This window comes from Magnolia sinica, chromosome 1 (assembly GCF_029962835.1).
Source record: "Magnolia sinica isolate HGM2019 chromosome 1, MsV1, whole genome shotgun sequence".
Lineage (NCBI taxonomy): Eukaryota > Viridiplantae > Streptophyta > Magnoliopsida > Magnoliales > Magnoliaceae > Magnolia > Magnolia sinica.
Genome location: NC_080573.1, coordinates 18,976,435 through 19,039,097, shown reverse-complemented (window position 1 = coordinate 19,039,097; position 62,663 = coordinate 18,976,435). Strand labels below are relative to the sequence as shown.

Genomic DNA, 62,663 nt, shown 5'->3' with positions numbered 1-62,663 from the left:
TTCTCACATGATGAACGTGTTGGATGTCTTGTAAACAACATATTGTTCTCCAAGACAGTTTCTATGGTGTGCGTTCCCATCCCCTCTATTCACTATATTGTGGTGTACCCGACCTTTGGATTTATCTGATTTATATAAATCAGGTCTATTGTAATGTGTCCGAACTGATGGACGGAGTGGATCTCATAGGTACATCACAATGGGTCAACGTAATTCGGGTGTTGTACGTTCTTTCTAAAACAGGTGGTGTAGAGGATTCCGGTCGATGGTGTCCGTCCCAGACGCGGATTGGATCTAACTTTGCCAGTCCCTAGTGATTAACGCACATGAGCTCTGAGGGTGACCTTGATGTTCGGATTTTATCCACACCGTCTATTCATTTTTTCATATCATTTTATTATAGAATCCCAAAAAATGAGACAGTTCCAAAACTTAAGTAGACCACACATTGAGGATTAAACTACTATTGAAAACTTTTTTGTGGTCACAGAAGTTTTGATAGCTGATATTTGTTTTTTTTTGATGTGTGGATAAATCCCATACATCAATGTGGCCCCTCAGGGCCCTGTCTGCACCTAGGAAGGAACGGGATGGCGTAGTACCAATCCGCGTCTATCTGTCCCCACGCTCATCCATTGAAAATCCAGAGCGGCAGTTTTGCGGAAACGGATTGGCTACTCCCCCTGGAAACGGATTGGCTACTCCCACACCAGCCCCGGAGCTGGTGGTCGGTGCTCTGTGGGCCCCACCATGATGTATGTGTTTCATCCATTCCGTTCATCCATTTTTAAATATCAATTTATGTCTTTCTTCCAAAAATGATAGGGATATAAATCTCAAGTGGATCACACCATAGGAAAAAAATAGTGATTGGATATCCATCATTTAAATCCTCCTAAGGCCTGATGTACTGTTTATTTGACATCCAATCCGTTGATTAGGTCATAAAGACCCAGATAAAGGGAGAAAACAATGATCAACTTGATCCAATACTTTTATGGCCCCCAAAAAGTTTTTAACGGTCAAAGTTCATTCAACATTGTTTCCTGTAATGTGGTCTACTTGAGAATTTAATTTGCTTCATTTTTGGGATATAGTCCTAAAGTTATCTTTTAACATGGATTAACGGAGTGGATAAAATAAATAAATAACAGTGGACCCCACACAGTTTACTCAGTACGCTAAGGGTACTGAGTTACTCAGTACGCAATCCGCTTCCCCTGCCACCAGCCAATGGCTGGTGGTCGGTGCTATTTGCTGGTGGTCGGTGCTATTTGGGCTCCACCATAATGTATGTGTTTCATCCATGCCGTCGGTATATTTTTCCAGATTATTTTATGGTATGAAAAAAAAATGAGATACATCCCAATCTCATGTGGATCACATTACATGAAACAGTGTTTGAATGAGTGTCGACCATTAAAAACCTTTCGGTGGCCATAAAAATTTTGGATCAAGCTGATCTTTGTTTTTTCCATTAATTTGGGCCTGTATGATCTAATCAGGATGTCAAATAAATAGTTCAGTGGGCCTTAGGATGATTTTAATGGTGAATATCCAATCAATATTGTTTTCCTGTGGTGTGGTCCACCTGAGATCTTTATCCCTCTCATTTTTAGCATCAAGCCCTAAAATGATACGTAAAAATGGATGAAACAAATACATCATGTTGGGGCCCACAGAGCACCGTCCACCAGCCACGGGGCTGGTGGCAGGGGAGTAGCCAATCCGTTTCCCAGTTTTGCTGGTGACGCCAACACGAGCCAATTAGGTGGTGTCAAAGCCTTATGAGCCCCACCCATGATATATGTGTTTTATCCGGGCCGTCTATTTATTTATCCAGCTAATTTTAACTTAGTTTTCAAAAAAATGAGGCAGATCCAAAATTTTAAGTGGACCAGAACACAGGAAGCAGTGGGAATTGAAAGCTTGGTGTTTTTTTTTTGGATCAAGCCCATATTGATATTTGTGTTTATCCTTTATCCAATCTTTGTGAACTTATGAACAGGTTAGATGAGAAATAAACATTACCGTGGACGCTGGGAAGGTTTCAACGGTTGAGATTATGTCCCCATTGTTTTCTGTGGTGTGGTCTAACTTTGGATATGTCTCATTTTTGGGTAATGGCCTAAAATGAGCTGGCAAAATGGATGAACGGCGTGGATAAATCACATACATTACTGAGGGGGCCACAGAGCTTTGGCACAAGCTAGCTAGCTGGTGTTGGTGTCAACAGCCAAACCACGTCCGTTCATCAGTGGGCCGCACGCCTTAGCACATCAGGTCACGCTACGTGTCACCCCGTGGTCACGTCGCGCCAACTAACTCTAGACATTTACGTTACTTTCAGTTATGAAATCTCTCTCTGTCTGCCAAACCCTTTTCTCTCCAGCATCATCCTCCCACCTCTCTCTCTCTCTCTCTCTCTCTCTCACGCTCTCTCTCTCCACGATTCTCCCCATCTCCGGCAACGTTAACCGCGTTTGTATCGGTAAAATACTCCATCTATCCATCTATCTATTTCATTTTCTTTATTTTCTTTATTATTATTTTTTTTAATCTGCATATCTGATTTCGACTTTTGACATTCCGTTAAGATAGGGAATCACATATTGCACAGAATTAGGGGCGTTGGTTTGATGATCCAGACCATTGATCAGATGGGCCTCACCTTGGATGTACCATGCCCTGAAAATTGCCCACTGGAAATTGATATGCCTGTTTTTCTGTTTCAATTTCTGTTGAAATGTGTGTCATTGGTATATTCTTCTATTAATGGTCTATGTAGGGTTAGCGATTGGAGGTTGAGGATTGTTCCATTGGGGAGATCTGTGGAGCATGTTACATCCATTGTGCGACCCGTCAAATCAATGGTCTGGATCTTTGAACTGTAGTACTCACCCGCTGCCCCACTACATGGATGGGGCTGTAGCCCAGGAATCACACTGGTGCCTCATCCAATGCTCTTAATCGTTTGAATGGTGTATCTGTATGTATACATGTGTTTGTGTGTTTTTTGTCCCCATCACAGACTGAAAATCAAACTAGTTTGATGATCTTAACTGTTTCAATGAAGAGTTTGTGCGTGTGTGCACTCATGTGCATATTCAGGCAGTTAGGAGCACAAGACCGGAGCAGGAATGAACCACAGCCTCTAGATTGCTCGAGCCCCTTCATTTTTGAACTAATAGACTCATTCTCATGACATCCATTCTTCCATCTCCATCAGTTGCAAGTCGATCAATATAAGAATGATCAGTCTAACACCACCTTTTATCTTCTCTTGTAGAAAAAGTAAAACATACTGACCCAACTGTATACTTGTTGTCCATAGAAATTTCATCAGTTTTATTACGTGAAGCTTGGGTATGTTAGACAGACTCACATACCTTGTATAGCTCATTTCCATAGGTAGAAGATTCTGATTTTATTATTTTCCTTGTATAGATGACTGTAATTTCTATATATTCAACCCCTTTGGGTTGTCTCGAATATAGAAAAGCTTTTAGCTCATCTCTATTTATATGATATCAAAGCTTCACTGATCCAAATCCGGCACCACCTGTTAGATCCGACCATCCCTGTGTCTGGCCCCCATCCTTGCTGCGTCCGGCTACCATCCCTGCTCGTCTGACTGCACCTACGTCGTCCGGCCACACCTTCTGTGTCGTCCGGCCACCCCTGTTGTATCGTCCGACCATCACTGCGTCGTATGGCCACCCCTATTGCTCGCTCCTCTGCTCCTCCAGCACCCCTGTGTCTCCAATTTGTTCTAGATCCAGCAACCCCTATTGCTGTTGCTCCAGATCTAGCTTTTCCCGATCCAGCAACCCCTGCTGCTGTTCCAGATTTAGCTTTTCCCGATCCAGTGCCAGATCTAGATTTTCTAGATTTTCCAGATCTAGAGCCCCTGTTGATGTTGCTATTCCACCAGATCTAGAAACTGCAACCCCTTGGGTATCTCCTGCTGTACGGTACATCTAAAACCTTCTTATGCTGCAACTCTTTGTGTGCTTTACATTACTTTCGATCAATCGACAAGGACTCATCATGTACAGAGGCCCCATGTTGTAGTTTTGATGGTACCAACTATTCTCTATGGACCATCTATTTTCAGAACTTCCTCAAGGGTTGTGGTTTGTGGGGACTACTTGATGGCTCTGTTACTATCCCCACTTCCACAGATGCCTACAAATTAGCTGATTGGGAAATGAACAGTGGATGAATTATTACCTGGATTCTCGATTCGGTCAATCGGTCCATTGCTGTTGGCCTCACACCTCATCGCACTGCTAAGGCAATGTGGGAGCATCTCCAGACAATTTATCACCAGAGTAATGCGGCCCGGTTATACCGTCTGGAATAGGATCTCGTTAACCTTATTTAGGGTGACGACAATATTCAATCATTTTACTCCAAAATTGTCACTATTTGGACAGAGATGGCTATGATGGATCCAACATTTCCTCATGACTTTAAGATATTCCAAACTATGCGCAAGAGTGCGCAAGTTCGACAATTTCTTATGAAGCTGCATCTGGAATTTGAGCATTGTCGGGCTGCTCTCTTGAACCGTAACCCTACTTCATTGAATTCGGTTATTAATGATTTATTGGCTGAGGAATAATGACTGAAAGTTCTATCTCTTCCTTCCTCAACTCTGGGATCATCTGATATGGTGCTTGCTGTGTCCACCACTACACCAACACGTGGTTCTACTTATTTGACTTGTCGCGGCTGTAACAAGGTGGGTCATGTTGTCACTCAATGCAAAGAAGGGTGCGCTTATTGTCGACGGACTGGTCATGGTATTCAGGACTGCCGTACGCGTGCCTATGCATCTTCTTTCGACCGTGGACGTGGTGGATGTGGTCGTGCGCTTTTTGCTACTGTTGCCACTATTTCTTCCGAGCCGTCTGTTAGTGATTTTGCATCTACTGTTTCTGCCGAAGGTCTTTCATCACCTTTGACTCCTGCAATGCTTCAGCAAATCGTTCAGGCCCTTTCTGTGGCCGGTATGTCAGGTATATCCCCATCTTCTACATGGTTCTTCGATTCGGGTGCTTCCAATCATATGACTGGTGCTGTATCTCATCTTCGTGACATTCGTCCGTACACCGGCAATTAGGCTATTTCTATTGCGAATGACACTAGACGTCCATTAGATCATTGACTTCTTTCCTTCTGCTCATTGCCAGTTCACCCTTCGTGATGTATTTCATGTCCCTAACCTCTTCTCCAATTTAATTTCAGTTGGTCAACTCACATCCAATACTGCTTAGTCATATTTCTTCCCAACTGTTGTTTTGTGCAGGATTTGGCAACGGGGAAGGTACTTGGGATGGGTAGGCGGCATGGTCGTCTGTATGTGATGGACTTTGATCCATCTGTCATTCTGGCTCATTGTTTCTTTTCTCCATCTTCATCAGATATTTGTTCGGCACATAAATTGTGGAAACTGTGGCACTTTCGCCTGGGTCATCCACATTTCGATTGGTTAATTCAGTTAGTTTCTTCTGGCATGTTAAGGAACGTTTCTCTTAATAAAAAAGATTTAGATTATTCTTGTTTATCTTGTTGTCTTTCAAAAAGTAAGTGTATTCCTTTTCTTCTAAGTACTACAAAATCATCTTCTATGTTTGAACTAGTACATGACGATGTCTGGGGTCCTTCACCAATTATGTCTCTATCTGGGTAACGATTCAATGTTATATTTATTGATGATTTCACACGTTACACCTGGATTTACTTTCTTCACTCGAAGTCACAGGTTTTTGAAAAATTCGAGATATTTCACTCTATGGTGGAGACTCAATTTCGGGTTCCAGTTCAAACTCTCCGCTCTGACGGGGGGGGGGGGTGAATATCTCTCAACAGATTTTCGTACATTTCTTCAGGGTCATGAGATTATTCATTAGACCCTTGTTCTGATACTCCACAATAGAACGGGGTGACTGAACGGAAAAATTGTCATATTGTTGAAACTGCCAACACCTTGATGACAACTATGAGTGTTCCTCGTTCTTTCTGGGTGGAAGCAATGTTACATTCTATCTACTTGATTAACCGGATGCCAATCAACGTTCTGAATAGTAAATCTCCATACTTTGTTCTCAACGGCTTACCTCCTGCATATTCCACATTTCGTGTTTTTGGTTATGTTTGTTATGTTCACCTGACTTCACGTGAGTGTAACAAATTATCTCCAAAATCGATCAAATGTATGTACTTGGAATTTGGAGAAACTCAGAAGGGTTTTTGATATTATGATCCAGTTTCTCGTCGTGTTCAGGTTTCACGACAATGTTTTTCTTGAACATATTGCCTTTCATTCATCTCTTCCTTATCCGCACGCCCCAAAATTTTTGGTCTAACCACCTTTCCTGATATTCCTTTTGCCTCAAGTACTTTCCCTTGTTCGTTGCAGGTTTACTCGCGTCGACCACGTACAGCTCCACCACCTATTACTCAACCCAAACCTACTGTACCTGTTGCAGATCCTGAACCTACCTCGATACGTCGTTCCGATTGTGCGCGTCGAGCGCCTGATCGCTTGATATGCTCTATATCTGCCATGAATGCTACTCCGGATACTGTTTTTATTCCTACTTCATACTCTCAGGCAACCACTCATGATTGTTGGAAGAAGGCTATGGTAGAAAAACTTGCGGCATTGGATGAAAATCATACGTGGGGCATTGTCACTCGACCCGCTGACCAACAGCTAATTGGTAGCAAATAGATTTATTCTGTCAAGCTCAAGTCTGATGGATCATTGGATCGATATAAGGCTCGACTTGTCGCCCAGGGATACAAACAGGAATACAAAATTGATTATGATGAGACATTCGCTCCCATGGCCAAGATGAAAAACTGTTCGTACTCTTCTGGCAATATCTTCCGTTCGCTTTTGGCCACTTGCTCAGATGGATGTGAAAAATGCTTTTCTTCATGGAGACCTCCAAGAAACCGTATATTTGAAACCTCCTCCTGGCTCTTTAATCCCTGACAATAAGGTATGTCGCCTAAAGAAAGCCCTGTATGACCTCAAATAGGCACCTCGGGCATGGTTCCAATGCTTTTACAATGTTGTTACAGGTGCTGGCTTTATTCAAAGTAGTCATGACCCATCCTTATTTTTGCGCACCACTGCTCGTGGAATTGTCAGTGTTCTCGTCTATGTTGATGACCTACTTCTGACTGGTAGCGATGCTACTGGCATCTCGACTTTAAAGGAAGTTGTGCAATCATCCTTCAATATGAAAGACCTCGGCCATCTCACCTACTTTCTTAGGCTTGAAATTTCACGTTCTAAACGTGGGATCCTGGTCAGCCAGCTTAAATATACCAAGGATCTTCTCGCCTTGGCATCATTGACGGATCAGAAGACAGTTCATACTCCCTTAGAACTTAACATTCAATATGGCTGTGATGATGGTGATCTACTTGCACAGCCCGACTTATACTGCCGTTTAGTTGGGAGTCTGGTTTACTTAACTATGACTCGCCCTGATATTGCCTACGCTACCCAAGTCGTCAGTTAGTTTGTTTCTGCTCCTCAGACTCTTCATATGACTGTGGTGTTGCGCACCCTATGGTACCTACGTGGAACTCTAATCGATCACTGTTCTTCTCCTTTACCGCGATTCTGGACCTTTGTGCTTATTCGGATGCTGATTGGGTCGGTTGTGCTCTCACACGAAGATCTACCACTGGCTACTGTGTTTTTCTCGGCACTTCTCTCATCTCTTGGAAGTGTAAGAAGTAAGCCACTGTCTCCAAATCGAGCATAGAAGCCGAGTATCGGGCAATGTCCGCTGCGTGTAGTGAGCTTGTCTGGTTACGTGAACTTCTTTCAGACTTGGGCATTCCTCTGCAGAATCCTACTCCACTCCATGTCGATAATCCAATTGCCATTCAGATTGCCTCTAACCCGATTTTTCATGAACGGATGAAGCATATTGAAGTTGACTGTTACTTTATCCGCGAGAAATTTCAGTCTGGGCCCATTTCTCTTCCACAGACTCACATACCTTGTATAGCTAGTATACCTTGTATAGTTCGTTTCCATAGGTAGAGGATTCTGATTTTATTATTTTCCTTGTATAGATGACTGTAATCTCTATATATTCAACCCCTTTGGGTTGTCTCAAATACAGAAAAGCTTTCAGCTCCTCTCTGTTTACAGGGTAAAGGAAGGGGGTTAATATCAAATAGGCAGACAATCTTGAACCTTTGCCAAGCAATCATGAGAACATAAGCCAAGCAAATAGCTGGGACAATGGTTTGATGATGATGATCAGGTCTTGCTTAAAGCCATGTGGTGCCTTCTCTACTTGTATGGTTAGTCCTGGTTGTGCTCGAAGTTTGGCAGTTAGGACATGAGGTGGTTTGTCCATCTCAATATGGTCAGAAGTTTTCGGCTTTCATTTCTACCGGGTTGTTGACTTGCTCTTGCTAACATGACAAGCTGTTGGCTATCACCTTTCTTGACTAAGTTGAAGAACATCTCATTCAAGCTGATCATATTGTTGGGTCTCGGTTTGTTTTTGGTTATGTGTGGTGTGTACGGGCATGCCATAACCGATTGTGCGGCTCTATTCAAACCGAACAACTTTGACCCCAAGCGCTAAGATAGGCAGATATGTTGAATGCGATCGTATATGACCGAAACCTGAGAAGATCGGTCGCCTATTCAACCACTTGCGCAAGATTGTCACAAGATGATCAAGCAATTGTCGGAGGGTTGGGTTCTTCATACGGGTTGCACTTTGCCTTCTGTACGAAGGGGCTTTTGGTATACCAAGCAATTAGAAACAATCACATAGAAAGTGGAATACTTACAATCGACCACAGTGCAAAACTGCAAGGAGCCTTTCTGAATGAAGAACTGTTTGTATTGAAATGGAAATAGTCCAACGTAAGAGCGTAGACTTGGTTTACAGCTAAAGATTACTGCTAAAGATTATCACTACTCATAAGATAGAGCTAAAATTATGATGAGGAAAGATAAAGTGATTGGTTTGTTTGGTTGGTATGAGACGATTTCTTCTGTTGATTTCCTTTCTATTTATAAGCTTCCCTACCACGCAAATGCTTTGCATCCGTTTCTGTTCTTTACTTCAACCATTATGGCAGCTGAATCGTTGCCATGTTAGTCTTCCAGATCATTCTGCCTCTTTATATTCTTCTAACCGTTCCTCTTTGCTCGGCCGCTTTCTGTCCCTTGAACTTCTTTGCTGCCCCTTGTCACCAGATGACATGTACTATCCAACTCAGCGCCAGCTGTGCTTCTTTAGAAAGTGCTCCAAATATATTCGAAGATCCTTCCGCATGCTATATCCTTTTTGTGCAACAACACATGTCATTCCCTGATTGACTATTCTAGGAATAGCCAGAAATAGGGTACAACACATATCATGTGGAACCTCTTGAACTTCACTCCATCTAGTGGAAGTACATGCCTCGTGCATGTTTACTTGCTGCATGCTTAAGTTACTTGTGAGCATCAACTGATACATTTTGTACCTAGTACTAGATGCTGTTTAGCTTATTAGAATGTTAGTTACATACATGTGCCGTTACATTCTTGCCTTCATGTTTCCCAAAGCTTCTTTCACTTAAGATATCCTAATCCTATGAATGTCTCTTTAGTCTCCGGCCTCATTCAAGTTTATGATTCCTTTTACCCTTAAGCTCTCAAAGTGGTCATCATCTAACACGTTTTGGAAAAAAAATTTAATGTTTTTTTTTTAAAGCAATTAAAGCATGTGTGTGTGTATTGTGTAATGGTGAGTTGACTCCCCCTGTATCTGACGGTACCGGCAATGACCAATACTTGGACAGATTGCATACTAAAACCATTTCTTTAATCCACAACATGGGCTTAGTAAAGCTCTTAAATATGTTAATTTGTTATTGGCATTGTTTTGAGACCTTGTTCCATTTATTGTATCTCCTGATTCTATTAAGATAAGATGCATATGCTATTTATGAAGCTATGAGATGGAAAGGTATTATTCTTGAGCTTTTATTAGAACCAATGGTACATTTGTCTTCAATAAGGATTTTATTTGAGACCTCATTTTTGCATTTGTCAACCATATTACTCAACTCCGAGTATAGTCATTGCTTTTATCATGTTTTTTGCATTTGTCAACCATATTACTCAACTCCGAGTATAGTCATTGCTTTTATCATGTATTGTGTGGACAAGAGGATGCTCCATAGCCATCATGTGAATTCCCAGTGGAAATACAATGGTCTAATTTGAAAGAGTTGTTACTTGTTACCATTTTTACTTTCTTGCATACTGCTTGGTTTAGTTAATACAGACTGAAAGTGCGTGAATGGTTTATGGCTATGCAGATTCTTATTTTCATATACTCAAGAGTTCCTCTAATTAACACCTGTATATATTCTAGATCCTCTACGGCCTGTCACATGCACAAGGTGACAAACATTGTAAGATCCAACCTCTCTAGCAGGTGGCTTCCACCATGAATGTGCCCTGCACTTGAATCAGGCAGTCAGAGGGCCACAATATATGAAATTGAGAGCTAAAAATGTCCATATTTTTGAGCTGATTTTTTTAATGCCACCTTGCTAAGTGGTCAGATGGGGTCCATGTGATGGGGTGTAGAGGGGCATGCACATGGCACTAGCAGCCTCTTTAAAATGTTGTGTCTCATGCGTACTCATTACTTTCAGGCCTCTTCAAAGCTCATACTGCACTGCACACTGGTTCTGGTCTTGTGATGCTAGATGGTGCAAGGAACATCAACTTCCTCCTAGGATGGCTGTAAGCTTCAAATTTTGGGATGATTGTGTGGATCCTGAAGACATGGAAGAATTGTGGATGGATCCTGAGGTGAGTAAGGAATGGATAGATGTTGGAGAAACCAAAGGACAGAAAGTTCACCTGTTACGAGATCCTGATGGACAGCCTTATCTGACACAAACTGAAATGAAGGTAAGAGAACGAAATTGAGTGTGTTTATTACACTTCGGGCTCCATTCTTAGAAACTCCAAATGGACATAATCATGTGATATTTGCAAGACATATTCCTTACTGATGGACATACTCAGAATTGGCATATAATGGATTCTCTGTTTTCTCAATAGTTTTTCCGCTCAAAAGAAGTTACCATGGAAACTAAACAAAAAGACAGAACATAGGCCCCAATCAACTAGTTGTTGCAGCCGTTCTTTTTTATTTTGTTACTGATGATTGGTCAGGCTAGCCAGCATTTGTTAGCATGGACACATTAGAGTGAACATTTAGATTTCCATCATTTGTTGTTGAAGATATTAAGTGACCCTGACAAGAATTAATTATGCTGAAACATCTGTAAGGAGCTCAATTTCATACCATTGTGCATTCTCTGACTAACAGCACACAGATATTTCAGCGTTCAAACTCAACATGTGACACACATTGGCAAGATATGGACCATTGATCAGGTGGGCCTTATCATGGAAAGTTAATAGCTACAAAATCACACCGGTCAGCAGCCCAAAAGTGGGCAGACAAGTGGTGGTGGTAGTAGTAGTAGTAGTAGTAATAAAGCTGAGTAATGATACAAATTCAATGGGAAAAAGTCTTCTGTATGCAGGGTAAGGATCATCAGAGTAATATTATTTTGAATTATTTATCATCTCTAAGGTCCAACTGATGAATAGTCCTGATCTTGCATAAGTTATTGACTTCTATGATTTTTTGCATTTTATATGCCGAACTTTATGTCAATTATGGAGACAATCTTTTCCCATTCCTTTTAGCTTCTTAAGGCCGCCTTTTAGTAAATTCAATAGAGACATTAAAGAACTATTTTTTTGGTGTCTTGGATGAGTCTATAGTTGCCTCCTTATTCTGACATTTTTCCTTTCTGTCCTTTCAGGCTGTGGCTGGTATTATTTGTCGGAGGCACTTTAAAGCACAAATTGATGTGGTACCTTCCTTAGTCATTGGCATTTTAGCTTATGCATTTCATTTGCAATTGCTCTTTCTGAAAATGCAAGTTTATCTTCCATCAATATAGTTCCCAAAGTATGTTAATTTTTTCTTGAAATGTTGTTTAAATCATAAAATACATAAGCATCGAGTAAGCATTCTACTTGAATTCTGACTATTTAAGGTGTCGTATTGCAAGATGCATGTCTGCTCAGGTTTGGTAGACTCAAATGTGAAATTAAATGTGAAACCCCAAATGTGAAATTAAATGGGTCCCCCCCCCCCCCCCCCGGAACAAATGTAATAAAAATAAAACAAGAACTTCGGAGGACCAAAACTTTAATTGTGTGATTCAGCCCTTCCATAGCGAATAAAGCTCCCCATAATCCATTCCGATGGTTGGCATCAACGACATGAGAAGCAAATGATTGTAGCATAAGAAGTCAAGTGCATTATTTATTTATTTACAAGATGAAACCAGGGAGAGAAGCATGAAAAGGAACTGAGATTCAGGTGATGAGTGGATTAGTGAGAAGAAAAATCCAATCCTCCCTAATGACACATCACATTTGGAAGATGATTGTTTGACTTATGAAGTTAGTGGCACTATGATGATTGTAGATAATCCCACTAAAAAAAGTCAATGCAACACTAGCCCCAAGCAATCGTTATTGGGTTCTAGTAAGAAAAATTGTAATGATACAGCCTGTAGCAGTAATGATTTTAAATTATTTTATTCTTTTTAGTTATCTTATTTTATTCTTACTTATTTCAGTTGGGTAAACTTCTGGGTCACTGCAGATTATAGATTCGAGAGAAGGGGCATAAGATGCAGGTGATGATGAGTATATGGTCTCTCGGATGCATTTGCCCATGAGATGGCAGATGAAGAAGATCTAGAGTTGTATATTTCTAAGTGTTGGGGAAGTTGATATTATGTTTTGAGAAGAATGATTTGAGATTGAGTACAAATTGACTTGGTTTTTTTTTTTTTTTTTTTTGAGAAAACTAAGGTCATTTAAATTTGAGAAGAGTACAGTACAAGACATGGCACTGCGAGCTATTAATTAAATTTCATGACTTGATCAATGTAACTGGATACCCTTTTTTTTTATGAAATGGATTAATGAGCCTTATATATTCCAAATTTTTTTTCTAACCTTCAGTTTTTATAATCATATTTAACTATTCCAAAATTTTGATGCACTAGAATGTTACTGTTCTACTGATATACTACACAAGCTTAGTTGCTTACACATGTTACTATAATGCATTAGATATCAAAGCATGGTATATGTTTTTGCTTGTATTATACATAATTTTCCCTTAATTTTCTCAACTTTTATTTTATATATTTTTCTTAATTGTCTATTTAATTACTTATTACTGAATTATTAAATAAATATGGACCACTGGTTGTCTAACTTTTGCGAAGCAATCATGAGAATTCTCATCTGGAATCTTTACGTCAAGCAAGATTTGCGAAGTCAATCACAAATAGTTGAGATAACGCTTAGGTGGTGGTGATGATGATGATGATGTTTTTAAAATAAAAAATTGAATTCAGGAAGCATGCCAAGAAGCTTATGCCTCTGCCTTGAGGCTTAAACCTAGCCTCCTAGGAGACCTAGGTGCCTCTCCTCACTCTTCCACCTTTTAAAACCGGCGAAAATATATTGCCATGATTGCGTATTAATTTGATTGCGTTGTTTCTTCTTGGTTGTCAGCATTGGTATTTCTTCAAGAAACTGCTTATTTGTGGCAACAAATTCATCGTTGCTGGAGGGGAAAAGTGAGACTTAGCTTTACCATACTAGGACATATAACACGAGCGTGCTGTGCAAACCTATTCCACTAAAATTTTTTTCGCATGCAGTTTGTGATTCTCAAATCAATGATAATACTGTCCTCTTATTGCGTGGAAGTCATTCTAGAGCACCGGGACCAGTTTCCTTATCTGTTGCAGTAAACTAAAAAATTAGACTGACGGGACAATAGTCCATGATCGAGCCCATTCATTGGATGTGTTCCACCATCAACCTATCTGCATATAGCATGAATCAGATACTCTTACCCATCCGACTGGCTGTCAATTTCTCCATCATCATTGACTGCTGGAATCTTGTCTATCATTCATTTTTAAGTGGCAGATCGCATTTGTAAGGTCATTTGATAAGTGAGTTCTTCTTTTACAGCAGTCATTGATAGTGAACCCACATGATGAAAGGTCAAGATCATGGACCATGGTGCCACAATTACATTTTGAGTGCAGCTCACCAGATAATCAAATTGGCACTCTACGGTCAGGGTAGATTTTCCATATTAAGTATTTATACCATTATTAAGCTTGCTAAATTTGTTGATCTTACCTTGTTATGCAGGACATGATTTGTGCTATTGCTGAAATTGGAAGTGGCAGACACCTCCTTGCTGAGCGCTATCATCGGAAAACCAAGGAGACTACTATTGGTCTCATGCAACTGCTGCCAGAAGCTGCAGAATGGCTGTTTAGGTATTAGTATTACATAGGTTTGCTAATCACGCTCTCCAAACCTACATAAAGGTGCACAATGCAATATGTGCCATGTGGGTAACATCCAAGCTGCTCATCCAGAAGGCTTTACCGTGTCGATGAAACCAGGTCGCTCCACAAATCAGGTGGTCCTCACAAGTACATGTGAATATGGACAGCTGAACATTTGTCTTTTACCTCCCATTGTTTTATACATGTGTGGCTCACCTAACTTGTGGGCTGGACTTGATCTTTTTGGCCAGGTCATTTGCATGGCAGGGCCCGCCAAATGGGCAGCTTGCTGTCTCATGCATGGCAGGTGCAACCAAGTGTTTGATTAGTGAACCTCAACGTACATGATTGTTATTGTGTTGGGGTACAATGTGAGAGCAAAGAGAATTTCTTGAATATATGGCTTCTCTATAATTCTCTTATGTTTCTAAATTACTGCCTGACATTCCTTGCAGGGAGATGGGTTATCGGATCTACGAGATAGAGGGAAACCCAACACTGCTATATAGGCCTTTCATAAGTGTGTATCTTGGTGCTGCTTATATAAAATATTTATCTGGTTTTGAAGGAAAGTATGTGGCCCATTATAATGCATTTCACTGAAGCAGTAGATAGCTTCTTTACTATTTTGTCTCGTGGTTTTCTTGCAGCAGCATGCAGTTTTTTCATATAGGACCTGAGGGGTCGGTGTTGGGCCTCAACAAATCCAGTCTATTGATCTGCTGAGACCCACCATGGATGGTGGATTCCCCAAGAACTTTCCAAGTTGAAAGATTCCAAGTCTTCCATCATTGGCCTAAATATTGATGATTAAGGAAAAAAATGCAGCAATCATCGACATCCCACGGGGATCAGGATAAAGCTGGCAGGTTGGCATCTCCCAATCAGGGAGATCTCTTGGGGATCTCATAACCATGGTGGGGTCCATCATATCTCTCTGGATCAACCAACCTGTGCCTGCATGTAAGAAATTTTGTGCTACTTTTGTTGAGGCCCTTCACCCTGTGATTTCTCTATCATGGATTAGTAGATCTGTCCAATCATGTTTGCTCAAGTGAAATGTTAACACCATTACTAATGTTTGCAGGGAAAGAAGTGAAGAGTTTGTAGTTAGATCTTATAATGGTGGGACAAAAAAGGCAACTCACAAGTCAACATTGGATTGTTGGCAACACTATCTTTCTGCCAAGGAGAGTCTGCCATCCAAGAGGTTGTTATTGCACCCCTGAATTTAGTTAGGAATTTGAAAATTTCCCTGGAGGTTCTGAAAATGTGTACTTAGGACAGTTGCAATTTTATCGATATGTAAATTAGGCAATCAGTAAAATAACTCAAATTCATGGAATGAGAGGCCAGAAAAGAAGATGATATTTTTTAATTGATGAATTGACCAGTTCTATTGCGAAAGAGGTATTGAGTTTAACAAGCAAATAAACAGCCCACTAGTAATCACATGTGGGTCCACAGGCACAATCGATGATTGGGCCTTTGTAATCAACAGGTACCTTTGGCTTTTTGGCCAATAATTGAGTGGTTGGGATTACCATCCATTTTGTTCATGTCGGTCATATGGTTAAGATTTTGCAATCAAAGTCATTCTTTATATGCATGGACAATAAAAAATGGATCCTATTGTTTGAACAACCAAGTTCAATGTCCACTTTTACAATCAACAAGGATTGTTCATTTTACTTAGTATGGTTCAGATGATCATAATCACTTGGTTTAAGTAAATCTTGAGTAACATAGGAAACCCAAGGTGGGAATTGTACCATAGAGGATCCAAGTTAATCATTGGAGCCATTTCTTATTAGCAGTTTAGACCTTCGTCGGTACTGGTCATGAACTCAATGGTTGGATCACCAAGTTCTTGAGAGACAAGGGCAATCTGAGACAGGGTCTATGTGATGACTGTTCTAGATTAATCGTTTTATTTTTTTCATCATAAACGATATGGGCAATGTTTTTTTAGTTGTCATGGATTGGATGGTGAAAATTGTCTGATCAAAGTGATTATTGATTGCACAATCTATGGTGGGGCTCACATCATGGATGGTCAAGTCGAAAGTTGGATAATTTTAGTTATAATTGATATTGACCACCTATTTTATTCTCCACTAGCTAGATATAAGGGTCTAATAATCAAAGAGATTCTTGAAATATATTGAACATCTAATGTGGGTACATGTGATGAGCGGTCTAGATCAATTGTCGGACCATTTTGTTATAATTGATTTGGCATTGATCCTTAGTTCTCCCTAACATTCGTTTAATGTGTGTGGGGAGACAATTGGTCACCTCTTTTTTGCACTGCTCCTTCACCAGCAAAGTTTGGGATCATTTTCTAGTTTTGCTTGTTGTTAAACAGATGTCTTGAACTTGTAAGTTCAGGATGCTCGACCAGTCGAGGGACTGGCTCGACTAGTCGAAGGTCCCTTCGACTGGTCAAAGCCCTCCTTCGACTATTCGAGGGTTACACAGATGGTGCACGGATTTTACCCGGACTGCGTAAATTTGAGGCGGTTTAAGGGGGAGTTTCCCATCTATAAATAGGAGTCCCTAGGGCTATTCTAAAGTATTCTAAGGTTTTCTAAAGGTATTCTAAGGGTTTCTAAAAGGGTTCTAAGGTTATTGAAGGGTGTAGCAAGGGCAAGATTCGAGGTTGTTCGAATCGGGTAAGTCCTCTCTCTTTGTAATTTCTATTTTCATAGTGAAGATTTGTCGCTTTGTGTCGTGGTTTTTTCCCGAAAGGGTTTTCCATGTTAAATCTTTGTGTTATCTTGTGATTGCTTGGTACTCTTGGATTGCTATCCTAGATCCATATCTGTGTGATTCTGCAGCACAAATCCCAACAAGTGGTATCAGAGCAATCGTTGGGGCACAGATCTGAATATGAGGGATAAGCAATAATTGTAAGCACTAGGTATGATATTGAGAAGTACTCGGGGAAAAATAACTTTGAATTATGGAAGATCAAGATGATCAGTTCCTTAATCAAGCAAGGCGAAGATGGTGCTCTTGAGGAGTGAAAGTCTATTATGACTGATGATGATTGGAATACTCTTGATAAGAAGGCCTTATCCTCGATCTGTTTATGTCTCACGTATGAGGTTCTTTACAATGTCATGAGGGAGAAAATTGCAGCTAAGTTGTGGGCGAAGTTAGAGGATGTTTATGCGAAAAAATCCTCTGAAAATCGCCTACACTTAAAAGTGTCAATGGTATAACTTCAAGATGGCAGAGGGTGGAGATCTGGAGGCTCACATCAGCAACTTTAATAAATTGGTTTGCAAATTGCTGGATATGGAGGAAGTGATGAAAGATGAGGAACAAGCATGAATGTTGTTAAATTCTCTTCCGGCATCGTATGAGTCATTCAAGGACACAATGTGCACCACAAATAAAACCTTGAGTATCGACATCGTTATCTCAATCCTTCAAGGAAAGGCCATGAGAACGCTAAACGGCGACATGGGGATATATTCTGATGCATTGTTTACGTGGGACAGGAATTCTGAACAAGTTACAGGATCTTCAAGCTCTAGATCCAAATCCAAGGGCAAGGGCAAAGGAAATGTAAAGTGCTGGAACTGTGGGATGGAAAAACACATGATGAAGAATTGTACAAATTCTAAATTTAAGAGAAGAATTTGAGGCTTCATACAGGAAGGCTAATGCTGCCACGTTAGATGGATCGAGTGGATGTGATGGTAATGTCTTTTATGTGTTTACGATCAGACGCCTGTACGATGATCGTAGGGGCGAGTGGATTCTAGACACAGGGGCATCCTTTCACATGACTCCTCATCGGAGTTAGTTTGCCAACTATAGGGAGTGCGATGGTGGACATGTGTTTATGGGCAATGACATTGCCTGTAATGTTGTGGCTGTTGGTATGGTGCGCATCAAGATGTTGGTGGGTTGGAGCGTACCTTGACTGATGTCAGGCACGTTCCTGATTTGAAGAAGAATCTGATTTCTCTTGGTATACTTGAGGCAATGGGCTGCAAGTTCACAGGTATTGATGGTGCTCTTAAAGTATCTAAGGGGACATGGGTAATCATGAAAGCTCAACGACTCGGTAATCTTTACAGGTTGATCGGGAACACTTCAACAGGTAGAGCTGCAGTGGCTGTAGTGGATTCCACCTCTGCGCGTGTGTGATATGCTGGGCATGGCTACATGAATGGGCAGGGCATGAAGGCTGAGACGCGCGGACAGAGATATGGGGTAGGTGAAGCGGCCACCTGTGAGAAGAATCACACCAAATAATCGCAGGATATTGGCGAGGTACATGGACGATTCCAATATCACATATGCTCTCGTTACAGACGAGGGGGATCCATCTTCTATTTAGATGGCTCTAGGTGAGCCTGGTGCTAAGAAGTGGAAGAAGTTTATGGACGAAGCGATGGACTCGTTGTACCAGATCGACACATGAGAGCTGGTGGAGCTTCCAGTGGGCCGGAAAGCGGTTGGATGTAGGTGGATCTTCAAGAGGATACAACATAGATACATGGCAAGGCTGGTAGCGGAGGGTTATGCTTATAGAGAAGGGATCGACTTCTTAGAGATATTTGCGCTGACAGTATAACAGGTGTCTATTAGATCCGTATTAGCGCTGGTTGCCCAATGCAATTTTGAGTTGAAAGGATGGATGAGGAAACTGCGCTTCTACATGGAAAATTGGAAGAGAGGTTCTTCATGAAGCAACCAAAGCGGTTCGAAGTTAAAGGGGCAAAGAAAAAGTTTGCAGGAAGTCGTTGCACGATCTGTCGCCTAGGTAGTGGTATGAATTTTGATTCCTTCATGATGAGTCAGGTATTATATGTTGATGACATATAGATCGTCAATCACGACTTGTTTGAAATGAATGTACTAAAGACTCAGTTAAGTGGGACATTCAGGATGAAGGATTGGGGGGCTGCAAAGAAGGTTCTCGGCATTGATATTCATAGAGACTGGAAGAGGAGCAAGCTTTGGTAATCACAAGTAGAATACCTTGAGTAGGTATGTGATGGACCAGGTAAAGCCGGTGAGCATTCCTTACGTGGCTCACTTCAAGTTTTCCTTAGGACGTGTCCCAAAACAGATGAGGAAAGGCAGTATATTTCTCACGGGCCTTATTCGAATGCGGTTGGCAGTGCGTGCCATGGTCTGTATTAGACCGGTTATTTTACGGGCTATCGGTGTTGTGAGCAAATACCCTAGCAAGCAATATTAGGAGGCGGTCAGATGGTACAGAAGACTAAGTCTTAACTTTTGAGAAGACAGGAGCAAAGTTGGAAGGGTATATGGATTCAGATTACGCAGGCAGTGTGGATTTCAGGAAGTTGACTTTAGGTTACTCGTTTGTACTAATGGATGGAGCAATTAGTTAGATGTTGAAGCTTCAGTCTGTGGTGGCTCTTTCCATGACCGAAGCTGAGTACATGGCAATGGCGGAAGCATTTAAGGAAGGTGTTTTATTGAGAGGCATGATAAATCAGTTGGAGCTTCAGCAGGAAGCCGTGCCGGTTAATTGTGACAGCGAGGGCGCTATCAATTTGGCTGAAAATTCTATTTATTACTCACATACTAAACACATTATTGTTCGTCACCACTTTATCCGACATGTGCTTGAGGAAGGAGGCGTAACTCTGGAGAAGATTCACACCAGCGTGAATCCGGAAGACATGATCACTAAGGTCATTCTTGTAGAGAAGTTCAAGTTCTGTGTAACTTCTCTGGGCTTGGCGATGGCATAAAAGAAGTACGAAGTGTGCACGAGAAGCGTTGATTGAATCTATGATGCGATGCAGAGATAAGAGAAGAGGTCAAGAAGCTACACGGTTAAAGATTGAAGACATGGTGGAGATTGTTGTTAAAAAGATGCCTTAAATCTTGTAAGTTCGGGATGCTCGACCTGTCGAGGGACTGGCTCGACTAGTCGAAGGTCCCTTCGACTGGTCGAAGCCCTCCTTCGACTAGTTGAGGGTTACATAGATGGTGCGCGGATTCTACGCAGACTGCGTAAATTTGAGGTGGTTTCTAGGGATGTGCATAAGTGGGAGTTTCCCATCTATAAATAGGAGTCCCTAGGGCCATTCTAAGGTATTTTAAGGTTTTCTAAAGGCATTCCAAGGGTTTCTAAAAGGGTTCTAGGTTTATCAAAGGGTGTAGCACGGGTGAGATTCGAGGTTGTTCGAACTGGATAAGTCCTCTCTCTTTGTAATTTCTATTTTCAAAGTGAAGATCTGTCGCTTTGTGTTGTGGTTTTTTCCCGAAAGGGTTTTCCACGTTAAATCTTTGTGTTCTCTTGCGATTGCTTGGTGCTCTTGGATTGCTATCCTAGATCCATATCTATGTGATTCTGTAGCACAAATCCTAACATTGCTCCATGCCGATTGGGTGATGCCGAAGGCCGGTAAAGTTGTGTAGAGGCTAACCATCATGGCTATGTTGTGGGTTATCTGGGGGGCTCGTAATGGCCGATACTTTCAGATGAAAAAGCCTCAATGGATGAGGTTATTAGGAAGGCTAAAAGTCTCGTTTTGGATTGGGTAGTTTATGTAAAGGCAGCTTCAACTGTGAATCTCTCTTGGGCCTTTTGATTTTGTGTCATGTTGTATTCCTTCCCCGCTTGTTGGTGGGCTTCTTATTTTTGTCATCTCTAGGAAAAAACACCCACATTGCTGACAATTGATTAGAGAAACGGTATTCTTGAGACATATGGACATTCAAGGTGAAGCCCACAGGATTGACAAATCATGCTTTACAACTCCATTCTATTGGATATGGATTGCGTGGTTCATTTGGCCATCAATAAGATGGATAAAATCATTTGACTTAAGTGATTCTTGACAGATATAGGCAATCCAATGTTAGAACCACATAATGAATGAGATTGATTGCTTTACTATTTTTGTTATAATTGAGTTCGATCATCCTTTTATAGTGTATCGATCAGATGTTAGGATCAATGTTTTAAATATCATTATCGCGTAATGTATCGCACCCTTGGGATACGGATACATATCGGTTATCGCATGAGATATATTGGCTGTATCGCATAATTTATCGTTGATGTTGGGAAACATGGGAACATTATGAAATTAGTCGATTTTTTCAATGAAACTTCCGGGATAGTTGAAAAAGACATCAATACACACCTAGAAATTGAAACATCACAAAAAAAAAAGTGCACATAATAGGGGTTTCCTTTGTATGGGGTCCTAATATATGCATTTTCCAACTGAACTGATGCAAGTATATTCGTATAATTTATAAACGTAAGAAGATGTGTATGAAAACCCAAGTAATACATTCAAAAGAAAAAGAAGAATCACTAGATTAGGTTACATACATGTTTAATTTTATATCTGGATACAAAGATTGCAACCGATTTCCGAGAAATTGAGAAATTTAGATTTTTCTCAATTTTCCGCAACTTGACCCATCTCCCCCAAATCTCGAAATCCAAGTTCCAATGGTTTTTGATCGAAAACATGAAGAATCATAGATTTGTAACCATTTGACACTGGTTTAACGTGATTTACAGCAAAAACATGGATCAAAAATTGAAAATGCTCACCAAATCAAATAGGTGGGATATATCGACACTACCTGTGTGCTTCGTATCACACATGTGGGATACATGATATATCCTGGGATATATCGGTTGATATTGTTGATATTTTGATTCACGATATCGACAATCAGTGGTGGATGAACATGATGAGATGTCTAGATCAGTCAGTCACTGGACCATTTCGTTATATTGATTTGATCATCCATTTTGCTAACAATTATTCAGATGGTAAGGATTCTATGATCAAAATGATTCATGAGAGATATGGGGGAGCCCACATGAAGGATGAACCTTCTTTGTAATTCCATTCTAGTCGACACGGATTCTCCATTTCACTGGGCACCAGTTAGATGTTTAGGATTGTTTGATTGAAGTGATTCTTGAAGGACATGAGTTACTGATGGCCATCTCTCTATCGAAACATAAATATGATAAAGTAGCCTAACAGAAAAGTAACTGAATCATGAATTCAACAGGAAAACAACCAAACAACAACATTGCTAAATTGAAAACTTCCAATTTCATGAGGTTACTGATTAATGAACTTTACTAATTCATGAAGTGACGAATTTTATACATCCAAACACACCCGTCAATTCTTCACATGTTCTCAAATGCCGACTTGTCATGTTTGTTGGACATCCAATCCATTCATCAGGTGGGCCCCATCATGACGATGATTGAGCTCAAAAGTCATTCCTCTATACACATCATGCAGGTCTCATGTGTACATTGAATGTGGACCATCTGTAATTCTTTTAAGCAATCCATTGTTTACATACTTCATAATGAATGGGCCAGCCTGATATTTGGGCCAGGTTACTTACACTATGTGCCATATGATGTGCAACTCGAGTGTCACAAAGCAGGCACAGTGAAGTTCATTGCTTCAATATATGTTTCAGGTTGTTCCTAGGAGGGAACATGTATAGGATGCATATCTAGTGGTTCAACTTGCCTTTCAACCAACTTTTTATCTGAGTATGATGGAAACAGAAGTGCTGAAATTGATCATTATTTTCTAATTTCTGTGCAGAGAACCACAAATCTCTGATAATCATGCCATGTTAGCTCATGCTCCTGGTCCCCCTGCACATGTTTCATCGAAGGCAGGTATTCACTTCAATGACTTGGGCGAGCTTGTAGGATATTCTGACACTATCTGGATTTTAATAGTGAAAATGCTTTGAGTGGTATTCTAGTCTTAAGAAATTGCTCCTTCATGAACTTGGGAAATCATGCGAGTCTATTTGTCCTTGGATTAAAAGATTGTATTTAAAAAGGCTTGTGTTATTGTCAGTGTTCTCTTCTATGGTCTTTCATTCTTGCCAACAAGTTCCATCTTTTGGGAGGTAAGCTAGTTATAGGGTAGCTTATGCCTATGGTACAGATCATTGCATGCCTTAAGTTTAGCATCACCTACTACTTTCTTAGTGTTCTTTTTGGCATTTAGATATTCTTCTAAAATTTCCTCATTTTTAGTCCCTTGCCAACAATTTTCAGAGTATTTGTATTGTTACATGTATCAATAACTGGGGATATGAAAACATGTATCTGTATTGCCAATACTTGGAAAAATATCGTTGTCTGAGTGAACATTGGTGAAATGTTAGGAAAAAGGTATAATTTTCCAATGATACTTAGAGAGGTAGTAAAAGACACATGTTTACACATGTAGGAATAAAAATATTGCAAAAAACAACTAGACATAATAACTTTTCATTTTATAGGGGCCTAATCTTGTGTTATCGAAAAAACTAGTATAAAGTAAATATATAAATTTGTAGCCAATCAATAAATCAGCCAATCATTAATATATAAAATTCTGACATTAATTAACAGCTAAAAACATGTATATGCAATATAAAAATACAAAATTAGGATTTCACCAATTTCCCTTATTTTTCACTTAAATGTTAATTTTTTCGCCACAAATCTATGTCAATTCATGGGAATCATGCATAAACATGGATTTTCATTGCAATCCATTCTAAAAATTGAAAAAGAAAAAAAAAATGATGTTTGTATGGATTTTTCATCACCCTTGACTTTCGCCGTTCTTCTTTTTGAGTTGAGATTTTTCCCTAAATTCAAACTTCGATTCAATAAAAGCCAGGTCGATCAATCAAAATCACATAAGGAACAAATTAACCCCCCCCCCCCCCCCCCCCCACACACCAAAAAAAAAGGGATACTTCCCTGATATCAGGGATATTATCAATAGTATTGCTGACATCAAAGAACTTTTATATGGGATTCTTCTTAAAATATCACTAATATCGATGATATCGTTGATATTATTGGAAGTATCAGCGATATTTTTGAAAATTTTAAACTGTCGACAATTTTGGTATTGCTGACCTGGCGATATCGATAATATTGCTGATATTATCGATAATATAGCTGATATTTGGATCAATGCATGCCAAGCCTTGTAACATGATTATTTCTCACTAATTGCCTTTTCGACTCATCATTCCACTGCCTTATAAGAGTGGCTTTTCCCTATGGATACTGCTAAAACTTTTTCCTCCACTTAATGCACACTGCCATCTCATTCCATAAAACATTAACTTCTTCCTTAGAATTGGGCTTTCCTTCTTTTATCAATTTATTCCCAAATAACAATGCTTTCTCTCCTTTTAAATTCAACCACCTTGTTCTTGGACATATATTAATTTCACTCCCTCTCTTCCTCCATACAAGAAAGCAATAAATACATCACCTAGAAATTTAATTCATCATTTTTTCTATGTATTAGATGGATTTAACCCCTTATGCTGTTATTGTTATAACTTGAAAATTCTGCCTAGAAGCAATGTGCTAGCCTGTCCCAACCAAGGCACAAGAGAGAGGTTGAAGTCAGGTGCCAGCCACTCATACAACTTTTTCCAAGTAATCATGGGAATTCCTATTTAAAATATGATTGGAAAAATGAGCTTAGTAAAACTGACCCTAAATAGCTGGGACAAAGCTATGGTGGTGGTGGTGATGATAATATTGTTGTAGCTTGTAACACATGCATCACAACCGTAAGGGTGGTAGAATCAGGCCTAGTAAAAGGATTTGGTTGCCAATAGCTACTCGAAGTAGAAATCATATAAAAAGCCATTTTTTTTTTCCAATGAAATGTGTATGTTTCAGGAACATTTTTTCTCGTATTTATCTATGGATCATGCATTATGTTGCCCACATGAAAGCAGGTGATGCATGGACATACTGGGATACAAGAGCTTCACCAGAGGATATGGAAGAGATGTGGAAGCATCCCGATGTCCTCAAAGAGTGGACAGAATCTGGAGAGAGAAGAGGAAAAGTACGCTTTTCGCATGACACAGAGAAAAGACCATACCTTTCCCGAGCGGAAGTGAAGGTATAATAAGCATAAAAGACAAAAGCTACTTATAAATGTTTTTCTTTTTACATTTTCGGTTTTTACAGTAAGGTCCTACATTGGACCTCATTGTCTTTTCTACTCTTAGTGTGTGTTTAATGTAGGGGCATTTTCACACCAGCTTCAAGGACACTGCTAAATGCAATATTTATATAATTTTAATGTATTATTTATAATATTATGTTATTTTAAAAAATAGTTTCACATATGTTAGCCACTCCTTGTCATTTTTGAGGTGGGCAACCCAAGGGACTAAAAAAGGATCTAGGAACCATTACTATAATTTTCCAAGAATAAATCCCCACTAATAATGTTGCTCCCAATTTTGTGTACGTTTAAAGAAAATCATCCAATTGTAGCATTTGTTAATATAAATAACATCCACATTTATGAACAACTTGGAAGAAGACAACAATTCTCACATTATTTGTGATGAAATTAACTTAAGTGTTACCTTTCAAAAAAAAATCTTTCACTTAGGCATTCATTTGTAATAGGAAACTTCTGGATGAAAACTTACCCGTGGTTGAATATACCCATAAATGAACAAGATCAGTACTACTACTAGATCTACAAGATATCTAAAGCCAGCATTTTTGGACATGAGAAAATCTTATTGATCATCATTGTATGTCACAATCAGTAGAAACTATACAAGCGAGTCAATTTTATTTGATTTTTTATGTATTTTTTTCCCTTTTCTCTCATAAATAATGTTATATAGTTACCTTAGACAAATGGAAAAAGAGTTACTTACCTTTGGGTGATTTTCTACAAGTTTGTTTATGCTCAAGATTTCTTCAGATAACACTGAGGCATGCCTTTTCTTCCTTGCTGGAGTGGTTTGAGCTCCCCTATTTCTTATAAGAATGATCCATGGTTAACATGATTTTTTCCCCCCGAAGCTAAACTTTAATGGAGTGGTCAAAAGAGGTGTTGGTTCACTATGTAAGCTTGTGTAGCAGACAAAATCTGTAGCATACAGTCAGTCACCAACCCATGGTCTCTACAATGACAAATTCATGTAAACCCACCTACTACATTTCCAGTCTTACAGCATTTTGGGTTCTTTCGGCTACAACACAACAAATTAAGAACATTGAGAAAAGGGAATGTGTGTGACAATTGAATGGAAATGGGTAACTTTATTAATTTAGTTCAATGGGAAATGTACTGGTTAGGAGTGAGTTGATTCAAGTTGAAGGCTCTAGATGGGCAAGGGGAAGGCCCAAAAAGATGTGGGTGGAGGTAGTAAGAAAAGATATGATGACCAATGGTTTAACCAAGGACATGGTCCTTGATAGAGTGGAATTGGCGGATCAGGATTTTTGTAGATGACGCCAATTAGTTGGGATAAGGCTTAGATGATGATGATGATGATGATTTATTTTGATTGGAAATATGGATAAGTTGATAAATTAAAAGGATGGGATAGAACTCATGTCTGAGTAAATGGGAGTGAAGACATCTAGCCAGAATTTAGTTGCATGAACCTTCTACCAATGCACTACTCCCTCTTCAAGCCACGTTCCTGCTCCCACTTTTTCTAGTCATTTATACTTTCTAGCATTTTGAAATGGCCTTCCTGCTCCCACAGACTATTCTGTTGCTGCTTCCTTTCATGCTTCATGCAACTATAGGCCATTATATCCCATAGGCAACAATAGCCCATGATTGACCCAAGTTTTTCCAGTGCTTTTAATAATTTTAATGTTATCAGCAGTTGTTCACTTTACACGTTTGTGCAAATTCATGGCATTTTCAAATTCACCAATGCATTTGTATAAAACCATCATGGAATTTTTGTTATTTGGTAATTTGAAAGGGGAATCTTATTTATTATTTATTTGAAGGATGATGATTAATTTTTATTGATTTAGCTGAAAGGCAACTGCCAAAACAACAACAAATACAACACTACTAGCAGGGACTACTTTATATATTGGACCCAAAAAGAGAAAACTGATTCACACTGTCAGACCCTGCTGCCCATTCCATTACATCCCTCTTGAATTTTCAAACGACCTCTTCCGAAGGACCTGATTTGTTGTGAAAGCAATGAGCATTTCGTTCTCCCCAAATATTCCATAGAGCTGCTAGAAGAGTTAAGCACCAGGTGGCTCGCTTTCATTGGGAGGGTGGCCCTGTGCCACGACCAGAATACGGACCTAACAGAATGAGGCATAACCCAATTAACTTGAAATTTTTTGAGAGGATGAGACCACACCGGGAAAGCAAAAGGACAGTGTAAAAAAATGTGGTTGATTGATTCTGCATTAGCCATACAAAGAGGACAAATATTGGGAAGTATCATGGCTCACTTCTGGAGGTTGTCCACTGCAAGAATTCGGCGTCTTTCCACCAGCCAAGCAAAAGAAGCCACTTTTGGGGGAGCCCCATATGCTCGAAAATAGAGGGGAAATTGCTACCTCGTGAATTCCCCCCCTCCCCACAAAGTATAGAATACGGAGATTTAGTCAAGAAAATTCCTGATGGTGTAGCTTTCCAAATCAAGCTGTCTGACAAATTAGGGGAAGGGTAGAACAGGTGAAGCCTCTCTAGAAGCCTTGCAAGCTTGAGCGTCTCCTCATCAGTTAAGGCCCTTCGGCATGGGGGCACCATGCACCTCTCCCCCCATCATATGAGAAACAGGAGGCCACTTACACATTGATTCCCGGCATTAGACGAACTAGAGATGGGAATTCCGCCGCCAGGGGATTGTCACCATACCAAGTGTCTTCCCCAAAACGGATCTTATTATCAGTTCCAAGGGAGAATTTCGTTCCTGCTTTCACTATAGGAGCAACTGTGGATATAGACTTTCAAATTCTGGATGACCTTAGAGAGATGACCTCTTGGTTTCCCAACCTCTCACTTTTGTACCGTACTTGGAGGCAATAACTTCCCTCCATAGTTTCCTTTCTTCGGTTCCAAACCTCCAAATCCACTTTCCAAGGAGGGCTATGTTTATAATTTCTAGATCTCTTATGCCTACTCCTCCCTCAACTAGAGGTTTGCACAATTCTTCCCACTTGAGCAAGTGGAACTTGAATTTGTCTTCTGCCCCTTGGGATAAGAAATCCCTTCATTATTTTTCTAATTTTCCAACACCAACTTCAGGCATTTGTATAAGGACATGTAATAGATGGGGAGATTCAATAATGCTACCTTGATAAGATTAATTCGACCCGCCAAGGATAAGTGTTTGCTTTTCCATTTCGATAATTTCCATTGAAATTTCCCTATAACCTTGTTCCACATGCTTCAGGGGTTTGCCTACACATAATGGAAGTTCCAAGTACGTTGATGGAAAAGATCCCATTCCACATCCAAATACGTTTGCAACAGTAGATAGTTCTTCATTAGATAAACCTATTCCAAGCATCTCACTTTTTGAAACATTAATTTTTAGCCCAGACACCACTTCGAAACACCCCACTATTTTCCATAGGCCATCCACCATGGCTTCATCCGCTTCACAAAATAAAAAGTGTATCACCCGCGAATTGGAGATGAGATATAATTGTGCCGCCCAGGTTTCCACGAGAGCCTGAAATGAGCCTTGCCTCTTGGCCTTTGGTTAGCATACTGTTAAATGCTTCTGCCACTACAATGAATAAGTATGGCGATAAAGGGGAATCTTATTTAGTCGTACCAAATGAAAAAACTGTCACCATCTCTTTGTTATATACCATGTGTCTTCATGACATTCATATCCTTAAAAAAAAAAGTACCAAAGTTGAACGCTTAGATAAGGGCCCCCATTCTCCAAGACTTATATCCATATATAATAGGGTTTTAAAATTTAAAGATTTTAGTTATTTAGAGTTGGGAACCATACCAATTGGATTACAAATTTGTGATATTTTTAGGGGAGTAATTTAATGTAGTATACTTATGAGTGTAACCAATCCTAGTCGTACCTTCATACTGAGAACTAGGATTTGGAGGATCCACCTTTCCCAATAGTTACAATACTTGATACCCGTTCTCAGACTTAGGTAACATTGATGGCTACACTATTATTTAGTGGATTTCACAATTGCATGTAACACCGCGGTCCCAACGGTAAGAAATTGTCCGCTTTGGCTAGCACAATGTCCACCTCACGGCTTTATTCTCGCAGGTGGAAGTGGTTAACGAACCACCCGCAAAATGCGTCTTACCCTTGAAGGCCGAAGCCCCACATATAGCCCAGATCTTTAGGCATTCCCTTTCCGATGTGGGACAGGCGCACCACCTCCTTGACAGCTGGCAGTCTATTTTCGAAGGCTCGTCACCAACCCGACTAAGGACCACAACCTGGCTGGGCAGGCACCCACCCCCCCTCGGGAGATAGAGCGCCCTCGCTCTGATACCATTTGTAACACCCCGGTCCCAACGGTAAGAAATTATCTGCTTTGGCTAGCACAATGTCCACCTCACGGCTTTGTTCTCGCAGGTGGAAGCAGTTAGCGAACCACTCGCAAAACACGTCTTACCCTTGAAGTCCGAAGCCCCACATATAGCCCAAATCTTTAGGCATTCCCTTTCCGATGTGGGATAGGCGCACCACTTCCTTGACAGCTGGCGGTCTATTTTCGAAGGCTCGTCACCAACCCGACTGAGGACCACAGCCCGGTTGGACAGGCACCGGGCTTCGGCCTTCAAGGGTAAGACGCGTTTTGCGGGTGATTCGCTAACCGCTTCCACCTGCGAGAACAAAGCCGTGAGGTGGACATTGTGCCAGCCAAAGCAGACAATTTCTTACCGTTGGGACCGGGGTGTTACATTACAACTAACCCTTAAATTGAATCACTAAAGCAATTGATATACATCATCCAATCAATGGAATACCTCCTGGATGAGCCGTAGCTTGGAATTCACACAAACTAGAAACCCATGACTATATCTGATTCATCAACCATTTCTACAGTCAAGAGAAGCTTTTCAGCAGTCCAGAATAAAACTTACAGATTGAATGTTAGAAACAGCCAACAACTGCCATGTTTTCCTTGTTGGTTCATCTACAGACTGGGAAAGTCTATTGATCAGTTCAGATTGATCAGAACGTGTGAAAATCTTAGGAGTTACAAGGTTGTTGCAATTTGATAATGGTATTGGCATTAGACACAGTATATCCACTTGTTTTCACTATCTCCATGCCAATCTCTTATTCAAAAGTTTATTTAGTTTCACAATAGTTTCACAATGAAGGTCTCTTATCTAAAAGTTGATGTGCAGGCAGTTTCCGAGATTATTATCTCAAGACATTTCAACAGGAAGGGAGTACGACCTGTAAGTTGACCGAAGCTATTAGACATCTTAGGGCTTTTGTGTTGATGCAGAACTAAATTTGGCTAAATTTCTTGAGTTAATTTATGCTAGGTAGTTCACAGCTTTTACTAAGTTGCTGTGAGTGGTCTGGTTAGTAGCATGCATGCGAGATGTTGTTTTCTTGATGTTCCATGTTGATGCTTATCATTTGGCATTTCTTATCCTTGGATACATTACAGATCAAAATGTTTCTAAACACATGTAGTTTCAATAGCTAGCTTATGAACTGTTTTTGTGGCAACTCACAAATGGTTTGTGTCTACATGCATGCAGATGTGGTTAGCAATTTTCTTGGCCTGGAAAGACATTCACGTATGCCACATTATTCTGTGGATAATTTCTGACAATTTACTAAATTGTAGCGAACGTGCACCATAGTCTGGCCCAGTATTTATACTTGAATCAACTCTTTCTGACTCAGAAAGTTTGCTTGGAGTCAGTCAAGATTAAATTGGATGCCAACTTATTGCTTTTAATATATTGTACTTGTAGCCATAGTTACCACACTAGGAAACAAATTCACACACACACACACACACAGGAAAAAAAGAAAGAAAAATGTTGAAGCAAGGAAGAAACTATTGAAAAAAAAATTGCGAAACATCAGAGGAAATGTACAAGAAACTTATAACATGAAAAATGGGAATGATCGGGATTTCGTTAATACTTAAGAAGCAGATATGATTCACTTTAGAAGGATGAGAAACATTCAGGACACTGATGAATTGGATATGAAACCCCTATGTTTTGTCATCAAAGTGAGTAAGATATGCTTTGATTCACTAAAGAAGAGATGGCAAAAGGTTTGGATTCATTTAGAGTGGAAATTAAATGGTTGGCATATCCTATCAATAGTTTGGATCTCTGAAATCTGAACCTTATGTCGCACATATACAAAATTGAAACTCTGTACATATCATATAATTACAAACTCTCGGCCCGAGCATTGTATAATGGGAGTTGTTATATGCTATGGAAGAGTGTGATGGTTAATATGCATGCTCTCAGAAATTGTATACATGGCATTCATGACTCAAATTGGTCTAACATGCATGATTCAAAAAAATAAAATAAAAATCCATCATCCTTCAGAAAAAAAAAACATGCATGATTCAAATCAGATTGGTGGGGAAAGTCAAATTTGAAAGTCCTGTCTTGCAATTTTGGAGGACTGAGAAAATACATTTTCCCCTTGTAAAAGGCCCATTTACAGCCTTGATCCCCATGTTAAAGGCTTTTTGTGAAGAGAAAAAGGTCTGATAGCTTTGACCACCTAAATCTTGAGTTCATTTCTTTCTTTCTTATCTTCTTCTTTTTTTACCTATGAAGTCATTTCTGTGGATTATTTGTTATACACCAGTGATTTTGAATCCTTTATCATCTTGATTTTCTCCTAAATAAAGCATCTTCATTGTTGATTATGGTTTTTGTGTTTGCAAGTTCTCCTATAGTTTGTGAATCAATTCGATTTGTATGAGATCCCTAGGGTAAATTCTCAAAGATTCATGTTACCATCTGTGGCCTACTTCTCTCAAGTATGATGTATGGGAAAAAGAACCAGTACACTTCTTCCTTCAATACATGGTTGCTAGGGGTCGCTCAAGTAATACAATAAGGTTTTTTTTAGTAGCAGCAAAAGTTCAGTTCCTGATTAGTCAATCAGGGACAAGCCTCTTTCGAATGGTTTGCCTACTATTTTTCTACCATAGAAACAGAAAAACAAGGACAAGTTGTCCAACTCTTTTGACTATTTTAGGGCCTTTCTTTTCCTAAAAAATCTTGAGACCTGCTTGTTCATGTTATGGTATATGTTGGACTATTCTCTTGTGGCACGTGTTGGTGTGCCACAAATGTCACCGTCCATCTTTAAGCTCCACAAATGTGCCACATTTAACCTTATAGTTCACTTCAAGTTTTGCATTTGCCACATGTGCTAAGTTGTGTGACATAATACATCGTCAAGCACCGCACATGTCCCACTTTTGTCACCGTACATCTTTAAGCACCCTACATGCACATGCTACTGGACATTTTATAGTTCCACATATGCGCCACATGTGCCAATTGTCATTGTGTATATGTGCTGCATAGGGTCAACTCAAGTAGGTTACGTCGGTTTAAGGGTCAACCCAAGCCTAACCAAACCTAAAGGGGAGTTGGCCTGAGGCACAACCCAACCTGGCTACCCAAGCCAAGGTATTGAATACTCAATGCTAACATAGTATGGGTTGGGTCAGGTTAGATCGAGTTAGGTCAAGTTAATACTGACAACTAGTTAACTAACACAAAATCAAACAGAGAGTCCAAAGAAATATACAATAAAAATTCTATAATCAACTATGAAGAGCTTTGAATTGGATGGATGGGATCTTCTACCTAGGAGACCATTGAACACATCCTATCTACCATGGGGATCATCAAATCAACCATTTGATTCGCTAAGCCATGAGAACCACTTGTCCACAATTGTTATTACAATAATACGTCCCTATCCCATAATCATGATTCAATGATGATCGTTCCCTTTGAAATTCCATGGACAAGTTGCACCCTTAGCACCACATGTGCCAAGTAATCCTTCCTTTTTCTAGGTGCTTGATAAACAACATAAGATTTATTATTGTAGGAAAACATGACCAAAACATACAAGACCAACAAGCTTGACTTACGCTATACAAGACTAAACTTTTGGTGAACATGCCCTAACTATAAGCAATGTACTTTTATATATATATATAATACAAATTGATAATTTAATTTATATGTGAAATAACAAATGTTATTGTGATAGATGCCACATGCATTGCGGTATAGCATGCATATCTCTACATTCTATATATAAATTTATGTTACAACTTAATTAGTGCTAAAAGTATAGAACATAAATTTCAAGTGGGACTCGACAGGGTTTGGGCGAGCAACCAGCACTGTGGGTTTGGTCCCTATAGGCATGGGTTTGACTCCCCTCCCCGGCATTACCCAATGCACATGGTTGTGGGTGATTGCTTGCATCCACATGGAATGGTCCCGCCTCAAAAGGGGCGGGGACACCCTGTGTTGTCAAAAAAAAAAAAAAAAGCAAACGTAAATTTCAAGTGGGTAAAGATAGTAACCCTGTTCACAAAAGACCCCCAAATCAGATCGCATGATTTAGAATGTAAAGCATAGGGGATTGGTGATGTTGAATTAAATCAATTTGATTGTTGGGTTAGGGAACATTCATGATGGGGCTTGCTTGATTAAAGGCCTAGATCTTGCAAATATGTGAATCAAACATCCTTCTTCACAGTTCTCTTTTCACTTGTCTCTAAACATTACTTTCCAATCTTCTTTTATGTTTGAACTGGTGGGTTTCTTCTAAAAAAATGAAAAATTTGTTGGGTTTTTCAAGCATAAAATCTGAAAAAAAGTAGTGACTTGTGGTGATTCTTAGCGAACCTTTGTTTGTGATTCATGGTGAATCTTGGTGAATAAATCTTTTTTTGTTCTAATTCAAATTCTTGGTGGAGAGTTGCAATTTATGAAGAGACAATGGAAAGACACCATCATGAAGTACATGCGTCCCTTGTTGGTATAGAAAAATCCATCTCTGCATCATTTTGAAAAACAACTCCAGCAATCTCCTTTCCATTTTCTTCTCCATTGTTCTCTTGTTATGGGATGTTTTGAAAAGTTGCAGAATTTGCAGAATTTTAGGGGGTAAATTTCTAATAAAAAAGAAGTCAAGGTTTAAGCTTCAAAAAATAAAGAAGTCAGGGGTGTATACTACAGAAGTGTGTTTAGGGTGTGGTTTTTCGTTTTTGCAGGCCGAAGCCCACATTTCTCCAATTTAGGAGAGGAGGCTTATTTTTATCCTGGAGATGGATTTGATATAATCCTCTTGCAAACTGGTTTAAACATCAGTAGGGTGCGAATATCACCTTAAAGATAGCGGCACTGTAACGCATCTTAAGCCAATCTTTAAGTGTATTTTTCTTTTATTTCTATCTTTTCCATATGCCTCTCCTCCATGATCTCTCTTAACCTCTTTTCGATTTGCATTTCGATGATAACCAAGCTTATTTTCCTAAAACGTATCCTATACACAGACAGTTTTAGCTGCCATCGCTGAGCTTCGTAGCATGCGGTTTGTGAATGGAGTGGGTCCACATAGTGGAATAATGGGAATTGAGTATCCCCTTGCTTTGTGGCTTTACAAGTAAGTTTATGGCATCATGAAACCAACTTCATGTCATGCATGGAGAGAGATTACATATGATTGTACCTTTAATATAATCAAATTTTTGATGTGTGATCTCTAGGCTGAAACCTTCTTTACTTTTCCATTTAATTTCAAGGGATTTGGGCTATAAGGCCTACAAAGTTACCTCTGTAGAGGATCTTTCCCATCCATTCATATCCATGTACTTTGGTGCAGCCTACTTGAACTGGCTATCAGAATATGAAGGGAGGTAGGTCTATCAACATGTCAAAATCTTTCATGTTCTAACCAAATGTCTGCTAGACTCTGGTGTGAATTTGGCAAGCCATGTTCATTGGTGGTGGCATCTACCCTACACATAACATAGATGTATGCCAATCCAAAAAGTCCAAATCACGGGCCCCATTGTGGATGTGCATAGCCCCAAAGCCACAAGGATTGGATGATCCAAACCATTCAATTGGTTCTCATCAGGTGAATGGTTACGGGGAAAAAAAACACAAATGATCAATTTCAATGGGGAGGAATCAGATGTCTGTCCAGAGAAATCAGTGCAATTCTCCGTCCACTAGGGTCCACAATTGGAACAGCTTGGATTAACACGCTTACGTGTCACATGGATAAGACACAATCATTGAACATTATGTGCCAAATGCACTTGAGAATCATAACCACTAAACAAATGGGTCTCTGCTGCCTCATGCCTGAAAAATGACAGGCAAAGAACTCATCAGTTCATCGTTCAAGCTTATCTTGGAGGAGGGCCGGAGAAAGTTAATCTTCAGGAGACAGGCCCGTATTGGACTAAATTTCAAGAAGCCTTGTGCTATTATGAAGACCCAAAGAAGTGGGTAGCCCTTCCTTTTCTTCAACAGTAGGATTTGAACATGTTTTATGTCTCTCTACTAACTAATTGACCAATGTCTTTGTAGGGAACAATGGAGCTGCTCCATTTTATAAGATAACATCTTTAGTACTGGAAAGTCTTCAAGGTCACTCAGCTGCTTCTATTGAAACTTTCCATGCATTTGAAGTCGGATATTTCTAAATGGAGCATGCAGAGGAGAAGGTTCTTGCATAAGTTGTGCCTAAGTTCGATTTGGAAGAAGGGATTATTTTGAGAAGTGGATTGCTTTCGAATCTGAAATGAATGCTAGGAATTGATGTGGATGTGTATTGTGCTTTTGAAAACTTCAAAACAAAGGTTGTCAAGAAAAATCCTGTGTTAATACATATTGTTGAGTTTTTTGCCCTTTTGTATCAATGTTTGGTTGTTTCTAGTGAATCAAGCACCTTGATGATGACAATGGCATGTGTATGTTCATCACTTCATCCATTGTGGATATGCTGTACAAACACCCGACTTCTAACTCCTCTTTGGTTTGTCATGTGTTTTGAACCATATGTGGAGCAATGATACAGTAAGAATTCTACTAACCTTATAAGAGGTGGGAATTCTTATGTGGGGCCATGTGGGCCCACCTACAATCAAAGTTGACCATTGGGCAGGAGGGCTCCCCCATGTATTATTATACATGACCCCAAAACCACCCCCAATGGACAATCACAGCCATTTTACTCATCCTTCCATTTTCCTTTCACTTAAATGTATTTGATCATTCAATCATGGTGATTTTTGGGCCATGTGCTATCCATGATAGATGCCATCCAACGCTCAGTATGGCCACAGGTGGAACCACCTGGGCCCCACATAAACTTGCACCACAATGAGTTTGGTAGGATTCTTGCTACTGGCTCTGCATGTGTGTTTCTTGTACCCTGAATCATCAACCACGTTTTGAGAACTTTTCTCAGCACTGTTTCAAAATACCAAAAAGTGCAACATGCAATACAGTTGGAAATTTGAACAATGGATAAAACCTTCATCACATCGGTGAAGAATGCTATCATTCACTAAGCCTCTACGGTGAATGTGCCCATTGATCCTATTCGTTCGTTTGAATGGCCACCTTCAATACAATTCACTGTCCAAAACCTAGTGTCTGAACCATGTAAAAGGTAGCCTATAATGTCCTCTAAAACTGCATTGACAATCCAATCTAACCAACCAATTTGGGATTTGGGCAGTGGCTGATCCTAGAGGTTGCCATTCTAGATGAAATCCAATATCAATGGGCACATTCACCTGGTTGGGCCATTGAAGGTTAACAGTCTTTACCAACGTGGTGAAGGTTAAGAAAGCCCCCAAGTCTGAGTCTCGATATAGTGAGATTTAAAAAAATATATAATTTTTGTTTGTGAATTATTCAGCTAGTTATTTCACTTTGTGTTTCCGTGCTGTAGCTACAGTGTCTTCGAACTCCTGGAACCGAAGTTAACAGTTCCGGGTTTGTAATTATGTCGTAATCCGCCTTCAGCTGTTGTTGCGATGCATTGCCAGTGCATGCTAGCTCCTCTTATTCTTCATTGGACGGTTCGGATGGACTTTGCCGTTCTTTCCCAACTAAAATAGAAAGGGCTGTATCACATCGAGATGTTTTCCACCCCCAATGAGATTCAGTTTGATGAAAAAAAGTTTTGCAGATCAAATGCAGCCATGGTATTTGGTCAATGTAACATTATTCCAGGACACATACCATATGCAAAATGATTCCTATGGATGTATGCACGCGATGGCTCCTCCCTCAACAAGGGCATCATGAGCATGGGTCCCACTTCCAACATCTCTCTCTAATGGGGGAAACTATTCATCTTCCTTTGTTCATGAAATTTCAAGTAAATCAAAGAATGGTTTTTCTTAAGCAGATCTAAGGCGTGGGACCAACCAGGACTCCATTGTCTCCCACGGATGTAGCAGATGCACTCATCATCCTAAACCTTGGGAAGTCTGAGTTAGACCCACAATAGCACATTAGATTGAATAGTCTCTAAATCTATATATAAATCTAATCCATGAACACATACATTGAGCTTGATAGGTAAAATAATATTTTGAAAACATTTTCTTCTTAGTGAAGGCTGTTTTGGCTGAAACAGAAATCATGAAATTTCATGATATTTTGCACCAACTTAGACTTACTAATAATGAAATTTCATAATTTTTTATTGCAACCAAGCACAACCTAAGATAAAATACTCTGTGTATGTTTCTTTTGAACATAGTTCGTAAAACATTTTCCAAAAAAAAAAAAAAAACTCCATATTACATCTGAAGTGATGGTGTAGATGCCAAAAGATCTTTCCTTTGTAGATAAGCTATTTTTTGTCAAGTGAACTAAACCCAGCTGCCTCATTTATAACTGTAGCATCATCACCCACCTACAAAACTGACCACTCACACAAAGGTGAGGTCAGATCAGGACAACTCGTGGGAAGTATTTAGATGATGGCACATGAAAGTCATACCAGGTGCTCGTCAGATCTACAGATTGCAGGCTCCCAGCAGCATAATCTATAAATGAAATAACTTCCTCAAACACACACCTCAAACAGCTAGTTGTCCATCTCTTTGTAACTCAAGATAGAAACCAATGTAGAGAGTCTCAATGTACAAGATAGAAACCTAATAAAGAGGAGGATCAACCCCATGAAATTGGCCAACCTGGCTAGATTTCATAACAGAGGATTATAATAGCCTAGTAGAGTTGAATCAATTTTGCCAAGTCAGAGTTTTTTTTTTTTTTCTTTTCCTTTTCGAGTCAAGCAGGTTTTTCTGAAGATGAGTCATGACCAAATTGAGGTTTTCTCAACTTTTGGTGAAATCTGGTAAAATCAAGCTGAATCAGGTGAGATGATTCGAGCTATTTCGAGTTTTTAATCTATGCATATGGCCACTCTTTACAGGTATAACTCCTAGTCTCAACATGTGAAAGTAGATGAAAAAGCTGCAAATTCTAGCGAATCTGATAGTCGGGTAAAGATTTCTTCAAGCCCATGTCCTGATTTGATTAAACACTTGAACAACTAATCGTCCCTAAAAAATGTCCAATATTGGCCTATTTCTCCTTTAAGTTGATTTTAACTGCTAATTATCTTGTATCCCTTTTTTAAAGGAGTTTTAAGGGAAAAAAACAAACTTCATGAAGTGGGTCTCATCATCTATCCCAGATAGATGGGGGATTCTCTTGGTAGAAACCAGGTTCATCTGATCCAGTGATGTATACGCGTACAAAATCACCCTTGGTCTTAAAAAAATCATCATAAACCAGGTTCTCTCCCTTTGTATGTGTGTGTAGAGCTGTACACGAGTCGAACCGAGTTGAGCTTGGCACAGCTCAGCTTGGCTTGGCTAGCAGTCAACCTCAGCTTGATTTGGTCCTTGAGCTTGATCGGTCAACTCGGCTCAGTTTGGTCAGCAGCTCGGGCTAGCTCGAGCCGAATTCAAGCCTGTGCGATATTTTCTCAAACACATATATTGCATATTCAATCTCCTGCACTTCCAATGCAAAATAATAAGAGCGCTTTGTAGGCATTTCATTAAACACTATGCGAGCAACATTAAGATCAAGATACGAGGGCAATCCTCCAAGATAAAGTTTTATTTTTTTTGTGAAAATTTGTTTATTCAATCTTCTCTCGAATATTTATTTCGAAAATACCCTGATATGAGGGCAATCTAAGAAACAACATCTCGTTGAGGCATTTCATCAAACACTCGGTGAACAACATCAAAATCAAAATGACAGAGTCACTGAGCCGATTGATACGAGTTGATTCAAGTCGGGGTTTGAGCTAAGTTGAGTCGAGCTCGAGCAAGCTCGAATTCGTCTCAAAATTTTTTCGCCAAAAACCAGCTCAACTCGGTCTGAATCTAGTTTTAAGCCAAGGTGAGCCGAGCTTTCCCGAGTCGAGTTGAGCGAGCTGACCGAGCTAACTCGACCGGTGTACAGCTCTATCAGTGTGTGTTTTTAAAACTCTAGTACTCTAGCACTGGGTAATGAATATTCTATGGGCAGTTATAAATTTACTTAGATATTGCTTACATGGCATACAAGTGATAAGTTAAACCGTCCCATTTAAGTATCGCGTACCAAAAATGCACTTATTTGATCATCTGGCTATCAGATAAGTTGACATTTATTGGACGGTTAGAAAGTGAAATATATTTAGAAGTCTTAATTCAACAAACAAGTGTCCATGAATCAGAGGCTGTGATCATTTAACCAATCTTGTTTTTGGACTCTTTAACTTTGAGATAGTGGGCCCACGACAGTTTAGTTTGAGTTAACGTATGCATAATCAATAATATCTAAGTGCATGTGTATCAAGTATCATACGCAGCCGGAGTATCAATTAACTCCTTTTTGATGCCGCAATCATTTCCAACGTGAAACACCCAAGCTCTGTAAGGCCCACCATGTTATATATATATATATATGTGGAATCCACTCCGTCCACGTGTGAAAATCCTTACATGGACGGGAGCGGATTAGGTGTTACCCGGGTAACAGCTCAGTGGGTGTGACCCTTACCATGGGGCCCACCTTGATGATGTGTTGTATATCCACGCCGTCCATCCGTTTCTCCATCCTATTTGCGGTACCAAATAATAAGAAGATTCAAATCTCAGGTGGACCACACCGCAGGAAACAATGGTGTTTGAGTGCCTCACCATTAAAAATTTCAAAGTGCCCCCCATAAAGTTTTAAAGTTTATTTGCCATCCAACCTGTTGATAATGTCAAGAGGAAATGGATGGAGGGAAAATACAAAGATCAGATTGATACAAGACGTTTTTGGCCCACAAAAAGTTTTTCATAGCCATTCGTCACTTTTTCTAATGGTATGGTCCACCTGAGATTTAGATCTTCTTAATTTTTGAGATCGCATCCTAAAATGAGATGTAAAGACAAATGGACGGTGTGGATATACAAAAAATACATTAAGATGGGCCCCACACGATTAGGATAACATCCACTAAGCTGTTATCCAGGTAACGGCTAATCCGCTCCCCATATAGACCGTACGTAAGAAAGATCAGTCCGATAAAAATCTCAGATGGGCCATAACAACAATAGGAGCATTGTAGAATTATTTTAGTTATGGATTAGCCTTTAAAAAAAAATAAATAAAATAAAAAATTCTTACCTTCATGGTGCTGGTGAGGCTTTCTCACACACAAGAAAGTACGAATCAGATCAAGTTGGGTGGAGTGATGCTAATTCGAGGAAAAGAGGAGGTTTAAACCAGGTCTCAACACGACGAGTTTCGTTAGACCAGGTCCCAAACCAATCTTGTCTGGTCAAATTTGACCAGACAACTAACTCGGTTTAGTCAAGCTAATTCAACCAGGTCTCAACACGACAAGTTTCGTTAGAGTCAAGACCGAGTCATGCTACTCAGTCAATAACTAGTGACTCGGAGATGACTTGGCCCTGTTTCGATTCAAAGTAAGTTTTAGCACTATGAACAGAAGCCACGTTCGAAAGCTATGGCAAGATGAGAGATGTTGGTTGATCCACTTCCATAAACTAATAAATGTATCCCATAGTTTAGAAACCCAGAAATTCGACTCAACTCAATGTCTAATAAGATTGGGCTAACTCAAAGATTCAACCTTTTTTTTTTTTTTGGGTTAGCTTGTCAGTACACACTCCACTGTTAGCCACCCCCACTAGGGAATCGACACCAAGACCTCAGTTTTGAAACAAGGTATCTTCACTCAGTCTACCACTTGAGCTATGGATCAAGATATAACTACAGTGTTCACTCATGTTGGTTTGTAACTACAAGTAGTTAAATGATTTAAAATGGTTGACGCAAGTACTACCAAAGAAACGTATGCTAGTGATCTTGTCTAGAGTAGCAAACTTGATCCTTGGGGATGGCCTTGGCTCAACCTTACAGCCCTAAAGCCAGGTCCTAATTAACCTGGTCCAATCCCTAATGGGATGGAGAGACCTTGGCCTTGTCCCTCGCTTTAGCAGTTAAAGCTAGGCCGAGGCTGGCCTTATAAGTTAAAGATAAGTTTTGTGTATGCTGTCTGTACAATTGTTGTATTATTGTGTGTTCATAAACCATCGTGTATTTATAGTGAATAAAAAATCCTTTTGTGATATACCTTTGTCAAATAAGATCATTTATTAACCAAGCATTTGCCTCATCCAATTATTCAACATATGCATGGACTTAAATAAGTTCATCAATATATTGTTTATTGCCTAAAGTAGGACAATTTGAACCATTTATAGGTGCCCGTGTATGATCCATGACACTATACTATGATATCAAAGTTCTTCATATTATTATATGTGCTAGCTGTATACGGACTTTATGGTGTACGTAAGTATAGACATCCCACCTAAATCACGAGATACTAATCCTAAACTGTTTGGCTATACCTCGATAAAACCGCACCTGAAACCGTCGATCACCATTGGATGCCTGACCAAACTCAGAGGCAGAATCCCTGGCTCATCCTAGACTAGACCATTGGACTTGATCAAGAGATTCCCAATCACTAGCTCTTCAATAAGAACCAATGATCAACACTCACTAGTATCTACAACCCAGTTAGTGTCCGGATAAGGCCACACTTGTCTACTAGAGGAAGCTTTGAAAACCAAGTAGAAAGAAAATATTAGGCTTAGATAGCCCTCTAAAGGTAATGAATAGTGTGGATCACCCAACCACTAATTCTATAAACTTAAAATAAGCCCTAGAGAGACAGAATACAAAGGAAAAATGCTAGAAATATGCCGCTGGGCCAAAACACAAGGTTAGTAGACTGTCGACTGGCCCAAACCGACAATCGCCTGACAATCTTTCCACCTACTAGAGATCTGGATCCCCTCTTACAAATCTTGGGTTGCCTAAAAATTGACAATTGTCCTCTTGGGTTGACTAAAATTTGACAGTTGTCCACCGTCGGCCTACCATGAGCTAATGGTTTGGTCTATAAATTCGACCCCCATTAGTGGATGAAGGAAAAAAGGTCCTAGGAGGGGTACGTCGTGAGAAGTCTAAGGAGATGGAAAGAAATGAAGAAAGAGAAGGCATGACAATGGGATACAAAGCCAGCCAGTGAAACAAAGTTAGGTGTCCCCTGTCCTTCTTGAACATTTGCCTCGACATTGTGATCCTAACCAATTCAATAATCTGTCCTTTGAAAGTTAACCCATCAGAGGAAATCGGCCAAGTTAGGAATATGGTCAGAATTAGGGACGTCGGACCATCCCCTTTGAATAAAAAGGGTGTTTGATTTTCTTATTTCTTTCTCATATTTCAATCAAGCTCAGAATGCAGTTTATTCCATATATTTCTAACATATTATCTATCATCATTCACATTCTTAGCTTTAAAAAAAAAAAAAATATTTTTCTATAAATATTTTTATTTATCTTGTTCACTTGCCTATGGTCACTTGATTCAGCGTAGAAAGGCTAGGACTTATTCTACCTTTTCCTACTTGGTCTTCTTATAGAACTACACAAAGCACGGCTAGACATACAACGCTCTTGCAAATTTAAATTTCATTGAAAATTGCATATTCCATAGAGTAGAAACCGCATAGTATGTGGGTACAGGGTCATTGAGACCCTTAACCGGATATTCTGGTCGCAGGTCAATTACGTGAGTCATTTAGGTCAAGAGGTTTTGCGATCCCTTGACCTTGAGGCTAGCCGACTGTGGATACAAGTAGGCCTGATTGACTAGAGGTGACTCTAAAAATTCAAAAGTACCATTTTCTGGCCACCTTTAAAAGGTATTGCAAAAACAAGGAATAACGAGTAGGCAAATCAAATAATAAACATCTGACACCAATCCAAAAAGTGGCAAGTGTGCGAACTTCCTCACTCTCTCCTTGCCACGAACTACGTCAGTACAGGGGCGTGTCCACCACCTTATATTTAGTAATTGAACCATAATATCGAATTGGATTGGGTTCAATATATCGAGTTCGAGTGGGCTCGGGCGACTTTCTAAAAACATAGTTTCAAGCTAAGTTTTTATAAATTCAATATATATATATATATATTAAAGTTTTGGAAATGGAATCCAACTATTTAAATTAAAATAAAGCATTGAGATTTGAGGGGTGTTTAATATATGTATAATAGGTTGCCTTCTGCTCCTTAAACCAACTACTTAAATATCACTTTTCCATCTTTGGTTTGAGGTGGTACATGTCTATGCCTCATTGGGGACCCATGTATCTGTTGATTACCTGATATGACGAAATTAATTCCACGATGCGTGCGCCTTGTGCTCAGTCAGTGTTATGTTTGGCAACTTCCACTCCATGATTATCCCTTATTTGCTTGGGGTAGATGTATTTGTTGGGTTCGGGGTTAGTATTGGGGACTGTATTGGTATCAAACTGTTATCAACATCAATCTCTACCATGGCTAGTTCTAGAACCTGAGTAAAAGAGGAAGGTAGATGTTTGGAGGGCACCCAATCATAAAACTTTTGCCAATCAGACATTTAAAGGTTGATCCTAGTTGCTAGTAGGAAGACTAAGATAACAATGATATAAAATTTTAGAAATAAAATTGTGTAATGTTTTTTTTATTAGACGTGGTTTGATATAAAATTTTGTTAGGCGAGCGGCTCTCTTGGCAGCCTTGCTCTTGAATCAGCTGAAGGTAGATCTGCCAAACTCCATTTGGGGGGTGTTTGGATTTTAAGTTACTTGAGCTACTTATGCCTCAAGTAGCTTATCTTGATTTCTACTTATTAAATTGAAGTGATCAAGTAACTATAAATAAAAGCGTTACTCACCACTGATCATAAACTGAACTTACCTATCTCAAATAAGTTACTTATCTACTGCTGTAAGTAATTGGAACAAAAAAATCTTGAGCAAAAGTAGAGCAATGTGTAGTTAGAAAACGTACAGGAACCAATATCGTTTCCCTTTTTTAATTCTATTTGAGAATTCTTCCTAGTGTAATTCCTTTGTGAGAGTGTTTCTACATAACAACAATTCCCATCATATGCTCCCCATCTCGTGCATGGGGATCGTGATGGTTCATAGGGATGGGCGGCGCTGAATCTCATCAGTCGGATGATCTATTATCTATAATGTCTGATCTAATGAGAGGGTCCCATCAGTCTTATCTTGGTACCATTTCAAAAGTGGTGGGGACTCTTTGATTGCACACTTGCATAGTTGCATGTCAATCCAAACTGTCCAAATTGCTGACCCAACCATCAATGGAGGATAAATGAAAATTTGCACTGAGTAGATAATATTGACCATCTGACTTTTCCCTTCAAATTTGGACCACTACATATTTTAGTTTTATCCATCCATTTAATAGCCATTAATCGATGATTATTGTGATTTTAGAGATACGCTCCATCCACATTTGGACCCCACAATTTTGGGTGGTCTAGATGTACATTTGTGCCACATGTGAGGAGGATGAGCCACTACATAGCCATAACCTAATTAAAACATTCATACCCAAAAACTTAAGAAATTAATAATGAAAAAGATAATTAAAAGGATTTACTGTGTGTTTTAAGAAAATAGACGGTTAATGAGAAAACGAAGGAATTGAATCACATAACAGGTGGGATGGGGGCATTGGTCACCTTACAGAACCAACGAGACCGTTTGCTCATGGGTATGAGCACAAGAAAAACGGTGAGCAATGCCATGTTTTTCAAGAAAGGTTTTGAATTTCCAGTGTTCACCGCTACCATTAGTTTGAATATTTTCATTATGCACTCAAACATATTCTCAATGCTGGGTTTAAGTCTTTGAAAAAAACACTGAATGTATAACAAGGAAAAATACCATGTAAATCTACTAACATCATCAATGAAATGTATCTGATAGTGAAATTGAGTATGTCCCTAGATATCACAATGTACTAATTTCATATGTTTATTGGGTACAAATATAACATAAAAAGGAACTAGATTTCACAGATTTTTGTAATGGGGACAGGAAGTTAAAAGGCAAGAAAGCACATGATGAACTGAAGACTGTTGGAAGACAAGACTTGGGTGATAAGGGCCGGGACTTTGGGGTTGCCTCTATATGATAGAAATCGCCTTTCCTCGAGTCATGCGGCAGTAATCTCCCCTAGTGATGTTCCTTCACAAAGAAAACAGTTGGATGAAAATCAAGTGAATCATATACCAATTAGCCAAATAGGGGGACTTGGATGCCAAATGCATCCATGTGCATGTGAAGGTTTCTATACACTTACTCAGCTAGATCATTTCTCAGATGTGAACACTCCAAAGTGATTAACCAAAAGAAACGGCCAACAAGTTGGGCATGTGAGCCATTGCTATGCATTTGTAAATCATTTATTTATTTCTTTTCTCTCATGAATGAGTTGCCCACCTGATGAGTTTCTCTACCTGTTTTTGTTATGGTCACACATATGCATTGGAACCATCAGATGGATATAGCTCATCTGTACAATACATAAAGTGGGGAGGTACTGCGGGTATACCACTACAAAAGAAAATAGTAACAGCCTAACAGAACAACAAAATTAATTAGGCAGAGCCAGTAGAACCCATTTACTGTACATGGGTTATGGTCATGTGTCAATTGAGACCGTCCATCTAGTAGGACCCACTCAGATCATATTCTAGAAAAAAGATATTAGGTAATCCAAGACTAAATTTCTTCTCCTCTTCTCACCAAATGTGGGCCATTAACCTTTTATTTTTTCAACCATTGGTTTGGAATCTTCCAACCAAATGGCTAGGATCATCCAATTTTTTTATTTCTAATCATTTTCCACCAACAACAAGGGCAATTTGAAGATTTTTTTTTTTTTTCTAAATTCTGATGATTGAAAATGAATAAAGTTTTCAACAACTCGTGTTCAAATTCAAGATTCAAAGGTTAGGATCATCAATGGTGTATGATTGAAATAAAGTAACATCCATATGGTACTGGTAAGAACATAAATGGTTCAGATCAATCTAAGAATGTACCCTGACTGTCTTCTTTTTATTTGTATTATTACATGACTAAAAGCAAAAGGAATGGGGGTATTTATCAAATCAATGGGTGTATACAAATACTAACACAAAAATTGTCATTCTCTACATGTGTGGAGATACAAAACATGTGTGGGATCTGTGATGTTCATCGAGCAGTTTAAATTATGTGACCGCATTCAAACCAAAAAATGTTGTGTGAAGAGAATGTGACAGATGATTGAAAATGAAAAAAGAAAAAACATACCTTCTTCTTTTTCCTCTTCTTCTTCCTCTTTGGCAGCACCTGAAACTTCAAATGGTAGAGAGAGATGGAAGAGAGGTTACAGACATCTTCAAAGAAACTTAGGGGTGGTTTGGTAAATAGATATTTGAAGAATTCAAGTCTAGTTATTGGATTCTTGAGAATTTCATGTGTCAAGTTATGTTGGACACTTTGGAATTTGAATCCTATTTTTAAGAATTTGAAAAGTTGCTTTTCAGAAAGAGTTGTAAATGGCTTAAAATCAGAAATTGAATTCCAGCTAAATTCGCCATTGCCAAAATTCTAAAGTAGCTCTAGAATTAAATTTTAATTCCAAAAGACAATGATTTGATAAAACTGAGATACTCTGACAAAGTGTCATCATGATAATAAGGCACTTATTTGATTATTTGACTATTAGATTGGTGGACATTTATTGATTGAAGAAAAAAAATCCAATGTTTTTTATTTCAACAAACAAGGGTCCCTGAATTTAAGCTTAGGATTGTTGGACCAATCTAAAATTTGGGCTATAATTTAGAGATAGTGGTTTGATGTCATGTGTGCCACTTCTAAATGCCTGTGTATCAAGTGTGAAACATGGCTAGAGTATCAAATAGCTTGACCAGAAGCATATTAGTTCCATATTGTAAGGTCTGTCAAAAGTGATAGGCTGACAATGGAGGTTGGCTAGGAGGACGTAATATCTGTCATCCCATTCCAAGATTTGAAAATTAAGAATTAAACACAAAGAAAAAAAGGTTGTAGTGAATTCATGGAGGAGATTGAGAAAGCGGATTGCTTACTGAGTAAACTCTACGGGGCCCACGGTGACGTATGTGTCTTATCCATGCCGTCCATCTATTTTACCAGCTCATTTTAGGGTACGATCCTAAAATTGAGCCATATCCAAAGCACTGAAGCAGACCATACCACAGGAAATGGTGAAAATTGAATGCTTACTGTTGAAATTTTTGTGGGGGCCACAGAAATTTTAGATCAAACCGATATTTTTGTTTTCCCTTCATCTATGTCTATGTGACCTCTTTAACTGGTTGGATAAGAAATAAACATCCTTGTGGGCCCTGGGAAGTTTTCAAAAGGTGGATGTCAATATCCCCACTGTGGTCTTTTTTTTTTTTTTTTTAACACCCCACACTCGACTTTTGGACTTTGGATATGATTCAATTTTGGCTCCTGCCCTAAAGTAATCTGGAAAAACAATTGAACGGTGTGAATAGAATACGAATCCGGAATTATAGAATACATACATCTATAGTGGGTCCCGCATTGTTTACTCAGTATGCTATGCTCCGGACGCAATACGCTTCCGAAGATTGATTAGATACTGACAGGTTGAACAGCGAGAGTCGCAACTGAAGTGACGTCACCAAGCTATGTGGGACCCATCACGATGTATGTGCTGTATCCACACCATCCATCCATTTGGAGAGATCATTTTAGGGAATGAGGGGAAGAATTAGTCAGATCAAAATCTGGAGTGGACCCCTCCACGGAAAACAGTGGGAAGAGTGATGCCCACCGTTGAAACCTTCCTAAGGTCTGCTATGATGTTCATCTGAGATCCAAAGTGTTCATAAATTAAGACGGACATAAAATAAGGGAAAACACAAATTTCAGCTTTATCAAAAACTTTTGTGCCCCTTGGAAATTTTTAATGGTGGCATCACTCTCTCCACTGTTTTCTGTGGTGGGGTCCACTCGAGCTTTTGATGTGACTCTTTCTTTGGCTCATGCACTAAATTTATGTCTCCAAACGGAGGGACGGTGTGGATAAAACACAGACATCCACAGTGGGCCCCACAGAGTTAACTCGGTAGTCTATACTCTGGACGCAATCCGCTTTTTCGGAGATTGAATGGGTAATTCGCGGCACACGTAGGGCAGTAATAAAAAAAGGTATGACGTGGCAGAGTGCAGTGCTCGCGAATCGCCTCTTCAATGCCTCTAACGCAAGCTTCACAAATGGTTTTGGATTATACAAAATTAATAAAGTTTGGGTTACCCTTTAATTACCTGAATCTTCTTCTTCTTTCCTCCATTTCTTCTCATTCACACGATCTGTAACATCGAATGGGAATGACTTGAGCTTCGGACAGTCGTAAACGTTGAGGAGTCTTAAAGACGGCATTGCCCTTCGCATCCTCTGCCACTCCTCTTCCAATTCGTGCAAAAAATGTAGCACCAAGACCTCCACTTTCCATACCCCACTCTCGCTGTCCCAAAATCTGGGAACCATCTCCCTCATCCCTCCCTCCTGAATGTAAAGAGACTGAAGATTGGGAAGGGAAGTAGGACTGAGCCACGCAGGTGTCCTTTCTCCTGGCCAGTTCCTAAGATACAACTCTCTCAGGGATTTAAGAGGAGGAGAAAGCTCACCTTCAATCTTCCTTACAACTCCATCTCTTTCAACAGAAATTCCCCCAAAATCTAAACTTAGAATTTGCAGATGCTGGAGCATTGATAACACATTCCATTCCCCTTCTTCTATTTCTTCCACTGACTTTATCTCCATCCAAAGTTCTCTGAGTTTTGTCAAGCTCTTCAACTCCGAAATACCGGATCCATTTTTATTCACAGGACTAAAGTATCCTAACCGTTCGAGATTTGAAAGCTTTCCAAGCCCTTCTGGCATGCATTCTAATAACTGGTCAGTTTGGATAGCTGTTAGCTTCTCTAATGTTGTGATTGACACAGGAAGCCTTTTCAAATTGGGGCAGTCCCATAACCTTAGAATCCGAAGATTGCGAAGATTTCCGATTGAATCGGGCAGTGATATTAAGGCAGAACTCCTCTGTATGTTAAGATAAACGAGGTGATGTAATGACCCTATCCCACTCAACCAATCGCTGCACACCACAGCTAGATCGAGATTCCAGTATGACAGTGAAAGAGATAACACCCTCAACCACCTTACTTCGCATAGTTTTGCTTTTAGACTTGCAATCATCTCTATGCTCTGAATGTCCACCCCAACCAACGTCCGCAGCTTGGTGGGACTGTTTCTGATGCTCTCTACAGCTGTATTCCCCACAATTACCAAACGACGAGACTGCTCAATGAATGCGGGACTACCTCCACCGTCCAACCTCACAAAAAAGCTCTCTTCTCTTGCAATTCTTATTACCATATCTCGAACCATATCATGCATTTTGCACCAAACATAGCTTCTCTCAAAATCATCTTTACCCACTCCAAGTATCAAAAATCGATTAAATAATTCTGAAAGACATTCTTCTCCTATCTCAAATGCCGTTTTCCCATTTCTTCCCCAAACAAAACCCTCACCAATCCACCAGTTAACCATGTTCTCAACATCAATTTCAAAATCTTCAGGAAACATGGCAAAGCACAAAAAGCAAGGTTTTAAGTGTGTTGGGAGCTCTTCATAGCTTAACTCTAGACATGAAATGACTGGCTCATCTTTCCCACTGATTTTCAACTCCTCCTTCAGGTGCTCTGATATTCGTCTCCATTCATGGATGGAATCACCTTTCCTTGCCATCATTCCACCCACAACCTTGATTGCCAAAGGAAGCCCCTTGCACTTGGCAACAATCTCCATGCCAACTTCCACCAAGTCTGGCTTTGTGCACTTACCTCCATTTCTTGAGAAAGCTACTTTGCTGAATAAGGACCAACTATCTTCACCCGAAAGAATTTGCGGATGATGTATTCGATGGTTGGTAGTCCCCATAGATTTAGCAACTTCCTCATTCCTTGTTGTAACAATGACATAGCTACCACTCACTTTGGGCAAAGCGGACTCCAAGCTTTCCCACCATCCGCTTTTATCTGTTTCCCAAACATCATCCAAAACTATCAAGTACTTATCATCTAACTCAGCCTTAAGCCTTTCCAACAGGTCACGGACATCCTTTCCCCTCATAGATCCTTCTTCTACATTTAGTTTCCCCAGCATTTTCTTCAGCAATTCATCCAATTTGAAACTCTGAGAAACAGTAACAAAAAACAAGTGCTTAAAAGAGTTTTTCACACTCTCACTGTGACATATCTTTTGAGCGAGTGTGGTTTTACCGATTCCCCCCATTCCAGCTATTCCAATCACCATTGAGGGTCCATCCGCTTCTAAGATCCAATTTATAATCTTCGTTGAGTCATCTTCTAATCCCACCATTTCTGCTTCATGCATCAGGATTGGGTAGGTCATTCCCATATTCCCACCATCTTCATCTTTGCCAGGTTGGCGAGGAGCTGTTTGCAAGTAAGTATTCATATTCTCCTTCACCTTCCTTACCCCTTGATTTATATTCCTCAGCCGCTTTCCCAACAGATGACGGGATTTCAAATGAGTAGGAAAGCAATAACTTGTAAAATTTGGTGCACACCCTTCGTGTTTTTTCCGGAATAGAAGTTGACAATCTGCTATTACATCTTCAGCGTCGTATACCAACTCTCTTAAATCGCTCATTACTGTCTTGAGAATCTCATTCCTATCTCTTCTCTTCACCTGATCAGCTACCTTGAGATAGCTCTGCATGTACTGAAGCTCCTTCTCTGTTTCCACAAATTGGTCATCAAACTCATGTAGCTGACGACCTTCGGTTATGAGTATTGACAGCAAATTATCCAGGAGAACACTGACAACGGCATCAGCCATTAATTTCCCTGTGAAATAGTATCATCCCTTTATGAAAATGGAATTCAAAAGTAGGTAAAGGGAAAGAGGAAAAACGAAAAACTAAGTAGAAAATATTGCAATTAAATTGGCTGCAAGAAAGTAATTGCACAAGTATTCCTTCAACAAACATCTAAGAAACTTGGCTTTGTCATGAACTCGGATTTATCAATCATTTTCCTTTAAGCCTAATGCATTACTAAGAAACTTGGCTTTGTCATGAACTCGGATTAGCATGAAATTGTGCCAAGTTCCTATATGACTCTAGTTGTTAATTACAAGACTGGTTGGGTTTCCTTAAACTTACCCGAGTTTTTCACTAACTGTGGGATTGCCAAGTTTTGGGTCGTTGGTCGAGTTTTATCGAGTGACGAGGTTTGATAAAAAAAAAAAAGAAAAAAAAGAAAAAAAAAGTGGAGGTTTGAACCCACCACCTCTAACATAATCAAAGATCTAACCTGAGTTTTGTTACAAGACTCATTAAGTTCTCTATAAACTCACCTATGTCATGTACTAACTTATTAGACTGACCGAGTTTTAAGTCACTTGGGCGAGGTTTATAGAGTGAAAAAACTATGGTGAAAAAAAAAAGTACGAACAAAGCAACTTGATTACAATGTTACTTCATAGTCCACCAAATGTACCTGAGTTGTTATTGGAATATATACATTGTTAATATGGCTACTAAATTGTATGGTATTTGCTTAGCATCGTTAATGATAGATGGTGTTATGCTACCGTTCTGGCTAGGGCAGATAACAAGCCCAATTTTACTCGATGCCTCGTGAACTGAACTTGAACTTAGATAAAATCGATAAAGTCACACACCAAGTAACTTATGATTTATTTATTGTTGATTTAAATAGATAATTTTTTTTTAAAAAAAACACCAAGAGTCTTCTTTCCGAATGAGATTGCCCACCAACACTACTGGCCTCAGTGCCATGATGTATGTGCTTTATCCATCTCATCCATCCATTTGGCATGAGAAAAAAAAAAATGAGCCAAATCCAAATCTCAAGTGGAACACGCGATGGGAAACAATAGTCATTGAGTGCCCACCATTAAAAACTTTATTGGGGGCCAAGAAAGTTTTGAATCAAGCTGATACTTGTGCTTTCCCTTCATCTAAGTATATGTGACCTAATCAACAGGTTGGATGGCAAATAAACATTACAGTACACTCTAGGAAGTTTCTAATGATGGGTGTTCCCTCACCACTGTTTTCTTGGGTGTGGTCCACCTGAGATTTGGATATGACTCATTTTTGGGGTTATACCCTAAAATAATATGAAAAAAAAAATAAATGGACGATATAGATAAAACACATACATCATGGACAGGCCCACAAAGCACCGACCGGTAGCCCTTCACTAATAGCAGCATCACTCGAATGCAGGAACTCTTCGCAACAGGAAAACTAGGTGAGGTCCACCATGAAGGTTGTGAGAAATCCACCCCATTTATCCATTTTTCCATATCATGTTAGTACATGGGACAAAAATAAGGCAAATATAAAATCAAGTGGACCACATGACAGGAAACAGTGAGGGTTAAATGTCACAAAAGTTTTGGATCAGGCTAATGTTTTTGTATTTTTATTTCATCCAAGTAGGAATAAGCTCACTCTACTTTGATCCATCTCAGAGCTGAGTGGCAACCTCGACCCAAGCGAAAGTGTCATGTGCCTTGAAACTCAGGATCATAAATGGATTCAGGTATCATTCTATTACTAGATCTACAATCAAGATTTTATTAAAGAAAAGTGGTGTTTTTAGATTGTTCCCTCCCTTGCCAAGGCCCACAGAACTTTGCTGCATCAATTTCTCATCGAATTCAGAATTGCAGGCGGGAACCGTCGATCAGGTTATGACTAATTGTGTAGAGAGATCATGGAACACATGCAATTGGGTGATCAAATGAGGAACTTGTTTCCAACCGTATGGACGGTATGGATGGCATATAAAACATCATAACAGCCCACTTGAATTTTGGAGCTATCTCATTGTTGGCCACCCACTTGAATTTTGGAGCTATCTCATTTTTTGCATCATTTCCTAACATGATCTAAAAAGACGGATGGATGGGGTGGATTTCTAGCAAACATCACGGTAGGCCCTACCTAGCTTCCTGTGCAATAGGCTGTTGTAGGCCGTCAATAGGCAGAGAGCGAATGAAGTATGGCCTCACCCAACACATTGTAGCCCTGACCGTGGGGCCTACCTTGATGTATGTATTATATATTCACTCCATCCATTTATTTTGTTAATGTAGAACGGGTCACGGACTCGTTCATGGCTAAGATGGACCGAAGAAAAGAAGTCAAGAAGGATCAAACAGACTCTTCGACGGGTCGAAAAATTTGGTCAACAGGTTGAAATTCTGCCAGAAATTCTAATTTGCTTGTTGGCTGATTTCTACCAGTTTAGGCAGATCGAAATTCTGTTCGATAGGTCGAAATATTTTTCCAGATTGTCTACTGGCTAATTTCTTCCAATTTAGATAGGTTGACAGATCTTGTCAACAGGTCGAAATCTAGTTTGACATGTCGATAGATCGGGTCGACATGTCGAAAATCATAGAATTTTCGGTTAAATATCTGGACACTTTTTTATTGTTTCGACCGGTCGACGACAGGTCGACGGACATGGAAAATTTATGCTATTTTCTAAATTTGTTTCATAATTTAATTAGAGCTCTTTGATTGTCTTTAGGGTTTGTTTAGGATTATTTAAATGCATTTAATTCATTTTTATTATGGATTCAATCAATAAAGTTCTTAAGAAATTTCTTATTTTCTCTCGTGGATTTGAGAAATCTCTTGTGGATTCAAGAGTGCCTTGTAGATTCAATAGTGCCTTATGGACAATCTGTGCCTGATTTCAACAAAGCTCCTATCAGCTTCGTTAGTCCATTGAAATTGTTCTTTCTTCATACAATCTGTAATCAGTGACACAATGATGCTGAAATTATTCACGAACCAATAATAGAATGTCACCAACCTATAAAAACTCCATACTTCATAGATGTTTGTTGGAACTAGTCATTCCCTGATGGCTCTCACCTTTTCAACGTCCACTCGGATGCCCGTGAACGTCACAACAAAGCCCAAAAATAGCATGTTATCAGTCAAAAGGTTTCATTTTTTATTAAGATAAATCTTGTTTGCAGTGAGCACTTGAAGGACCCGTTTGAGGTATTCCATATGGTTTGCTTCATCCCAACTGCATATCAAAATTTATCGAAGTACACCACTACGAATCGCCCTATGAATGGCTAGGGAACTTGGTTTATCAATCTCATGAATGTACTAGGTGCATTTGAAAGACTGGAGGGCATGAGCAACTATTTATACAGCCCATCCTTGGTCTTAAAAGTTGTATTCCACTCATCAATCGGTCATATTCAGATCTGATGGTAGCCACTCCTTAAATCTAATTTAAGGAATAACTTTGCACTCTCTAGCATATCAAACATATCGTCTAGCCGTGCTATGAAAAATTTGTACTTTATGGTAATCTTATTGATGGCCCAGCTATCAATGCACATGTGCCAACTCTCATATTTATCAGGAGTTAATAGGGCAGGAATGGCGCATGGGCTCATGTTTTCTTGGAATAAACCTTTACGGATCAACTACTTCACTTGTCCTTATAAAATATCGCACTCCTTCATAATCATCCGATATTGAGGACGATTGGGTAAGCTGGACCCTGGAACAAGGTCAATATAGTATTGAATATCCCATGAGGGAGGCAATCCATTGGGAAGGTTGGCGGGCCAAATTTCTTTAAATTTATATAGTAAGGGTTTTAGTTTCTCAGGAATGATGGTGGTCTCAAGTTCTTTTCCATTTATAATTAATGCATAGGTTTGTCATATCTCTTTGGATTCCTCTATAAAGTCTCATATAGTTAGGAGAGAACACGCTTCCACTTTAGAAGTTTCGAGTAGCTCTTCTAAGTCCATAGGGGTTAACATGGTTTTCTAGATGTTCTTAACGAAAATGTACACATTATCTCATCCTTTATGAGTGGTGTCACGGTTGGAGGACGAAGTAGAATGTGACAGGCCTCCATATCAATAACGCCACATACAACTTGACTTTTATAATGTTTGCCAATTGAAAAAGTTATCGTTCATTGTTCAGTTACCTTCGTTTTACTGACCTTCTTAATCCAGCCGATCGTGTATGGGGAGGGACGGCGATCCGTTTTTAGGTGTAATTTCTCTACCATGAACTTGAAAATGATGTTCTCGTTACTCCTACCATTGATAATCACATTGCAGACTTTCGATTCATCGTATACCTAGTTCGAAAAATATTGTATCGCTGTGGGTCTACCTTCTTCCTTGGTGCATACAATAGTCGCTTTACGACGAGCGACTCATAATGATCATGTGTAACCCAATCTGCCTCATCTTCTTCATCCTCTATGACGTGCTCTAATTCATCAACATCCAAGTCTTCATCAACATTTCTAGTACTGCCATCGCGAGGTTAGAAACTTGTTGTTGGGGGCAAGTATTTGATAAGTGACCTGGTTGGCCACAACGATAACAATGGTCGAGCCTTGACCAACCATAGGGGTTTGAGATCCTACCCGGGCTAACAACAGTGGTCACGCTCCTTTGGGGTTTAACTTACCCATTTCCAGAATTTCTGTTCACGGGTGTGGGAGGTTGAGTACACCCTTACAGGTTCTTTCTGTTTGGCCTTTGAAGCTTCCTGGGATGGACTCGCTGCGGTGACCCTAATGATAAGATAAGTTTGTGTATTGGGACACTCAAGTTGCGATTCTACTCAAGTGGCCAACTTGATCGCTTCATTTATCATCCATGCGGGCTGCATTTAAATTCAATCTTGGATCGCAATACGCAACCCACCATTGAATTAGGTAACTTGTAGTGATTCAGTTTCGACCAAGTCATTCCACGTTGCCAAGTGGTAGAATTCTTTTACATAATTTCTCACCGACTGACTACTCTGTTAACAATTTTGGTATTGTTGGAACAATACTTGATCGTAGTCATTAGAGAGGAATCACGCACATGGCAACTTCTTCATCTAATGCCATATGCAGATTAGTGCTTCCATCTATCTCGTCCGTGCGAGATGAAGTTGCTCCCACTAAGCTTAAGCTCCGTCCTTCAACTTTTAAGCCACAGGCTCAACCTTCTTCGCTTAAAGAATTTCCATATAGTCAAAGAATCGTTCAATTTCAGAAAGCCAATTGAGAAAATCCTTAATATGAAGTTAGCATTGAAGTTAGGAAGATCGACTTTCATCATGAATTCTTGATCTGCCCGATCTACTCGATCGCCGCCTTTTCCGATATATTTGAGGATCATGTCGTCGATCTCTTCATCGCTGGATCCCACCTCCTCAGGCATGATCCTGCGGTTTACTGTCGGGATCTCCCTACGATTGACACGATTACGAATTTTTGCACTTACCGGGGGCGGATCACTGCTACGAACATGGAGCTGCCCTAGAGCCTTCGTCATGCGATCGATGACAGCTAGTAGCCTTTGCCGATTCTCTCACTGAGTCGCTTTGAAACCTGCCTCTGTTAAGAAAAAAATCCCTAGAGCACCATCTATAAGAATGTTGCCCGACCCGTCGTTAGAAGCCATATATTCGAGGAGAAAGCCTCGCTCTGATACCAATTGACGCATGGAAGGACGTAATGAGTCGATCACCATCTTCCTCGATTGATAAATACCTTGAATTCACATGACACTCTTGAATCCACGAGAGAAAATAAGAAAATTCTTAAGAAGTTCATTGATTGAATCCATAATAAAAGTGAGTTTAACCCCCTTAAATAACCATTAACAAATCCCAAAAACATAATCAAAGAGTTCTAATCAAACTAGGAAATAAATTCAAAAAATCGCGTAAATTTTCCTCATCTGTCGACCTGTCGAAACAACAGAATATCTTCTAGAGATTTAAATCGAAAATTCTATGATTTTCGACCTGTCAACCCGATCTGTACGTTTACCTATCGAACTAGATTTCGACCTGTTGACAAGATTTGCCAACTTGTCTAAACTGTCATAAATCAGTCAGCAAGAAATCTGGAACAATATTTCGACCTTTCAAATAATAATTGGACTTATCTAAACGGGTAGAAATCATCTAGCAAGCAATGTAGAATTTTTGCAGGAATTTTGACTTGTCAATTAAATTTGTCAACCGGTCGAACTATACTAAGTGTGTTCGATCCTTCTTGGCTTCTTTTATTCAGTCCGTCTTAGTCATGAATGAGTCTGCAACCTGTTCTACATCATTTGTCAACTCATTTTAGGGCATAATCTCAAAAATAAAAGATATCCAAATCTTAGGTGGACCATACTACAAGAAACAGTAGTGGTTAAAATGCTCCACCGTTGAAAACATCCTAAGGCCTGCTGTAATGTTCCCATAATGTTTATTTTCCATCCAAATTGTTTTTTTCTTTTTTTTTTTTTTAATTTTTATAAGAAAGGTGGGAGCATACCACCTGAATATTATTTTCCATCCAAATTGTTGATAAAGTCATATATACAACTTGGATAAAGGGCAAAAACGAATATTAGCTTGATCCAAAACACTTGTGACCCACGAGAAGGTGTTTATGGTCAATCACCATTGTTTCCTATGGTGTGGTCCATCTGAAATTTGGATCTGATTCATTTTTGGGCTCATGTATCGATGTGCACCCCACCGTAAGGGCGGACTGTCTTGGGTGAGGCTGGGGAGCACAAATCTGCTCTCAATCTTTCCCTCTCTCCCCACCATATCCCGTCCCTATGTCTCTGTCCACCAAGCTCTCTCTCAAAGATCAGGTTTGGCTCATTTGTATGATAGATGTGGGCCGTTCATCATGTTGACCCCACTTGGCCTGTGCTAAGGCCAAGACTTAGAAAGACCTTTAATTAGGTGGGCTACAAGGTTGTTCCAGTTAAAAAATGAACATCTACCATTCAAAACTTTTGAGGGGCAAAAAGTTTTGAATCTATCCCCTACTTATGTCGAACACTCATTCCTATCTATTTATAGAAAAATATTTGCCTCTTTTTTTTTTTTTTGTTTTTTGAATTTTTGTTTTTTGGAGGAATTCCTAATATCTAAGGCAGTTTCCCACAAGCATCTGTCTCCCTTTTGAATCAAAATAGTAGGGGTTTCATAGCGACTTTCATTCTAAAGGAAACTGAAGAACTTTTAGTCAATAGGAGCCACTTTCTAGCTAGGTTTATGGATGAAGTAAGCTAAACTCCATCAAACTCCTCAATCATTATCAACAAACAACATGTCGTGACCATGATGGTTTGTTCTGGCTTGGTTGACTTTGTAATGTAAACTAACTAATATGCGGCAATGTTTATTCAAACAAAGGGAACCTAATGTTTGCCTTGGTACTTAGGAGTGTGATAGCAGATTGGAAGTTCGGGCAAGTGAGTCGCTCATCCTATAATCCATTATGAAATTGTTCTCACACTCATCCATCTTCTTAAGCCAACATGCATATAGAAGCAGCCCATCGAATATTTGAAAGAGCACTTGGGCACAAACAAAATTATGAAATCCGGTAATTTGATCTGTAATAGCTGTTCATACCTGATATTATGAACAGATTGGATGGAAAATTAGCATCATGGTAGGCCTAAGCAAGTTTCAACAGTGGGCATCATTCTCCGCACTATTTTCTGAACGTGGTCTACTCAAGCTTTGGATTTGCCTCATTTTAAGGCTCATGTCCTACAATGATTGGACAAAATGGATGGACGGTGTGGATATAATCATGTTGAGGCCCACAGAACTTTGCCACGTCAAGACCAGTACACGTTGGTGCTATCTGGAAGTCAGTATTTACATTCAAGTAATTAAGTTAGCAGTACGATGGGCATTTTGACATTTTATTAAATAAATAAAAAATGATAGAAATGAAAGAAAAATAATAGAAGGAAGGCCATTGACAATTATCTTGATTAATAAAGTAGTTTAATAAAAGTTAATTTAAAAGGTACTAAGAAGTAAAAACGATATTAATTAAATAGTATTTTGTAAAATTCACTTAAATTTAATCCACTCCTAGTCACCATGAACAACTTTGGCCTGTTTGTGAGCATGGATTTGGAAACCCCGGATTCAAAACCGGATTAGAAACCCCCTGGATTTGCAATCCTTCCCATATATTTGACACCCTAGAGTGTCACTCAACTTTAATCTAAAAGTACCTATCCATGTATATTTATGGGGGTTTGAATTTAATTAATAAATCAACTTTAATATCTCTAATGAGTGAGATATGTAATTTTTGACACAATGGCTATGATAAGCCCACTGAAATATATATGCTTTGCCCGAAAATAATGAAATTCCAAGTCTCGGATGGGCCACAAGCACAAGATCATGTCTGGGTTACTAACCAACGATTTTTAATCGTTGATTTACCTGGATAATGTTTGGACGGTGCTGGACAATGTTTGGATGGTGCTGATTTACATGGACAGTGTTTGGATGGTGCTGATCATCATTAGTGGGTCATGTGCCCAATAGAATGATAGTGTATAGTGACACAGCTTTTATACATGGAACTATTGAAATGATTTTAGGTGTAATCCAAAATCGGAAAACCCCTCGATTTGAAACCCAATTGCTTTATGCTGCCAAACGACCAGGGACGATCTCTTAATACAAAAACCTAAATGATTACTCGAACCCATGACCCCATGTTGAACCACACATGCTATATGAGAAGGCTCTATGCATGGAAACCTTGCCATGGCACGTAGCTGCAATTGGAATCATTGGCATCCAAATCAACTATCCGGACCGTCCATTAGGTCCAGCTTGCTCTTCACAGGCAGCCTTGAAAAATCATAATAGCAGATGATTTAAACTGCCCATTTAGTGGCTTGCAGAAATTTATGGACGAGATCATTCATTAAAGACTGAGTCGATTAACGGATGCTTAAGACCACCTTATTGCTGCAGTTTTTGTACGGTGATGAAAGAAGATTGAGTAGATCTAATGGAATTAATGGAATTAACGACTTTGGACCCGTATGGACAGTCCAAACATCAAACAACATCAGTTACTCTTGGCTTTTCCTGTTTGATTTTCCAAATCCAAATTAAATGCCCTACAAAAAAGTAATAATTAATTACTTTTTTACCCTCTTTGAAAATGTACCTGTATTTTTGCTTGGAAAACGGGTCTAAAAGGATTGGTTTAAATTTTTGGGCCCCATTGTTATACATATGATGTATATGCGCCGTCCATCCATTTTAGCGTAACATTTTGAGGTATGAACCAAAAAAAGAGGCAGATCCATCACTCAAGTGGCCCACACCAAAGAAAACAGGGCCCCAGGAAGTTTTTAAAGGTAGGTGTTTGATTCCACAATTCCTGTAGTGTGGTCCACTTGAGCTTTGGATGCATCTCATCTCTTTGGTAATGCCCTAAATTCATCTGGGGTTACAGATGGACGGTGTGGATAAGCCATGTACATCACAGTAGGCTCCACATGTGTTTGATCGCGTCCTCCCTTTTATCACTATAAATAAAATAAAATAAAATAACCGTAAAATCAAGCATCGGTATCATTGCTGTAATTACTCAATGAAATAATTATTAACTGCATTAGGAAAATCAAACGCAGACTCACAAGAGTTTCATCAATGAGATCATGGGTTCGAGTACCCGTTGTGGTGTGCGGGTGTTTAGAACAAGAAATGAAAGAATCACATCAATAAAATGATTTAAGCTTCTGATCAATAGGATCCAATATTGGAAGGTCAAGATCCTAGGATCGTTTATGTTTCTAAAGAAACACTTTGGTCAGATGATATACAAAATGGTATAAGGAAGCATACCGAAATGAACGGAGAGCTTTCAAAAAGAGAATGAAGGAAGATGACTTCTGCAATCACTCTGAGAAAGACGCAAGTTGGTAAGTCAGTGCTAGCCACTATCATCATTTACTTATAAGTCATGATAAAGCGGGAGAAAGAAACATACCGAAATGAATAGAGAGCTTGTTAAAAGAGGAAGATGGAAGATGGAAGATGGCTCCTGCAATCAGTCAAAAGACAGAAATAGATAAGGCAGCAGCTCTAAAGCAATTTTTACTTTGAAAAAGATGAATAAAAAACAAAAAAGCATATAAAGAACTTTTTGAAGGACGTGAGATGTTCGGTTGCTAGGAACCTATCCATCCGAGGGGAAAGCAGGGAATCTACCCATCTGTCATTAGGTTCAGCACACATTTCATAGGCTACCATGAAAACGTCGCAAATATTATACATGGCTTTTAATTAGTGTGGACGGTCAATATTGTTTGTAGAATAATGATGCGGATCAACAATATGATCCATTTACTTATTAGGGACCATCATGAATTGGTTGTGTTTGTAAAGAATCACATTGATTATTGGAAAACCGATGGATATAAAAGATAAGGCCGACTAAAGGATAGATTGGATCATCTCATCAGTGATATTTTTGTGTGGTTTTCTGTTACATATATACTAATGTGATGGATGAAAGGTTAGCTAAAACGAAATAAACGGACTGCTACACAATGCCTATCTGATTTGATTTGTTTCGGACACTGTGACCAACTTGATTAGCAGAATGGGGACAGAGCTTCGGTCGTGGATCCCTAACTACCGGACCCACTGCGATGTATTTGTCTTATATCCACACCATCCATCCACTTCTCCAGCTCATTTAAGGGCATGAGCTGAAAAATGCTGCAGATCATCCAAATCACAAATAAAGCACACCACAGGAAGCAGCCGGTATTGAACTTCCACCGTTAAAAACTTCTTAGGGACCAGCACAAAGTTTATTTGCCATTCAACTGGTTGATAAATTCTTAAAGACCTAGATGAAAGGACCACAGAAATATCAGGTTCATTGATGTAGAG

The 62,663-nt window shown here is 39.4% G+C and overlaps 2 protein-coding genes across 6 annotated transcripts; one reads left to right on the top strand and one right to left on the bottom strand.

Moving 5' to 3' along the window:
- The first annotated feature begins 2,344 nt into the window (after positions 1 to 2,344).
- Positions 2,345 to 36,215, top strand: LOC131242152 (uncharacterized). 3 transcript variants are annotated; one of them, XM_058240600.1, is made up of 13 exons: positions 2,345 to 2,491; positions 10,711 to 10,972; positions 11,902 to 11,952; positions 14,336 to 14,466; positions 14,934 to 15,050; positions 15,566 to 15,688; positions 23,085 to 23,161; positions 25,252 to 25,421; positions 30,666 to 30,719; positions 34,847 to 34,956; positions 35,096 to 35,209; positions 35,678 to 35,806; positions 35,892 to 36,215. In XM_058240600.1, exons 2-13 carry the CDS (start codon positions 10,796 to 10,798, stop codon positions 35,917 to 35,919), a joined length of 1,281 nt encoding a protein of 426 aa, XP_058096583.1. In that variant the 5' UTR covers positions 2,345 to 2,491; positions 10,711 to 10,795; the 3' UTR covers positions 35,920 to 36,215. The 3 variants fall into 3 exon arrangements, with proteins under 3 accessions (XP_058096583.1, XP_058096598.1, XP_058096589.1); XM_058240606.1 differs by having other exon boundaries at positions 2,365 to 2,491; positions 10,765 to 10,972; XM_058240615.1 differs by lacking the exon at positions 30,666 to 30,719.
- Positions 36,216 to 45,832: 9,617 nt separating this feature from the next.
- Positions 45,833 to 51,738, bottom strand: LOC131242133 (disease resistance RPP13-like protein 4). 3 transcript variants are annotated; one of them, XM_058240575.1, is made up of 3 exons: positions 49,117 to 51,738; positions 47,083 to 47,127; positions 45,833 to 45,969 (listed from the first exon to the last, which is right to left on the bottom strand). In XM_058240575.1, exons 1-3 carry the CDS (start codon positions 51,719 to 51,721, stop codon positions 45,938 to 45,940), a joined length of 2,682 nt encoding a protein of 893 aa, XP_058096558.1. In that variant the 5' UTR covers positions 51,722 to 51,738; the 3' UTR covers positions 45,833 to 45,937. The 3 variants fall into 3 exon arrangements, with proteins under 3 accessions (XP_058096558.1, XP_058096566.1, XP_058096574.1); XM_058240583.1 differs by having other exon boundaries at positions 47,083 to 47,121; XM_058240591.1 differs by lacking the exon at positions 47,083 to 47,127 and having other exon boundaries at positions 45,843 to 45,969.
- Between the last annotated feature and the right edge of the window lie 10,925 nt (positions 51,739 to 62,663).

Excerpts from the sequence above, each read along its gene's own strand:
- LOC131242152 (XM_058240600.1), top strand. The coding sequence starts at position 10,796 with ATGGCTGTAAGCTTCAAATTTTGGGATGATTGTGTGGATCCTGAAGAC. Across the intron at positions 11,953-14,335 it reads TTAAAGCACAAATTGATGTG|GACATGATTTGTGCTATTGC; the intron begins GTACCTTCCTTA and ends CTTGTTATGCAG. Across the intron at positions 15,689-23,084 it reads GAGAGTCTGCCATCCAAGAG|AGAACCACAAATCTCTGATA; the intron begins GTTGTTATTGCA and ends ATTTCTGTGCAG.
- LOC131242133 (XM_058240575.1), bottom strand. The coding sequence starts at position 51,721 with ATGGCTGATGCCGTTGTCAGTGTTCTCCTGGATAATTTGCTGTCAATA. Across the intron at positions 47,128-49,116 it reads GAAAGAAGAAGAAGATTCAG|TTTCAGGTGCTGCCAAAGAG; the intron begins GTAATTAAAGGG and ends TACCATTTGAAG. Across the intron at positions 45,970-47,082 it reads AGAAGAGGAAAAAGAAGAAG|GAACATCACTAGGGGAGATT; the intron begins GTATGTTTTTTC and ends TTCTTTGTGAAG.